At 36.0% G+C, this 72089-nt stretch overlaps 2 protein-coding genes, 1 long non-coding RNA gene and 1 pseudogene across 5 annotated transcripts; 3 read left to right on the forward strand and 1 right to left on the reverse strand.

Moving 5' to 3' along the window:
- Positions 1-4503: 4503 nt before the first annotated feature.
- LOC105172260 (aspartic proteinase 36) lies at positions 4504-15167 on the forward strand. 2 transcript variants are annotated; one of them, XM_088885952.1, is made up of 12 exons: positions 4504-4950; positions 5051-5171; positions 5914-6341; positions 6450-6606; positions 6706-6788; positions 6885-6981; positions 7163-7235; positions 7310-7540; positions 13000-13124; positions 13289-13390; positions 13483-13580; positions 14624-15167. In XM_088885952.1, exons 1-12 carry the CDS (start codon positions 4688-4690, stop codon positions 14796-14798), a joined length of 1953 nt encoding a protein of 650 aa, XP_088742078.1. In that variant the 5' UTR covers positions 4504-4687; the 3' UTR covers positions 14799-15167. The 2 variants fall into 2 exon arrangements, with proteins under 2 accessions (XP_088742078.1, XP_011091937.1); XM_011093635.3 differs by having other exon boundaries at positions 6891-6981.
- A 2460-nt stretch (positions 15168-17627) lies between these two features.
- On the forward strand, positions 17628-19177 carry LOC105172261 (G2/mitotic-specific cyclin-1 pseudogene; annotated as a pseudogene).
- Positions 19178-42259: 23082 nt separating this feature from the next.
- LOC105172262 (SEC-C motif protein) lies at positions 42260-49350 on the reverse strand. 2 transcript variants are annotated; one of them, XR_016067973.1, is made up of 6 exons: positions 49033-49350; positions 48815-48963; positions 47131-47292; positions 45459-45574; positions 43165-43246; positions 42260-42766 (listed from the first exon to the last, which is right to left on the reverse strand). XR_016067973.1 is itself a non-coding variant. In XM_011093637.3 (5 exons), exons 1-5 carry the CDS (start codon positions 49217-49219, stop codon positions 42739-42741), a joined length of 642 nt encoding a protein of 213 aa, XP_011091939.1. In that variant the 5' UTR covers positions 49220-49348; the 3' UTR covers positions 42260-42738. The 2 variants fall into 2 exon arrangements, 1 of the variants encoding a protein (XP_011091939.1); XM_011093637.3 differs by lacking the exon at positions 43165-43246 and having other exon boundaries at positions 49033-49348.
- A 19423-nt stretch (positions 49351-68773) lies between these two features.
- LOC110012742 (uncharacterized) lies at positions 68774-69491 on the forward strand. The gene is made up of 2 exons (XR_002287953.2): positions 68774-69121; positions 69232-69491. It is a non-coding gene; the product is annotated as an uncharacterized LOC110012742 (long non-coding RNA).
- The last annotated feature ends 2598 nt before the right edge of the window (positions 69492-72089 follow it).

The following is a 72089-nucleotide window of genomic DNA, read 5'->3' on the forward strand; positions in this document are numbered from 1 at the left end:
GTGGGCATTTATTGTGATGTTAAGACACAGTTCAATGTAAATAGTAAACACAACAAATACATTGTGCCACAAATGAATGCTAACTACATTTATCAAGATAATATCACATTTATAAAGATTGCTAAATGGTTCCCAAAATCGCCAATCCAATTGGCTTTCTATTCACCATTTCTAACAGATTCCTCAAGTCGAGGAACTAATCCTGTATTATCGAAGCCAGTAAACCGACTAAGCCTCCAAGGCATCCATATGATGATTCTCGCGAGTCAGTTCAATCAGTAAACAACCTTATCAACTAATCCACTAAAATTGCATAGACATCTTATGTTTGTCGTCGATGAAACACGACACTCATCCAATGAAATGCAATACTTAGTGCAAATAACTATAGGAGTCTCGATGCCTAGTCTCGAGGTACTCGACTTAGAACGTTTCAGACCAACCCTAAGAAGATAGTTTCACAGCTACCATCCAATACGCAGCCCAACTACATATGTTATTCAATTAGGCTGTGGGCATTTGTTGGAACGTTAAAATACTGTTCAACGTAAATAGTAACCACAACAAACACATGGTGCTGTAGATGAATGCTTACTACATTCATAAAGATTGCTAAATGGTTCCTAAAATTGCCAATCCAATTGGCTTTAGCCACCAATTCTAACACGACCGTACTGCCCGTGCGTTGTGAACCCATTTGTGCACAAACCCAGTCTAACATTATGAGGCTTTGTTGCAAATCGGGATATGTTCGGTCCAAATGCCTCGGCATCAGACGGATGGCACATGGATTCCTACTCTGTCTGATGGTTGGCATAGCATATCATTTGCTCGACAATCACTTCTGAAGCATACAACCTCTGCAGGCAAGGGGTAATCAACAGGTACCTAAGAATGGCATACGAGGTCTTCTTACGGTTAGGATTCGCTCCCTGATTGCTTATACCTAATTTCTACACAAAACTTACAGTAGTCCAGATTAATGTTGTCCTTCTAATACAACATGCAACCATTCTTACACACATCAATCTTCTCAACAGGTAAACCCAAGTCTCTTATCAACTTCTTCGTACTATAGTAATCCATGGGGAGAGTGTGATCTCAAGGCAATATATGATCAGCCCACTAGGATATTCAATCATATATATGTTGAGAAATATGGCCATCGGTCTTGATATTCACCAACTCAGCAACAACAACCAATTGAGATTAGGTGCAGTCGTTCCGTAATGGCTGCTCAAAAACATGCATTATATCGTGAAATCGATCTACCAGCCCAGACACACAATCATAGGGGCCTCCACATTAATGTGAACTATGCCCTACATCAGTAGGATACTACCTTGTATCATCATCAGATACACCATCTTAGTTATAATTAGAAGACCAGACAGTCGGTCCAGCGGCTAAAAAATCATCCTGTACGCCCAATCCAACTACGCTGCATCACCCCAGTGCGTACTGGTACCCTCCACCTTATGAGAAATGGGAGTTTGCTCCTCCTGCAAAGGAGCCGCAGTAACGGCCTCAAAATACTCCTGCACCCTCTCCTCGCCATGAGAAGTCCAATTATAATACTCCAACATAAAATTTTTCATATACAAGTAAAAACTTAATTCGTCCGTGGTTTTGAAAACTTCATTTTGCAGTTCCCAAGGTCACTTAATCTTCTCATTATCCATATATGCGTGTTGAGATTTAGCCCATTGTATAAATGTAGCAATACCATCCTCAAACTCCAGAGTAAGACCCTCCCTACTCGGCTGGTTCTTCTCATACATCCATCTCCTCAACTGTCTTAATATGATGATGAGTCCTACACAGGCACATATATATTATTATAAAATTAAATTTAATTGATAAAATTACAAAAAAATATAATCAATTGACAAACAAAGGGTTAAAGTTGTTACCTAATCAAAATAACTTCAGGTATCAATGAAAATTAGAGAGAGATTGACGAACAAGAGTATAAAAATATTAGTGGAATAGTGAGAGATCAAAAAATTGAGGAAATAGAGAGAAAATAAGAAGAATAGAAAAAAATAGTGAGATTAAATGAAAAGAGAAGAACATATATATATATAGAAAACTTTGGAACGGTATTTAGAATGGGTACTGGAATACATATTTAGCCGTTAAAAAGTAGCCGTTATTTTATAATTTAAAACGGTCATTGGACCGGACTTAGGAACGGTTATTTTGATCATTGAATTATAGCCGTTGTACTTTATTTGGAACGGTCATAGTAATACAATATTAATAAAACAAAACGTTCCAACTTGTACCAAATTTTGGGGCGGTAATTGTAACACATTCCGTCGTAAGTAAAACTAATAATTAGGCATGGTTTTTCGCATAATTGCTTATGTGCGTACTTAAAATCGTTCCAAATTGTACCTTATTTTGGAATACATTCAATAACTGTCATCTTTTGGACATCAATTGTCACACGTACAGGAACGGTCATTGCAAGACCGTCCCTAAATCTAATAATGTATTCCATACAGAATTCCAATCATTTACAGTTACTATGTTGGAACGGTCGTTGGAATGGCCTTTGTAACTGTTACTTTCGAATACATGTTGGCATGGTTTGACTGTTCCAAAAATATAATTTATAAAAAATAGGGATCATGACGTCATCTACCAAGTTCCGTAATTGTGTTCCAATACTGGAACGAGCTTTGAAACGGTGATTTGGTCCGTGTCAAATCTCGTATTTTTTTATAGTAAGCAATCAAAGTGCTAAGCTCGATTTTGCATATTAGTCCTCTAATTACATTAGATATTTAGATGATTCTTCAACTTTTGTGATGCTATCGGACTACAAGAAGCATAAAAAAGTATTGATCTTCCATTTGGATGTAGATTAGATAGTCTTTAATCTTAAAATATGATAACAAGCATGTCACGCGATTACTACACTGAATTTGCACATTGATTCTGATCCGCCCTGCTTCTATTTTCACTTATATGATATAGAATGAATTTAATCTTTGCATTCTACAATTATGCACATTTTCTTTATTTTGTGCAAACAAATCTTAATAAATTGCAAGCAAAAGTCTTTTTTAATAATGAACAAAAGAAAATAAGTATAATAATGTGACTTATTTTAGTGTATAATCCCTTAGGTTTTTGTAGATGCGCATCCCATGGTGTTGTTCCCTAACATTCAATATTACTCGATCTCCTTATTCCAAAGTAAAGTTCTCATTTAATCCAATACGATTTTTTATATTAGAGTTGAAAAAAATGATATTAAATGATATTTTATGCTAAAAGTAATAATTGAAAGTTAGTATGATGGGTTATAACTTCACATCTAATTAATATTAGGGTAAATTAAAATGATTTTTTTTTAGATTTGGTATAATCATAAATATCTTCATTTTGTTCGAAAAATTACCAATACATCTGATGGGAAAAATCTTAATTTTATCTGAAAAAGATTGATTTGCCCCTGAAGGGGCACAAAATTACAATTCTACCTGAAGGATCCGCGCATTTTTTACTAGGTCGGGTTTAGCGGCCCGACCGTGGCAACCCGGGACATGCGGAGGACTCCAATTGGACCAAAAAGACCCTCAGCTTTACACTATAAATACTCCATAGTCGGTGCATTTATGATACGCCCTTTCTACCACTCTTTACTTTTTGGTCGCTCAGGCTCGCTAGATCGCCAAGCGATCCACCTCGAAATCATACTGACTTAAGCATCGGAGGGTCTTAGTTGGGGGACGCCCAAGCAAGCCTAACGATCTACTTCCTTTTTCTCAGGGCCCAATCACTAGTTTGGGAGAGGTAGCGATCTCGAACCACTTGGAGAGCCAGTCCACCTAACCAAGGAGGTCGCGCAGATTTCGACCCGGATCAACCTCTATATTAACTGTCATCTAATAATAGCATAATCCGTTAATCTCTATTAGGTTTTCATCTATTTTATTTGGTGAACTGATCAAAATGCCTTTGTGGATTACGAACTCTAATTTTATTTCTTTTTAAGAAGTTTCTGATTTTTTTTTCTATAAACTAAGTGGATAATTTTTCAATTTTTTTCATTTACCCGTCAGATTTTTTTATCATTTTTTTTAAAAAAAAATATAGTAAGGGCAAAGTTGACAATTTCATACATCTATCCTTTGAACATAATTTCATCAAACATAATGGGTATTTGTAATTTCTCAAACAGTAAGGGGTATTTATAATTATATCAAATTTCATAAAAGTTCGGTGTGATTTATACTTAATATTAAAAAGAGCTCATTTCAAAATTAAATTATTATTCTAAAATATTTTGAAAAAAAAAAGAATCATAAATTTGAGAGAAAAAGGAGTAAAAATTCCTAGTTTGACAAAGTAAGAGGCCATACACTACGGCCATATAGCTTGAAAGTGGACATTTTCAATTTATAGATTCAACCGAAAATACTCCAAAATGAGAAGAAATTTTAATTATTATTTTTCTTTTATATTGACAAATAAGCACTTGAACAAACAAAGAGCTGTGTCCATTGCACGTTAAAACGTCGAAGCGAGAGCACTCTCTTCTCTCTTCCTTTGTGTCTGTTTCTTCTCGACGCACGAAGAGTGAGAGAGAGAGAGAGCGTGCGTGATATAGCGCTTCAGAGCGCTCCAGCAACGATCAATTGCTGGCGGATCGCCCCAGCTTAGAAGTAAAGCTATGATGGCTTGGGCATTTACAGTTGCCATCCTCTTTTCTGTTGCCGCCGCCGCCGCCGCATCTCTCTCGATTCCGTTGCATCCAGATTCAGGGACTTTTGGTAGTACCGTTGGTAGTAATGGTACTACCATGTTTCTGCCTCTGTTTTTCAACAACCACAACCACCACAGCCACAAGGACGGCTTTTATCCTCGCCGCCATCTCCAGAACCGCAGCACGCCAAACGCTCGGATGCCCCTCCACGACGATCTCCTTCTTAATGGGTCTCCTTATGCTTCTCTGTTTAATTTGGTTTTCGTTTTGTGATAGTGAGATCTGATTTTATATATCTAATTATGTACTTAAGGTCACACGCCGTTGCAGGTATTATACAACTCGTCTGTGGATCGGGACACCCCCGCAGGGATTTGCTCTTATAGTTGATACCGGCAGTACTGTTACTTATGTTCCTTGCTCGACTTGCGAACAGTGTGGCAAGCATCAGGTTTTTCTCTATTTGCCTGTTTTGTGATTTAGTATTGAATGATAGTATTCGTGATCGAATGAATGCCCTTTAGGTCTGTTTATTTGTGTTCGCGGCTTGTCCGGCCGTGATTCATTATATTATTCTTTTATATCCTATGGATTTATGTTGGTTGTACTCTGGTGCCATTGAATTTTAAGGTTGTTGAATAACGTGCAATTGATTTGTATTCATGGCCCTATTAACCACCTCTTGTAAGAGAATGATGTTTAATTCACTGTTGAGTGATGCACAATTGGTGTAGCTGGAGGGGAAAAAAAACAGAAAAGAAAATTGCAGAAGTTGCAAGCAACGATATCCTGTTTCAGGGTGTACCAGTTTGGAAAGAAAAAGCAGGAAACTTGATTGAATATTTTTTCTTCACCTTCTCTGGGAAGGAGACCACTTTTTTATTTTTTTTTTTCTGGTGAAATAACTTTTGTTGGACATATGATGCTTTTCTTATTCATTTTCCATTTATTTACAATCTTTCCTGCTTTGTGTGTCTGGATAAGGACTACCATCATTCAGTTGGGTATTTCGCGATTTAATTGTGCTCTTAGCTTTTTGAGCAATGCTACTGTAAAGAACTGCCACTGGTTGTAACTTAAAATGTTGTAGTTGCTTCTTCTAACTTGCTTTCATGGTATGCATTCACGTTGCTTACGTCGTGTATTTTGGTTTCTTTGCATGACTTTTTGGCTTCAAATTTCTCTTTCAATAGGATCCAAAGTTTCAACCAGAACTGTCAACCACCTACCAACCTGTGAAGTGCAACATTGAGTGTGCTTGTGATAACAACAGAGAGCAATGTATTTATGAAAGGCAATATGCTGAAATGAGTTCTAGTAGTGGGGTATTGGGTGAGGACATTGTGTCCTTTGGCAACCAAAGTGACCTGAAACCACAACGAGCTGTTTTTGGTTGTGAGACGATGGAAACAGGTGATCTTTACAGTCAGCACGCCGATGGGATAATGGGCCTGGGTCGTGGAGATCTTAGTATTGTGGATCAACTTGTTAATAAAGGTGTAATTAGTGATTCATTTTCCTTGTGCTACGGTGGAATGGATGTGGGCGGTGGTGCCATGGTTCTTGGAGGGATTTCACCGCCAGCTGATATGGTTTTTGCTCGTTCTGACCCTGTGCGCAGGTACGTTTAGGAAGATTGTTGTGGTATTACAGTGGAGTGTTAGGCTCTTTCCTAACGAGTACCCTTGATACATCTCACACATTTACTCTAGTTTCGGGATGGCAACAGTCCATATTACAATATTGAGCTGAGGGAGTTACATGTTGCTGGGAAGAAGCTGGCGCTCGATCCCAAGGTGTTCGATGGTAAACATGGAACTGTTCTGGATAGCGGCACCACTTATGCTTACCTTCCTGAACTGGCATTTGGAGCATTCAAGGAAGCTGTAAGATAATCGTTTAATGGATCATGCTACTTCATATCCTTGAAAACTTTGATAGTTATCCTCTGCTTCTGTAATTAAGTTCCGCATTTTGTCATGTAGGTTTTCAAGGAACTCCAGTCGCTCAAAAGAATACAAGGTCCTGACCCTAACTACAATGATATTTGCTTCTCAGGTGCTGGAAGGTAATGTGGGTATTATCATAGAATGGTTCTAGATAGTAAAACTTTCATTCAGTTATCATTGTAGCAAGTGAAGTTAAAGTGCTGATGTTGCTTCAGTGACAGCTCACAACTCTCTCAAGCCTTTCCATCAGTTGAAATGGTATTTAATGATGGGCAGAAGCTATTGTTGTCCCCTGAAAATTACTTGTTCAGAGTATGTTGCTATTTTTCTTTTATGTTGTTGGAAGCCTTGCCTTCAAATCATATGCTAATATATTGCACAATGTGAATACGTTCACATAGCTAAGTTTGTCAGTTTGTTTATCTACACTGCATCTGACATTGAATTATGTTTCTCTTTCTGGGTCAATATCTCACTTTCTCCTAACTTACAGCACTCGAAGGTACGTGGTGCATACTGCCTTGGGATTTTCCAGAATGGGAAGGATCCAACCACTCTTCTGGGTGGTATTGCTCTACCTTGTGCCTTTTAAGGTTTATTATTGGAAGCTGTGTCTTTTCATCATATTAACTTGTGACAGGTATTATTGTTCGGAATACTCTTGTAACATATGACCGTGAACATGAAAAAATTGGTTTCTGGAAAACCAATTGTTCTGAGTTGTGGGAGAGACTTCACCTACCAACTGCTAGTCCACCACTGCCTTCAGGCACAGGTCAGATGAACTCAACCATGAATAGAGCTCCTACCTTGGCACCTACCCTGCCACCTACCCTGGCTCCTATTCAGCCTCTGCCACCCAAAGCTCCAGGTATATACAGTTGCTTTCTCTCTCTACTATTGTCTTTTATCTGAAACTCTACTTTGTTGATGAACCCTTTTCTCTGTTCTTGAACATAGAAAGATTGATTAAAGACAGTTGTTATTGCCTTATATACTAATAGTTTTAGGTTTCTAATCAAACTGTACAGCTATCTCTTTGTTTGTATTAATACACTATTTATCATTTTTCACTTTATCCATGTTTTTAATGTTTGAGACTTCACTTTCTTTTGATTGAGTATTAGACAGGCTCTAGATACCTTTATTTTTTCTTATGTAACAATTTGTTCTAGCTTGGTAAAAAAATCAATTTCTAATTGATGGCTTGACCTGGCTTTGGTTCACTTTCTATTTTTATTCTTTTCCTTGGGTGTTGGAACTAAACTTTTTCACTGCAATGTGTCTTGTGGTTGACAGTGGTTTTTGTCATGATTGACAATTAATGCTGAAATGATAGGGAAGATATTGGATAAATTAGGAAGCTGGTTTTGGAAATCTCGATCATGATTACTTATTCTCAGAATATATTCACATTTAGGGTTGTATTTGGCTATTGCGACACTATACCAGGCAACCTAACATCAATAGAAAAAAGATGCTCATTTTTCTTGATTTCCTAATCCTGGGCTAATTAATCTGCTACTCTTCACATATCAAAAAGACGACAAATCTAGGGTACACATCAACTTGATTAAGATCTTACTATTGACAAATCCATAAACCAATCTCTACATGTTGTTACTTTAGGGATGTCAGGTCCCATCAGCGGAATCCTTCCTTCTGTAAAGGTGGTAGCATAGTTGTAAAAGGCACGCCATGGCGCAAGCCCAACGATATTTTTATTACATGGCACTGGGCTAGCGCAACTTATCTGTGGCGCAATGGTGCGCTATCCAGAAGCCCAACCTAAATAAGGCTGGGCTCAGCAAGCCCAGCCCCTTTAATTTAATTTATTTTTCAAAGAAATCAGAAAAGAAAAACAAAAAGAAAGAAGTGAAAACCCTTCACCAGGTTGACTATCATCATCGCTTCTCTCCAGAACGTCTTAATCTTATTGATGAAGAAGGAGAAGAAAATAACTTCATTGATATTGATGAGGATGTTGATTGCTACAAATCTAATAATGATGGAGATGATGATGATGGAGAAGAAATGGAGTCACAAGAATAGATATTTTATGTTCGTTTGTTTTTATAATGATTATGTAGGATTTGTTTAATAGTCTTGGATTTTTGGAGCTTTTCTTTTCCCTAAAATTAGTTGTTTTACACATTTCTTTTATGGTATAATGGTTAATATAGTTTCTAGTGTTTATTTTTAATTGTTTGTGCTTTGATGTTAAAAGATATTGATGTGTGAAAATATAATTTATTTTTGCAAGTATGAGCCATGCTTTAAAAAGGCTTGTGCCGTGCCGTGCCGTGCGCCATGATGCGCCATGCTCCTTTAACAATTATGCGTGATAGTTCAGAATAGTGAGAGATGATGTAGGGAGAAATATGTTTAGGCATAATAGAAATGAATATAGAGAAGAGCTAGTTGTGGCAAACCAACATAGAAAGGGTACTGTTCAGACTTCAACACCTTGGTCAAACTAAGTCTTGATTTTGTTACTTGTTTTCAGCAGTATCTTAGGATCTAGAAGGAATTTGATTTCTAGTTTGCTAAGTTCTTTAATTATGTTATAAAGTGTATCATTACATAGGCAGTTTATTTCAGGCCTTTGGCTTTAGTGCCAAAGGTATAGTAAGCCCTTTCTTGGGGTCTCCACTCTTTCCTAATTAATTGAAACATTGACTTTTTTGATGTAAATATCTACTATAGATTGCTTCATCAAATGAGTCAGATAAATCAAGACTAAGAAATTAATAGCTTTTACTTCTTGAAAGATGCATATGGCTGAAGAGAGCTAGCAGAAGAAACTGAAGGCATTGTACATGTGCTTAGCTTTCTAGCGATATCATTCAGCATTTCAGCTTGAGGTACATGGTATCTGGAAAGTTCTAAATAAGCATCTATCTTCATAATGAAATTAGAAAATTACAAGGCTCAACTACGGCCCTTGACATAATAAACTGATTATAGAAAGACTCTGACCAAGAAATCCTCTTTAACAATGTCTTGTAATCATAGCATTCGTTTAACTTACGAAATAGCCCCTTCCTGAGTTAGAAGGTGCCTATTACTCAGTTGATAATAGTTATTCTTTTTAAGAAAGTTCAAAGATGCCTGCATGATATTGTTTGTCTTAGGGATACCTTAACTAAGAACTGTTGAAGCATAGTAACTTATGATACTTTGCCTTTGTGTGGATTTCCTGTTCTGATTGAACCCCGATTGCCTATTTTGGGCCACTCTGCCATTTGTCTCACCACTTCATGGCCCATCTATATTGATTGCCATTCCAAGTTGGAACTTAGAAATGGACGGTACCCTTTCCAGTCTGCTTCTGTGTGGCCATTCTGCCAAACCATGTCAAAGTGTAAAACAACCCACAAAATGTAGATAATTGTCATTTGAAAGTCTAAAGCTTAGAGAACTTAAGTGGATAGCTGAACATCTTAGTGAAATTGGGAAAGATAACACATGAAATTCTTCATCAGTTGTGTCCAAGTCTTTGATTGCATTAGAAGGTGGGTTGGAAGAAAAAGTCCCTTTTAAACAAATAGAGTATGATATTCACTTATCAGAAGAACAAGTTGATTGCAAAACTCAGCAGCTAATGTTATTTTCCCACTTATGCTATTTCCTGATCATATATTTTTTTATGTCCGACATCTTGGTGTTTTGGCTTGTTAGTTTTAACAAAATAAGAAATATATGTTCACTCTTGACCAAAAATTCACCAATTTTTACACAGTTCTTGATGTTCTAACTGGTCTAGTAAGTTTCTTTCACCCAAGAGCAGTATAACGAACTTCAAATATACTATTTTATCCTATATGTGAATGTTTTATGGCAACACCAGCAACTTCATCAATATACTAGGAGAGAGAACATGCAGGACATATTGTCAATGTCCTTCATGCACTGAAAGGAGTAAATCTAAATTACCAATACATGGCTAGATTCACCTTATTGAATTAGTACCTTGACCTTTTGGTTGAACTGAGTGTAATAAGAAAACACTCACTTTGCCATTCAGAAATTACTGTGGATGGATAGTGTTTGTGCAGCATGCTGGCCCATTTAGGTTGTAACAATTTTACTATTTTTTTCTGGACAGCCCAGGATTTGCTATTCTTGCATTACTAGTTAAGGCTTGTACCTTGGTTAATCTTGGACTTTTCAGTCAGCAAGTTAGGATTAGTCAAATCACATAATGGATATCAGGCCTTGCAATTAGTAGGTTCTTCTTTTTGGTTCTGTGCTGTGAAGAATTTCTGTTGCTCATGATAATTGCAAATTCTCCAAGTTCAAAGCATTTTGTTGATTTTGAAAAAATTTCACTTATTAGTATGTTAATTGTTTCATGGTGAAAGGTTCAACTCTGTTTCCTAGTTTAATTATGTGTTTATAGTTTAATTGGCTTAATCTATTCTGTACCTTGGCCTTGTCCAAATTCAATGTACAAGTAAGTGGAGTGACATCCTCTGCATTAACTCCTTAAAGAAAAAGAGGTGGCAGACTTGGTTGTCCAATAATTCAAGCCAATACATGGAAGGCTTTGATTTTAATGTTTGTCTGAGAGCACAATGTACTTATTGCAAATTTCTGTATCTCCCTCATGTGTGTGGGTCGTGTCTATGTACACAGACATGACACATGTGCCTCCCAATGCCACCCAGCCTTGTACCCTGCTCAACATCAAAAGCCTTGTCCTATTCTGTACATGTGCACCTTGGAAGTCATTATCTTCGAGAGCATTATGTTCAGAAATGATAAAATAAATTGAGGACGTTGTCATAGGTGAGAAAAAAGTTTAGCTTTGACATTACTTGATTATTTACATCTGGGTGTAGATGGATACAAGCTGTGAACCTAGAGGGAATAAAAACGAAAATCATTCTCCAGTCGTTAGTTAAACAGAGGTTTAAAAGCTTACTCTCACTTGTGTTTGAGTTTAGTACTGTCTTCCTCTGAGATGTATTAGAATTGTGGAGTATTTGGAGTGTCTAAGATGCTGCATGGAGTCGCTAGAGTTTGGAGATAAAGCAACATTAATATATTTCCCTGGGTTGCTTGCTTTGCTTCTGTCATGTCACAATTATTAAGGTAGCAAGTTTTGGGCTGAAAATAGTGCATAAAAAATGCACTTCTCGATGGTTATGTGAACATGCTTCATCTAATTGTTTTTTATTGATTTCATGAGGGGTCTGAGGCTTGTGCACAGAGCTGATATTTACCTACTGTAATTAACTGCAAAAGTTGCTATCAGTCTACCTAAGTTGAAATAAGCATACTGGGTATCTTTTTAGCCACTTCATACTGCGGAATGCACACTGCTATGTTTAGTTTTATCTTGAAATCTTGAGGGTTAAATTTTTGTCATATCGATGAGAAGTGATGATGTTTATGTCTGGATCTAGGATTAAGTTTTTGTCATATCACTGAAAAGTGATGATGTTTGTGTCTGGACCAGTACTGTTGGTGCGAAGGGTCTTCACTGATCATTTTCTCATTGATTTAGATGATGCTGGCATAGAAAATGTGAAGGATGAGGTTCCTTAGTACATGTTGCACATTTTATCGATCTGTTTAGTTGAGGAGGCCAAAAAAAATGTATATAGTTTCCTACCATAAGTAGTTTCACGACATAAGAGTCTTTACAAGGGAGGCACCATGATCTGGAAGATGTTCAGATAAGTGTGATAATTTTCAGAAAGAATAATTTTGAATGTCTGTTCTCTGGCCCACAAGGATGGGAGGAGTGCTCTTTAATTGTATTCATTTGAGGGTCTATCTTAAAACTATGCTTGTCAACTGGCGCATCAATTACTTGGAGTTTGTGGTGAAGCAACAAGAACGCTTTGCTGCTTGTTCTTCGACTTGACATAACGTTTAGTTGGCAAGGTCTATTGAAATACGATCCATCAATTGTCATTAAATTCGATAGGCAAAAATTGTTAATCCTCTAATACCATGAACTATTTAAGTGTTCCATTCGGAACATTGCTAGCTGATTCTGACCGGATGCTGAATCAATTACCCGTTCCATTGTAGAAGAGTAGTGTAACTGTGATATATTCAAATGTTGGGATGTTCTGGTTCTGATGATTTTACCTTTATGTGGGACAAGCAATGGATGTCTAACCGCAAGTTCTTAGATATACTTTTAGGTACCAAGGGGAGTGCAGGACAAAGTTGCGTCACTAACTTCACTCTTTGTGCATGGCCTTTAACAAATAACACCATATGGGTTGATAGACCAATTAGAACTCATGAATTGTGGATAATACAGACACTGACCAGGTTTTTACTATGCTTTGTGTATCCTTCAATTTGCAGGGAAGATAAAAATAGGTCTCATAACATTCTATATGCTGTTGACTGTCAAGTACCCAGAGTTGAAGCCTCACATATCAGAACTTACTCAATTCATTGCAAAGGAGTTAGATGTTAATGCTTCACAGGTACCATACAAATCTTTGAGCTTGTAGGATTACGATGGATATAGTAGCTAAAATATAATTTAGTTTCTTATTGAATCTATCATATATGTTAGTCAACTATAATTCTTGCATGGTATCTCAAGAATTGTCAGCCAAGAACTTACTTCTGAGATGAACTCTTGCAGGTTCAATTGGTGAATTTCACTCCTAGAGAGAATGATACCCTCATAAAATGGGCCATCTTCCCAGCAGAGTCTGCTGGTTATATTTCTAATGCTACTGCTCTGGTAAAATTTTTTTGTAACTATCATATGCATTGTTCCATATTTTTGTATTGATGGGCTCGCACCATTTTTTTAACATGTTCTCCTTTTGGTAGAACATTATATCCAGGCTGAGTGAAAATGGTATACATCTACCTGATAGCTATGGAACTTACAAAGTGTTCGAGTGGAAGATCGAGCCACCATCTGAACGGTAAAATAGGATATCTTGTTCTTTGTGTTCCATTAAACAACTAGCATTGAATTCCTTCTCAAGGAAAATAAAGTCAAGCAATTTGAATTTCTTAGAAAGGGAAAAGGACAAATTAGTAATTATCTATTTGGAAGGAGGGGACTGCTTCACATTAGAATTTTGGTAAAAGATCTGGAGCAATTTTTGAAAATTTAGGTCACATCCTGTCACTTGTGCGAGTGACATTCATATATCTGCCTTTTCAAGTTTATTCTTTTTCACTAGAAACGTATCCCTGGTTTTTGCTGGAATCTGCATTTATCACCTGCCGCAACATATCTCCAGTAATATCTGATCCTTGTCAACGGTGCTGTCATTCACCAACTGTACGCTGCAAAACCAATTAACTCCAATTCCAAATTTTTCCTTGCACCAAATCTTCTAATCTTTATTCATCATTGGTAGGGTTTTCTATTTCAAAATCCTACCAAAGGTAACACTATCCCATTTTCTTTTCTTTTTTCCTCATGTTTTCCAGTTTATTTCAAAAATTAAAAGATAGTTGTGGCGATAAACGGAAGCAAGATATTGAACTTAGCAAAATATTTTTTTTGAAATTATTTTTTGAAGTAGCAATTCACATATATATTGGTACAAGTGGCAAAGCAACAAACATAATTCATTTCGACTGTACAGTTGAGTGAAAAAAAGTTAGGTAGGCCCTTCTGGATGGTCAAAAGTGTACATGCCCTTTATTACTCTAAATTGTTACTTCTTTCAGTTTTGCTTATTGTTGCAAATGGAAGTGCACCGTCTAAGTTGCTCATCGAGTTTAATCCCTTCTACTTTGCATGATTGGCCTCGAAACAAGAGTCTCCAATGTTTGTGCTCTTCTTGTTATGAGTTCATATCTCCTTTCCATATGAAAAACTATTCTCATCACTTTTTATCGGGGATCAAATTAGATGGCAAGACCCAACCTATGTAGTCTTCTTTATGGTTACGATATTTATACCTGTTATATCAATGACTGAACCTTTACTGATTTGAGGTATTTGGTCCAGGTCATGGTGGCAGCAACATTACTTGGTCATAGTTATCCCTTTTATCATTATAATGGTAGCTGCAGTATTGGCTTTTGGGGCATGGTTTATTTGGCACAGGCAGCAAGCGGTGCTCTCGTACAAGCCGGTTGATTCTGTTGTAGCCGAGCAAGAACTCCAGCCTCTACAGAACTAAGCTGCCTTGTTTTAATGATGGAACTGATGACTGACTTGTGTGTCCCATTTATGTTGCTTCCGTAGCAATAGATTCTTTTACAGCAAAGTTTTAGGTTAGGAATGCAAGGTGTCACCTCCCTCATGAGCATGTCTAATATATGTCCAGGTATGTGAATAGCAATATGTCATCTCAGCAAACAACTCTTCTTCAAGGTGAATTGTTAGTTTATATTTTCAGAATTTGTACCCTAATTCTTTTCATTTGTGAAAGGAGAATAGCTTATAGAGATTGTAGCATAGATGAATAAGTAGTATGCTGGAAACATTTCTTTTGGTTTTCAAACACTTATGTTCAATTTTATACTATTCAAATCTTATCTTTTTGTCAGCTTCGGTTTTCCTTAGTCACGAAGGCTACTCCTATTAATGGGAGGGTATTACTCAGATTCGTATTTATCACAAGAGCTAATATTCCAGACTCGGATTCATATTCATTGAAATAAGTATTTATATATATATATATATATATTTAGTAATGTTTAGACCCTAAAATACCAACAGCGTGGTTATTGAATAGGTAAAATTTAATATTCTAAAAATTCATAGATATCTGTTCATTTAACATCAATGAATTTGTAATTTTTTGATAAATTGATCAACTAGATTTATTTCTCATCTAAAATTCTTAAGTTTTGTACATAGTTTATTGTTATTATTTTTTTAAAGTATTGATATTTTTGAAAGAAGTTGCCATAATTTTTCATCTTTATTTTTGTTATACAACTCGAAATTAAGTTTCCGATGAGATTTAATTTGAACATAAAGTGATAAGTCAAGCTCGACTATAAATAGGACTAATAAAGTTCGCTTGAATTTTAATTGTTAAAAACATATGAAATGAAATTTGAATGCAATTTCAAATTGATAAAAAAGTTATTCTAAAATTAAAATATGATTTTCATTTTTTTTTCTATCCGTTCTTAATTTTCTCTCCTGTCTTGATTTTTTATCGATTGTATAATTGATTAATAACGACCTATTATTCGAACAAAGTTAAGATCGTTATTCATATTTCAATAATATTCAATTTGCGCATATTAAAATTCACATAGTTTTTAATTCATTTTATCGATCGCAAGTTAATGAAATATTTTTAATTTATTGATTTAGTAATATGTTTGGGTGATGTTATCACAAAGGAATATGTATAATTGTTTAATTCATTTTCATATGTTTAAGACCCAACATGTGAAATAAAATTAGAGTAAAACATATAAGTAATAAAATACAATTTTTTGTTGATAGGATAATACTCACCCTCAACAGGTCTAATGAAGAGGAAGGAATTCAAAAGGTCTTAATTCTTCATTACCTAAAATAATATACCGAGCTAAATACCTGAATCATCGGATTCAGTACATAGGGGATTTTCTCATATGATTTTTGAATATTTTACATCTTTATTTTGTTGCCTACTTTTCGGTAGCATCAATGGATTAACGTTTTAGAACGCATTGGGCTAGCCAACGTTCACATGTTTGCAGGACGTAAGCTTGAGCGTACCTGCTCGATATGGATTTGAATCTATACTCATTCTATGGTGTGTGATTTTCAGAAACTTTTATTTGGTTCTTTTGGAACATTAATTTACATTTCTTTTCTTTTAAGGAGTTTTATCTTCCACATACCAGCCTTCGATACTTAAGGTGTTGTAAGAATTAGGAGGGGCATATGAGTCGAGCTTTCGGGAGCGTGCTCTAGCTAACTAGCTCAAGCTCGAGGTGAAAGTTACCAAACGGGAATTTTGGTTTCTGACAATCAAAAGATTTATTTCACCAAGGAATGAGAATGATAATCAAATCAAGTTGAAGCCTATATAGCAATATTTCATGTTTAAGTAACAAAGCGAAAAACATGATCATCATTCATCAAAAGCAGCCCATAATCTTATTTACAACATACAAACTTTTGTACTCATACAACGAATCGGCCTCTCACAAACAAAATCTAAATACGGAAACTACAAAGCAGCTCTCACACCGTTTTTGTAGAAAACGAAAAGCCTAAGAAACTCATCAATTTCTTCCACTGAGTTTTCACACAAATTGATCAAATCAAAACAGTTCCGTTTTGACACACGCCACTTCCTTGACGAAAATCGAGAGGAAGTAAAAAAGAGAATATAAATAAGTCAACCAAGAATACATAATTTAAGGAAAAAATGCAAGCAAATATAGCAGATTATCCCCTTATGACTAAATAAATAGCGATTTATCTTCCTGTATTTTTTAAAATACAACAATTTACCTCCCTATGTTTTCTAAAATGAAGTGATATACCTCCCTGTATAAGGGGGTAAATTACTTCATTTTGAAAAATATAGGGAGACAAATTGCTATACTCTTGTCATATGGGAGTAATATGCTCATTTTCAATATCACATGACAGTAAATTGCTGCTCACCCCATAATTTAATAGAATACATGCAATCTGCTCAGAAGATCGGAAATTTGCAACTAAACATAAGCATCAAAAATACACATAAGGGTGATCTCCAAGTTCATCAAATGCCAGCTGAAATACACCTCAATTGAAGCAGTTGAAGAATAGCAATAAAGATCGTACCATTAGTCATAATAATATTTTTTGCATCAAAGTTAAGAGGATTTTTAAGATAAAGAGAAGCATTAACCGCTTAAAAAGGAAAAACAAACTTAAACAAACTAATATAATATGCATTTTTTTACTAAGAGCTGATGTTTCAGAAATATTGTCACATTGAATGGCTACAAATTCAAAAAAATAAGACCGTTGGGCAGAAGCCCGTTTCTCTTCAGCTTCAAAAGGGCATCCCTTCTCACATTCCCATCCCCTGTACTTTTCATTGAGCCCTCACAGAGAGAGAGAGAGAGAGAGAGGGAGGAAAAGAGAAGAGGGTTCAGCACTTTTTCAAGGTGTTTCAGCAATGGCTTCGAGAGTTGTTCAGCAGCAGAACAGAGGAGAGGTAGTCCCAGGGGCTATTAAGCAGAACAATGTGGGAGCAGAAAGGAAGAATCGTCGTGCACTAGGTGACATAGGAAATGTGGTTACCGTTCGTGGGGTCGAGGGGAAGCAGCTTCCTCAAGTTTCTCGACCGGTTACGAGGAGTTTTTGTGCTCAGTTACTGGCTAATGCACAGGCTGCAGCAGCTGAAAACAACAAGGCTGCAAATGCCAATGGAGCCATTGTGGTGGATGGAGCTCTGCCGGAAAAGAGAGCTGCCGTGCGGAAGCCAGCTCAGAAAAAAGCTGCAGCAACCACCAAACCTAAGCCAGAGGAGATAATTGAAATTAGTCCCGTTACTACAGAAGTTGCAGAGAAGGATAAGCCTCTCAAGGAGAAGGCCGGAGAGAAGTCGTTGAAGAAGAAAGCTCCAACTCTTACTTCAACTCTCACTGCTAGAAGCAAGGCTGCATTCGGGCTAAGCAATAAACCAAAGGTGCAAATAGTCGACATAGATGCTGCTGACGTGAATAATGACTTGGCTGTTGTTGAATATGTTGATGAGATCTACAAGTTCTACAAGTCAGTTGAGAATGACGGCCGTGTTCACGATTATATGGATTCACAACCTGAGATAAATGAGAAAATGAGAGCAATTCTGATTGATTGGTTGATTCAAGTTCACCACAAATTCGAGCTCAATCCCGAGACCCTTTACCTCACCGTCAACGTTGTTGATCGGTATCTTGCAGCCAAGACTACATCAAGAAGGGAGCTGCAGTTGGTGGGGTTGGGAGCAATGCTTATAGCTTCCAAGTATGAAGAAATTTGGGCCCCTGAGGTGAATGAGTTAGTGTCCATCTCAGACCGAACATACACTAACGAGCAGGTCTTGGCTATGGAGAAGCGGATATTGGCCGCTTTGGAATGGTACTTAACGGTCCCGACTCCATACATTTTCCTTGCCCGCTTCATCAAAGCATCTCAAACTGACTCTGATGTGGAGAACATGGTATATTTTCTTGCTGAGCTTGGAATGATGAATTATGCCACACTTATTTACTGTCCATCAATGATTGCCGCCTCGGCAGTCTATGCAGCTCGGTGCACGTTAAATAAGGCCCCCATCTGGAATGAAACGCTTAAGTTGCACACTGGTTTCTCAGAACCACAGCTTATGGATTGCGCTAAGCTGCTGGTCAGCTTCCACTCCATGGCAGCAGATCAGAAGCTGAGAGGGATTTACAGAAAATACTCAAGTTCGGAGCGAGGTGCTGTCGCACTTCTACCACCAGCCAAGTCTCTTTTGGCTCTGCCTCATTGAGCAACTAACTGCTATAACATATAGGCATTTGATGTAAGCTAACATCTATTTTGTGGGATTTTTAATCTTGAACGATTCGAAGCTCTGTCTAATTCTTTGTTCTTTTGAAGCTTCTCAGTTCTCAAGAAGTGAGAAAATCTGTGAAACCTTAACATCATTGATTACCTCGAACAGCTGTGAAATCCCAGATTATATTGCATTATTATGAAATATAGAAGGTTTTCTTCTATGCTGGACCAAAAAATAAAAAAAAAAAAAAAAGAAATATTGTCACACATGGAGGAATACCTAAATCGATTGCTTGTCATTCTGCAATTCAATACTCAAATATTTAGTACACAAAAAGCATAATAATGAAATTTTCGTTTATGGCAGATTTTTTGGCCTGTTCACGTGACTGTCTAGCCTTTCATGTTGTATTGTACCGATGTACTACCATTTATTTAATAAAATTTACATTTATCGAAAGAAAAAAGCATAGTAATGATATCTTATAGCAACTAGAAACAAATAATCATAGTTAAATATAACCCTTGCCTTTTTCTTTACTCCAAAATCGCTGTTGGGTTTTTACCCTTCAACGGGAGCTTGAAAAAACCTATTCAATTATTACAGATTCGTAGGTATTTCAGAACCCTCAATAATACAAACCACTTTTTTAGAAAAAATGTAGCACCCCCTTCGCTACAAGAGCTATATTTTTTACCATAAACTTCATACTTATAGTAATCCCAATATTTATATATAAATGCACATAATCATCTAATCAATTTGCATACGTAATCTCAACACGTCATAGTACGTATTATTAACCCACAACATTATATATATATATATATACATATCATACACCACAAGGTGATTCGTCACAAGTAATCCGTACGCTTATATTCTCTCTGTACAAACAAAATGTAGTTTGTACTCTAACTGACAAAGAGGAGAAAACTGCATACTGGCCCGACCTGCCTAAGTACGTAGACCTAGTCTTCAACAGTCAGACACCTCAAAGTCTACTCCTGAAATAAAATGTCAACAGAGGGATGAGCTTGCCACTCAGTAAGCAAATAACCAGTCCTATCTATATATGTATACCAAATATAACCTCAAACAAGATACATAGGCAATATGCATAAAATATATAGTCAATTTGCTTCCTCATAACCATCTTTATTACACCACATAGTTATCACGCAATAAGACAATCAATCAAACTCCATTTTTCCTAGTTTGCTTACCAGAAGGTGATGTTGTGTTTTCCCCGCCAACTCTATCTCACCGATATTTAAATTTAAGTGAACCCCCTTAACAGCCGGCTCATCAATCTCATTTCGCACATAGCATTTTCATTTCGCACATAGCAGTTTCATTTCGCACATAGCATTTTCTTTTCGCACATAGCACTTTCTTTTCGCACATAGCACTTTTCATATCGTCTTATAGGCTTTTCAACACATCAAGGGGTATTCACACCACAATTATATTCAATTTCCACCACTCCCTCATTTCCACATATCACCATTCTTGTAAGCAACTAGTAACGTAAAACAATATATCAATACATTCTCATTCTCAGACACTCACAACACATCAAACAACAAACATAATATTTCAACGTACTTTCTCATTCCATGTACACATTATCGTCAATCAAATTACATCATTCACCACTCATATATATTTTCAAATAAATCAAAGTCAGCATGAACCAAAAATCATATAACAGTAATACCACAAATAAAGAGGGCCATATATAGATAATACTAATTATTTACTTACCTCAACCTTACAACGTTTCTTTCTCCTCAATCGCTAATTGTCAGTCCTTTCACCTCACTCCCGTATCCTATAATGAGATATACCACATACAATTAATATATCGAGAATATGGTAATTTTTTTTAAAATATAATACTAAATCTTATTCGTACGATTTCCAATAATTTTTTAATATTCCACTTCTATCGAAGTACAAATCTTCATTTTTCCTCTTTAATAACATAATATTTCTTAAATATAATTTTTCAAATCATTTCTATGAATTTTCTACCAATTTATCGTTGCTATATAATTTAACTAAGCAATAATACATAGAATTACATATTTCGTTAATCATTCCGATGGAATTGTGTAAATTTGTTTCCTCCGCAATTATGCGCGTCAGTGTGTGTGTTTTGTTTGTGTAATATGTTCAATTTAACATGCACACACACACATATATATATATATATATTTAATGAGTGGTGAGGCGATGGCAGCACATGCCACTGCCTACCCTTTTTTTTGTTTTTTTTTCTTTAAATTCTTTTTAATAATTACTATTATGTCTTTTCTAATTTTCTTAAATAAATATAATTTGCCCCCAAATATTATAGCGAACTCCAATTTAACCCGTTAAAGTTTTATTATATCCCAAATTAAATCTATAATTTATTTACTAATAAAATTTAAATTCCTAATAATTACTAATTAGTCTTCCAATTACGTACAAAATTCTATGGACGTCACAATTCTTCCCTCCTAATAAAAATTTCGTCCTCAAAATTAAACTAACTTACCGGCTTAAGGAATAAATATGAATATTTTCTCTCATGTTCTCCTGCATCATTTCTACAAACTTTTGCATAATTCGGCTTATTTCTGTCGTGGGGCATTTCTATTTTGAGATTCTAACCCCTGATGTTCTGATCCAGAATCATTACCCTGCATAGACTCTAAGGACTCAGTTGGGCCAGCAACGTTTTCTCTTGACGCTTCCATCCTATATAAATACGCACATGTGAGTAGATTTCGAACATATACACCTTACGTATAAAATTACATTTCATCTACTATCCTAAGAACATCTAATCCCTGCTCTACTACCACCTAATGTAGCACCCCCTTCACTACAAGAGTTATATCTACCCTAACTTCATACTTATAGTAATCCCTGTATTTATATATAAATGCACATAATCATCTAATCAATTTTCATACACAATCTCAACACGTCATAGTACGTAGTATCAACCCACAACATTATATATATATATATATACATATCACACTCCACAAGGTGATTCATCACAAATAATCCGTACGCTTATATTCTCTCTGTACAAACAAAATGTAGTTTGTACTCTAACTGACAAAGAGGAGAAAACTGCATACTGGCCCGACCTGCATGAGTACGTAGACCTAGTCTTCAACAGTCAGACACCTCAAAGTCTACTCCTGAAATAAAATGTCAACAGAGGGATGAACCTGCCACTCAGTAAGCAATAACCAGTCCTATCTACATATGTATACCAAATATAACCTCAAACAAGATACATAGGCAATATGCATAGAATATATAGTCAATTTGCTTTCTCACAACCATCTTTATTACACCACATAGTTATCACGCAATAAGACAATCAATCAAACTCCATTTTTTCTAGTTTGCTTCTCAGAAGGTGATATTGTGTTTTCCCCGCCAACTCAATCTCACCGATATTTAAATTTAAGTGAACCCCTTTGACAGCCGGCTCATCAATCTCATTTCGCACATAGCATTTTCATTTCGCACATAGCTGTTTCATTTCGCACATAGGATTTTCTTTTCGTACATAGAACTTTCTTTTCGTACATAGCACTTTTCATATCGCCTTATAGGCTTTTCAACACATCAAGGGGTATTCACACCATAATTATATTCAATTTCCACCACTCCCTCATTTCCACATATCACCATTCTTGTAAGCAACTAGTAACGTAAAACAATATATCAATACATTCTCATTCTCAGACACTCACAACACATCAAACAACAAACATAATATTTCAACGTACTTTCTCATTCCATGTACACATTATCGTCAATCAAATTACATCATTCACCACTCAATAAATCAAAGTCAGCATGAACCAAAAATCATATAACAGTAATACCACAAATAAAGGGGTCATATATAGATAATACTAATTATTTACTTACCTCAACCTTACAACGTTTCTTTCTCCTCAATCGCTAATTGTCAGTCCTTTCACCTCACTCCCGTATCCTATAATGAGATATACCACATACAATTAATATATCGAGAATATCGTAATTTTCTTTAAAATATAATACTAAATCTTATTCGTACGATTTCCAATAATTCTTTAATATTCCACTTCTATCGAAGTACAAATTTTCATTTTTCCTCTTTAATAACATAATATTTCTTAAATATAATTTTCAAATCATTTCTATGAATTTTCTACCAATTTATCGTTGCTATATAATTTAACTAAGCAACAATACATAGAATTATATATTTCGTTAATCATTCCGATGGAATTGTGTTAATTACCTATAGTAATAATTAAATCTAACAAATCTAATATTTTAATTACCCAACTATATCATTTTTATAGCAATTATGATATTTAACTCGACACTAATTTAAATAGCCAAAATTATAAAATACTCCGATTAAATAGTACATCGCTCAATATAAACTATATTTAATAAAAAGATTAATTAAATAATATAATTATATAAATTATTAAAAGAGTAAAATCAAAAGTCGGTACCTTTGTTTCCTCCGCAATTATGCGCGTCAGTGTGTGTGTTTTGTTTGTGTAATATGTTCAATTTAACATGCACACACACATATATATATATATTTAATGAGTGGTGAGGCGATGGCAGCACATGCCACTGCCCACCCTTTTTTTTGTTTTTTTTCTTTAAATTCTTTTTAATAATTACTATTATGTCTTTTCTAATTTTCTTAAATAAATATAATTTGCCCCCAAATATTATTGCGAACTTCAATTTAACCCGTTCAAGTTTTATTATATCCCAAATTATATTTATAATTTATTTACTAATAAAATTTAAATTCCTAATAATTACTAATTAGTCTTCCAATTACGTACAAAATTCTATGGACGTCACAATTCTCCCCTCCTAATAAAAATTTCGTCCTCAAAATTAAACTAACTTACCGGCGTAAGGAATAAATATGAATATTTTCTCTCATGTTCTCCTGCATCATTTCTACAAACTTTTGCATAATTCGGTTTATTTCTGTCGTGGGGCATTTCTATATTGAGATTCTAACCCCTGATGTTCTGATCCAGAATCATTACCCTGCATAGACTCTAATGACTCAGTTGGGCCAGCAGCGTTTTCTCTTGACGCTTCCATCCTATATAAATACGCACATGTGAGTAGATTCCGAACATATACACCTTACATATAAAATTACATTTCATCTACTATCCTAAGAACATCTCATCCCTGCTCTACTACCACCTAATGTAGCACCCCCTTCTCTACAAGAGTTATATCTACCCTAAACTTCATATACTTATAGTAATCCCTGTATTTATATATAAATGCACATAATCATCTAATCAATTTTCATACATAATCTCAACACATCATAGTACGTAGTATCAACCCACAACATTATATATATATATATATACATATCACACACCACAAGGTGATTCGTGACAAGTAATCCGTACGCTTATATTCTCTCTGTACAAACAAAATGTAGTTTGTACTCTAACTGACAAAGAGGAAAAAACTGCATACTGGCCCGACCTGCATGAGTACGTAAACCTAGTCTTCAACAGTCAGACACCTCATAGTCTACTCCTGAAATAAAATGTCAACAGAGGGATGAGCCTGTCACTCAGTAAGCAAATAACCAGTCCTATCTACATATGTATACCAAATATAACCTCAAACAAGATACATAGGCAATATGCATAGAATATATAGTCAATTTGCTTTCTCTCAACCATCTTTATTACACCACATAGTTATCACGCAATAAGACAATCAATCAAACTCTATTTTTCCTAGTTTGCTTAACAGAAGGTGATATTGTGTTTTCCCCGCCAACTCAATCTCACCGATATTTAAATTTAAGTGAACCCCCTTGACAGCCGGCTCATCAATCTCATTTCGCACATAGCATTTCCATTTCGCACATAGCAGTTTCATTTTGCACATAGCACTTTCTTTTCGCACATAGCACTTTTCATATCGCCTTATAGGCTTTTCAACACATCAAGGGGTATTCACACCACAATTGTATTCAATTTCCACCACTCCCTCATTTCCACATATCACCATTCTTGTAAGCAACTAGTAATGTAAAACAATATATCGATACATTCTCATTCTCAAACACTCACAACACATCAAACAACAAACATAATATTTCAACGTACTTTCTCATTGCATGTACACATTATCGTCAATCAAATTACATCATTCACCACTCATATATATTTTCAAATAAATCAAAGTCAGCATGAACCAAAAATCATATAACAGTAATACCACAAATAAAGGGGACATATATAGATAATACTAATTATTTACTTACCTCAACCTTACAACGTTTCTTTCTACTCAATCGCTAATTGTCAGTCCTTTCACCTCACCCCCGTATCCTATAATGAGATATACCACATACAATTAATATATCGAGAATATCGTAATTTTTTTAAAATATAATACTAAATCTTATTCGTACGAATTCCAATAATTCTTTAATATTCCACTTTTATCGAAGTACAAATCTTCGTTTTTCCTCTTTAATAACATAATATTTCTTAAATATAATTTTCAAATCATTTCTATGAATTTTCTACAAATTTATCGTTGCTATATAATTTAACTAAGCAACAATACATAGAATTACATATTTCGTTAATCATTCCGATGGAATTGTGTAAATTACCTATAGTAATAATTAAATCTAACAAATCTAATATTTTAATTACCCAACTATATCATTTTTATAGCAATTGTGATATTTAACTCGACAGTAATTTAAATAGCCAAAATTATAAAATACTCCGATTAAATAGTACATCGTTCAATATAAACTATATTTAATAAAAAGATTAATTAAATAATATAATTATATAAATTATTAAAAGAGTAAAATCTAAAGTCGGTACCTTTTTTTCCTACGCAATTATGCGCCAGTGTGTGTGTTTTGTTTGTGCAATATGTTCAATTTTACATGCACACACACACATATATATATATATTTAATGAGTGGTGAGGCGATGGCAGCACATGCCACTGCCCACCCTTTTTTTTGTTTTTTTTCTTTAAATTCTTTTTAATAATTACTATTATGTCTTTTCTAATTTTCTTAAATAAATATAATTTGCCTCCAAATATTATAGCGAACTCCAATTTAACCCGTTCAAGTTTTATTATATCCCAAATTAAATCTATAATTTATTTACTAATAAAATTTAAATTCCTTATAATTATTAATTAGTCTTCCAATTACGTACAAAATTCTATGGACATCACAATTCTCCCCTCCTAATAAAAATTTCGTCCTCGAAATTAAACTAACTTACCGGCTTAAGGAATAAATATGAATATTACGAAATTAAACTAACTTACCGGCTTAAGGAATAAATATGAATATTTTTTTCTCATGTTCTCCTGCATCATTTCTACAAACTTTTGCATAATTCGGTTTATTTCTGTCGTGGGGCATTTCTATTTTGAGATTCTAACCCCTGATGTTCTGATCCAGAATCATTACCCTGCATAGACTCTAAGGACTCAGTTGGGCCAGCAACGTTTTCTCTTGACGCTTCCATCCTATATAAATACGCACATGTGAGTAGATTCCGAACATATACACCTTACGTATAAAATTACATTTCATCTACTATCCTAAGAACATCTAATCCCTGCTCTACTACCACCTAATGTAGCACCCCCTTCTCTACAAGAGTTATATCTACCCTAAACTTCATACTTATAGTAATCCCTGTATTTATATATAAATGCACATAATCATCTAATCAATTTTCATACATAATCTCAACATGTCATAGTACGTAGTATCAACCCACAACATTATATATATATATACATATCACACACCACAAGGAGATTCGTCACAAATAATCCGTACGCTTATATTCTCTCTGTACAAACAAAATGTAGTTTGTACTCTAACTGACAAAGAGGAGAAAACTGCATATTGGCCCGACCTGCATCAGTACGTAGACCTAGTTTTCAACAGTCAGACACCTCAAAGTCTACTCCTGAAATAAAATGTCAACAGAGGGATTAGCCTGTCACTCAGTAAGCAAATAACCAGTCCTATCTACATATGTATACCAAATATAACCTCAAACAAGATACATAGGCAATATGCATAGAATATATAGTCAATTTGCTTCCTCACAACCATCTTTATTACACCACATAGTTATCACGCAATAAGACAATCAATCAAACTCCATTTTTCCTAGTTTGCTTAACAGAAGGTGATATTGTGTTTTCCCCGCCAACTCAATCTCACCGATATTTAAATTTAAGTGAACCCCCTTGACAGCCGGCTCATCAATCTCATTTCGCACATAGCATTTTCATTTCGCACATAGCTGTTTCATTTCGCACATAGCATTTTCTTTTCGTACATAGCACTTTCTTTTCGTACATAGCACTTTTCATATCGCCTTATAGGCTTTTCAACACATCAAGGGGTATTCACACCACAATTATATTCAATTTCCACCACTCCCTCATTTCTACATATCACCATTCTTGTAAGCAACTAGTAACGTAAAACAATATATCAATACATTCTCATTCTCAAACACTCACAACACATCAAACAACAAACATAATATTTCAACGTACTTTCTCATTCCATGTACACATTATCGTCAATCAAATTACATCATTCACCACTCATATATATTTTCAAATAAATCAAAGTCAGCATGAACCAAAAATCGTATAACAGTAATACCACAAACAAAGGGGACATATATAGATAATACTAATTATTTACTTACCTCAACCTTACAACGTTTCTTTCTACTCGATCGCTAATTGTCAGTCCTTTCACCTCACCCCCGTATCCTATAATGAGATATACCACATACAATTAATATATCGAGAATATCGTAATTTTCTTTAAAATATAATACAAAATCTTATTCGTACGAATTCCAATAATTCTTTAATATTCCACTTCTATCGAAGTACAAATCTTCATTTTTCCTCTTTAATAACATAATATTTCTTAAATATAATTTTCAAACCATTTCTATGAATTTTCTACCAATTTATCGTTGCTATATAATTTAACTAAGCAACAATACATAGAATTACATATTTCGTTAATCATTCCGATGGAATTGTGTAAATTACCTATAGTAATAATTAAATCTAACAAATCTAATATTTTAATTGCCCAACTATATCATTTTTATAACAATTGTGATATTTAACTCGACACTAATTTAAATAGCCAAAATTATAAAATACTCCGATTAAATAGTACATCGCTCAATATAAACTATATTTAATAAAAGGATTAATTAAATAATATAATTATATAAATTATTCAAAGAGTAAAATCTAAAGTCGGTACCTGTGTTTCCTCCGCAATTATGCGCGTCAGTTTGTGTGTTTTGTTTGTGTAATATGTTCAATTTAACATGCACACACACACACACATATATATATATATATATTTAATGAGTGGTGAGGCGGTGGCAGCACATGCCACTGCCCACCCTTTTTTTTCTTTTTCTTCTTTAAATTCTTTTTAATAATTACTTTTACGTCATTCCTAATTTTCTTAAATAAATATAATTTGCCCCCAAATATTATAGCGACTTCCAATTTAATCTGTTCAAGTTTTATTATATCCCAAATTAAATCTATATATTATTTACTAATAAAATTTAAATTCCTAATAATTACCAATTAGTCTTCCAATTACGTACAAAATTCTATGGACGTCACAATAAGTAATACAAGAATTAAATAGTAGAATAGGAAATACCATAAGCAGCAAAACGGCTTAGGGAGCCAACAAATTGGAGAACAAGACTTTAGTCACTAAGAACCTTTATCACCAAGACCCACACAAGAACCACTTAGGTTAATATCTCATAAATTGTTCACTAAGAACTGGGATTGACAGAGTGAGAGAGGGATAATTTTTCGATTCGTTGGTTCCCTGAGCCGTTTTGCTGTTGGGTTTTTACCCAACAAACACCTTCTCAACCAACTTTTTCGACACATTAATACTTGAACTATTTATAAAATCAATGAGACACAATTTTTGTTAATGACTCTGCCGTTAGCACTAAAAGTGGCCTCGAAAGCCATATGATAAATTGGTCTAGCAAGAATATCTTGTCCCGTCGAATAAGATCTTGCACTTAACCGCATTACTTCTTCAGCATTTTACTATCGGAGCCTGGAATTCAAGTCATACCGACCAAGCTTCCAAGGCTTTTATATGACAATTCTCGCGAGTCAGTTCAATCAGTTAACAACTTTGTCAACTAGTCCACTAAAATTCCATAGACATCCCATGCTGTCGCCGATGAAATGTGACACTCATCCAATGAATGCAATACTTAGTGCAAATCTCTATCGATGCCCAGTCTCGATGTCCTCAACGTGGAAGGTTTCAAACTAACCCTCAGAAGTTGGTTTCATAGCTGCCATCCAATGCGCAGCCTAACTACAATTCAATTGGTCTGTGGGCCTTTGTTGTGCTGTTAAAACCCCGTTCAATATAAATGGTAAGCACAACAAGTACATGGTGCCACAGATGAATGCTTACTACATTCACCAAGATAATATCACATTAATAAAGATTGCTAAATGGTTCCCAAAACCGCCAATCCAATTGACTTTCTAGTCACCATTTCTAACAATCTCCCACTTGACCTAAAACCAACTACCCATACCCCTCAGACCTATCTGAGTGAGCAATCTGTGATACCTGCTTGGTCTCATGGGTCTACCATATTTTCTGTCGAAATGACGTGGTCCAACCGCACGTCACCTCTTCCTACCATCGTTCCAAACTGATCGTGGCGTCTAAGAATATTCCCTGGATCTTTGATGAGATATCGGCCCTTTTGCTTGTGCCATTGCCTAGTTGTTATCCTCCAGGTAACTATTGGCTTGGTCATGCTAGGCTCCACATTCAACCATTGGATGTGAATTTTCATCCAAAATACTTCCTGAGCATTCTTTTAAAGTCACTATACATTTGACTTCCATGGTGAAAACCATTGTGGCCTGAGGACTCCAAGCGAATCACGCTACTCAGCGTTAGGCCTGACCCATCAACCAAATGAATATCTCAGCTACCGCTCCCCACGACTCGTGAGATAGGAAAATAGGAGTATATTCCATTCGTTCAGAATAATAGTATATCTTTCTTCCATCCCAAAAGTACCACGACTCGTGAGACCACGAATGGGTGAAAGTAGCATCCACACCACATTGTTATGGATAGAAGGCTTGGATTTAATCAAACCATTTGAATTTCAATCCATTATAGGCCTAGTATTTAACTTGGACCATCCAAGTGAGAGTTAAGTTTGTCGTAACCAAGACCGCATCATTATAAGATTTTGTATGCACCAATTGTAATCATTGAGTATAAATAGATGCATTCCAAACACATCATACTCCAGATATTAAAACATACATTAAAAAACAAGCCTAGCACGCCCTTGTTGGATGATCACAAGCCCAATCCTAAGTGACCCACTGAGCCCGCAGTGAATCTATGGTCAATTAAGGGTGTGGCCCTAACTATTACAAAATAGTAACCCATTATCATTCTTATGGGCCTTCCTATTTTTTCTTCTTCCGTCGTGAGTTCCGCCGAGTACCGTCCAACGGGCCTAGGCCTTCATCTCCTTAGAAGCTTATGTTTATTCAAAATAAATAAAACCTTACTTTTCTAACTATACTCATTACAACTGAAATTGAAAACCCCAATCAAAAGTTGGGGGAGTACGAAAGGAGGGAGAGAGCAAGTCTTATTATTTAAATGTTAAAACCGAAAGAAGGAATTAAAACAAAGAGGCCCACAGGCCTCACCAACATAATATTAAACCATGCATTTGGCCAATGGGCTTTGTGATCTTCCCCATTGTTTATCCAATAAACGATAATTAACACATTTATATCAAATATAAATAGTTATACAAATAAATACAATCCATGTATATAACAATAGATATCCAATATCTAATACCAAAAACATAATTAAATGCATAAAATAACATACTAATAATGCAATTAAAAAATGGATATCAACCCCACATCTAAGTACAATTTTGTTATTTTTTTTTAAAACCATTTCCAAATTAATTTAAGGCACAATTTAATTTTAGAAAAATTCAATTTAACTAAATTAAAATTAACCAAAATTAATAATTTCAGAAAAATTACAGAAAACAGGAAAATCCAAATTTTTGGAAAAAACGACACAAAACAACCCAGCCGTTCGGATAGCAGACGATGGTCTACTGCTGGCCGCATGCACGCGCACGCACCCTACTGGCTAGTGATCGGCTGGCAGGGCAACAACGGCCGTACAGCTCCATTTTTTAATTTTTTTTTGAATTTCTGCAAATAAAAACTGAAATAAACCATGCATTTACAGAAAATTTAATTTTAAAAAATGCATAAATATCCATAATTTAAAAGCAAAATTAATACATATTTTCTAAACATATAATCATACTTCCCAGAAGCAAATTAAACACGTTGTTTATGCTCAACACATAACGACATGTTAATCCTAAAGCTACAACACCAAATTGGGCTCTGATACCACTGAAAGAATCGGTATGGCCCAAGAACACGGCGGAAGCGTGAAATAAAAAATTAATTAAACGGTTCAAAGGGGTGTTCCCTTTGAAATTTCCAGGCGTTCGGTGTAATAAATGATACAAGTATGATAGACAAGTGGCTAGAGGATGAAACAAAAAGCATAGAAATAAAAATAAAACTTTACTTTTTATTTCTATAGTTGAACAACAACGTGCGTTGTTCCCTTTACGTTCTCCTGTTCACTTTAGAATCAAAATTTCCTCTAATTTATCCATATCACACTAAGGAAGAGATATAGTTCTTTCTCTATTGCTAGATAGAATAAAGAACAAGAACAAAAACAACTCTAAATATTTTATGTTCTAAATTGAATTCAATTAAATATAAAACAAAAAGGAGAATATTTTTGGAGAGGAAAGAGAGCAAATTTCGTCGCTTAGGTGTTGGTTATGCATGATATGTGTGTAGTTTTGTATATTACATACAATTGAATTCAAAATTCAATAATTACAAAGTTTGCCTCCAAGGCAACTTATACACACACATGCATATAATCTTCAACCATGATAAAATAACCACTCCATTATCTTCATCATGGTGAGGAGTTTCAACTCCTTCTTAACTTGCTCCAACCTCCCTCAAATGGGATTGGGCTTCAAGTATGGATCAGGCTTGATTTAATCAAATTAAATTATGCCCAACCAAAGTCCATTGGACAATAATTAATTAAATTATTTTTAGCCCAACTAAATCCAAAGATTCATTTAATCCAATTAAATAAATTTAAGCCCAAACTCTAATTAATTAATCCAATCAATTAATTAAACCAAACCAAATAAATTAATCCAATTAATTTAAAGGTGTTAGGCACAAAATGAATTAATCCAATTAATTAATTCTTGAGTCATCTGGACTATTAAATAAATGATCCAATCATTTATATATTCCCCTTGAATTAATTTAATCCAATTAAATTAATTCCTTTCTTCTCGAATTAATTCCAAATTAATTTCACCAATTTCACAGTGATTTGTGTGTGACTCTTTAGGTTCACTCTCAGCTAGACTTGGGCATTGTGTTCAACACAAATAATTAATTAAATCTAATTTAATTAAATATTTTCAATTAACTATTAATCGAAAATGCCCGTCACCATGGGTGGTCGTCTAGCAACGATCTATGGCACTAGAGACTAGGTGAATATTGGCATGAACATTTAGGCTCTCGAGTTCCATAGAGGTACGGTTCTTCCATTGACCATCTCCCAGCCTTAGTCTAGGGCATGGAATTGGGGATCAATTCCCATCCTGGACTAAGCAACTATGCTGAATAGTTAAGATGTGTTTACTCTATTGATAAACAAAGGAAACCATTTTCTATTCGACTAATCGCTATGGCCATAGACTTAGAGAGTCTAAATCGTCTTAAAGTGCATAGGAGATATATCCATCATATATTGATAAGGGACAGATTCTATCTTGAAATCCACCGTCCTTAATGCATAATCCAACTACATCGGAAAAAGCTTATAATGACCACATCAAAGACATAGTCATCTCACGCCAGATCCAAGATATAGCCATCATATGCATGCAACTGCCATGATTTATCAAGTCTAAGGACTAATCCTGTACTATCGGAGCCGAGAATTCAAATCATACCGACCAAGCCTGCAATGCCTCCATATGACAATTCCCGCGAGTCAGTTCAATCAGTTAACAACCTTGTCAACTAATTTACTAAAATTGCATAGACATCCTATGTTTGTCGCCGATGAAACACAGCACTCATCTAATGAATACAGAACTTAGTGCAAGTCTCTATAGGACTCTCGATGTCCAGTCTCAATGTCCACGACTTGGAACCTTTTAGACTAACCTCAGAAGTTGGTTTCATAGCTGCCATCCAATCCATAGTCCAACTACAATTCAATTGGTCTGTGGGTATTTGTTGTGATGTTAAAATCCCGTTCAACATAAATAGTAAGCCCAACAAACACATGGTGCCACAAATGAATGCTTACTACATTCACCAAGATAATATCATATTCATAAAGATTGCTAAATGATTCCCAAAACCGCCAATCCTAATTGGCTTTCTGGTCACCATTTCTAACATAATCCACATCCTGATGCAGAATCACCAATTGATCAATTCGAGGTAGAGGATAAAAATTCTTAGGGCACACCTTGTTGAGGTCCCTGAAGTAAATACACATTCTTCATTTTCTTCCTGGCTTGGGTACTAATACAACGTTTCATAGCCACTCAGAGAATTGTATTTCTTCGATGTGACCTTCCGCCAATAATTTATCAACTTCGGCTTGGATTATTTTATCTTTTTCATGTCTGAAGTGTCTCTTTTTTTGTTTCAGCGGCTTGATGTTGGGATCTATATTGAGATGGTGAGTTATGACCTTAGGGTCGATCCCTTCTAAATTTTTGGGGGTCCGTACAAAGATGTTTACATTGCAACGTAAGTTTTGAATTATTTCTTCACGTGTCACATCCTCCATTTGAGAAGTGATGTGTGTAAATTTTTCTGTATCTCTAGGTAGAAGTTCAATATTCATTAATTCTTCAGTCGGCTGAACCTTGGGGGACGCCCCCTCATTTTTTTTATCTTCTACAATCCCCTTCTCTCACTTGCTTGGGGGCGCCTCCTTAGGTACTTCCTCCTTATTTCTTTTTGGCCCTTTGTGCACAGCTTCCACGTAACACTTGCGAGATTGGAGGGGGTCTCCATGTACTTCTTCTACACCTCCGAGTGTAGGGAACTTGATTTTCATGTGATAAATGGAGATTGCGGCTTGGAAAGCAATAAGGGTGGGCCTCCCCACAATGACGTTGTAGGAGAAGGGGTATCCACTACTAAAATTTCAACGTTCAAGTTTTCTGAGTGGCGCCAGTACCTAGGGTCAATGAGAGTGAAACATACCCCTGCAAAATCGTATAAGGAAGTGTTTACTTTTTCTAGGGGGTGTGCCCCAATTGCATCTGATTGTAGGCTTCTCTAAATAATATGCCTGCAGATCTTTTCAAATTTATGAAGATACGTCCTACTTTGTAGTTGGCTACCAATGCTGTGATGACCGAGCGTCATTTGAGAACTCTTGGGACCTGACCGTTCTGCCCTTCCGAACTGGATGAGGGAGGTATCCTCCATCGCCCCAACATCTCATATTTCTTTTATAGTTATGTTGTGTGCCTCTTTAACCTAGGTCTTTCTAACATGACGGGAGTCGCTTCCACTTGGACCGCCTGCAATCATTCGTATAACTCTTTTACGGGGAGGATCATTAGCTTTAGTCTTCCCCCAAAAGGTACTTTTGTGTTATTCGCTAAGTAAAAAACTCGAGATTGAAATCATTACTTCCTTCCCTTTGTCTGTTTTATACTTTCAGTATAGCCCTGTTCCTTGGACATTTTTCTAGCAGATGTACTCCTGCAGATATCCATTTTAGATAAGCCTTTCAATCTCATTCTTAGATGTCGGCACACTTCAATGGTGTGGCCGTAATCATTATAGAAACGAAAGAATTCGTCGGACTTAGGACGTTGGGGCTATTCTCTCCATGATCTGGGGCGAGCTAGTAAGCATTTCCCTTCGACGCCATGAGGGCTTGGGTGATAGGTACTGTCAATGGGGTGTATACTGCATTAACCTTTCGGAAGGGTGCCTGCTTATCCCAAAATTAGTTCAGGGCTTCTTGGAGGGGATCTTCTCTCGAACTTCTTTCCTTTTCTCCCCACGACTCTCGTTTTTGGCAGCTTGGGTCCATGAAAATAGATTTTTTAGCCAAGCACTTGAAGAAGTCCTCATCCGAAAGTCCTTGCGAGAAAGCATTGGTTTTCACTTCTTGAGTGGCGGAGGGTACCTCGAAGGCTACAGTATTGAATCATTGCAGGTACTCCTTTAATGGTTCGTTGTCTTCTTGGCTTATGGCAAAAAAGTTGAGCTCCATCTTTTGAAGACTCCGACTGCTAGCAAATTGGTGCAAAATGAGATATCAAAATTCTAGAAAACTTCCTATCACGCTTGCAGGCAACTATTGAACCATTATTGTGCGACCCTGGTGAAGGTGGTGGCAAAAAACGCGACATTTGATTCTATTCGTGTACCTATGCAAAAAAGTTACATTCCAAAAACGTTAGAGGTGTTCTTAAGGATCAGTAGTCCCATCATATTCAACAACAGCGGGGATGCGGCAATTCACCGAGAGCTTATCCGCCATCACTGTGTCCGTGAAGGGGACACCCTACTGCTCGTCTTTAAGGGACCTTACCATCTGGTGTTGGACATTTTGAAGACCTTTTTGGAGGCATTCCAGTTCTGCCAGCCATTTTTGGGGGACCTTCTGGGGAGCTGTTGGAGGGAGACCTACTTCTCAATCAATAGGGTCCTGGATACAAAGACGCCTCCTTCAGCTAGGCCTCCTCCTACCCCTTCTTCAGGGACGTTTGCTTCCATCACAAGGGCTAAGCGAGCAGGAACTAGCGCTGCCATCTGCTCCCGAATTGATGTTGCAACCACCTATTAAATTGCACCTAACAAAGCTGGAGAAAGTTCTCCTGAGGTGGTGTCCAATGAGGTGCTTCGTCTTGGAGGATCAACCATAGGGTCCACCATTCTGGGGGGTGGTATTGGCTCAGGCAAGGTATGGGTGGATCCTCCACCAACTGGGATCAGAGAAGTTCCAACAGCGACCCGTAAAGGCTAATTGTTATCGGGTGTCTCCACAACCTTTTGTTTGTTAGTGGGGTTGCTGGGGGTCTCCATGGTAACTCACGCCTTTAACTCACTTTCCCAAAGACGGAGCCAATTGATGCATGCGATTTTAGCACGGGTCCAACGATCTTAGATTTTCATAATGGGCTTGGGCTGATTAAGCAAAAGAACTTGACAAAATAGGACCTACAAACAGTACGTTAGCACTCTAATGCTCAAGTTAGTTTCGAATTTAAGAATAAATAATTATAAAAATAAATTGTGACGACAAATTGAGATATAAATAAGAAATTCTTGGGAAAGTATGGTTTAGAATGCTACTTAATGTTGCAGCAAGAGTAGAAGAGCAATTTTCAGATTTTGGAAGGTGTCCCTGTTGATGGATGGTGCCTATATTTATAGAGGGGGCATCCCCCTTCGTGGAGACTCTGCACATTACCTGTATTTCAGGAAAAAGTGGCAAGATCCCTGCGGATAAAGCATGATTCAATCTTATTTTAGCTGATCAACACGTATTTGCTTAGGGGAGGACTCCTTTCGCATGAGGATTCCTATTCAACAGGGAGTCCTTTTAAGTTAAGGAGTCCTAAGTTTTGGGGATGCCTCCCTTCTCCTGAGCTGGGCTTTGAAGGCAAGTTTGTGGTCTAGCAAGCTTTTACTAAGCTACCCTCTTAAGCCGAGCTTGGGAATCCTTGGTGGGCTACCTTCATCACGGGTTGATGGGCTTAGTTTGGACTTCATAACCTCTTTGGGCAAAGTGCTTTTGGACAGTACATATCAATTATATTAATAAAATTAATTATTAAATTATAAGTTTAGGTTAAAAAATTAAATACACTTTCATAAATTATTTAAAATTAAAAAAATATTTATTCTCTATTTTTATTCATAATTACATTTTATTTAAAATTAATAAATAATAATTTATGCAGTTTATATGAATCATATTACAATTAGTAACATAAATAATTTATTTATTAAAAAAATATTTTTAACTATTAAAATTAATTTATTTTAAAATTGTTCTTTCTTCCCAATCCTACGGCCATGCCTACCCTCAACTCATGTCTGTGCCCTTGATCCACTTGCGCCTAGCCTTCAACCTCCTCCGCCATCCTCCATCAAAATAGGATTAAATGCAATTTTGGTCCTTTATCTATCTAGGGTTTGGATTTGGTCCTTTATCTATCTAGGGTTTGGATTTGGTCCTTTATGTATTTTAATTGCTCAATTTTGGAACTTTTTTCGCCGGAAAATTACCCAAACCGCCGGAAAATTCCACGTGGAGCCCATGTGGATATTTAAATTAGGGCTGAAATATAATTGGTAAGTTTTAGCTGACTTGGCAATTTTTTGAATTTTAAAACCAAAAAAAAAGAAAGAATGACATGGCCACTTTTTCTCCCCTCTTCTCGCCGCATCTTCTCTCTAAATTTCCGACCAATTTTCGATGAATCACCGGACACCAACTATATCAGTCGACTCCCCATCATCAGGCGAACGTTTCGCCTCCATCAATTTGAAGTTTCATTACGATTTGACGCTGGGCTCAAGAGGTTACCGATGCGACTTTCCACCGTCAATACGCTGCCGTCCGAACGAATTACCATTGCGCACCACCACCGTTGGATTCCTCTCATCAAGGCGAGTCGAACGACACCTCTCACAGCCATTTTCATCAACTGCTCGACGAGATCAGTTCTTTTAAAGTTTTGCGACGCGGCCACCTTTGAACCGCCGTCAATACGCCGCCGTCCGAACGAATGACCGTTGTGCACCACCACCGTTGGATTCCTCTCATCAAGGCGAGTCAAACGACACCTCTCCCATCCATTTTCATCAACTCCTCAACGAGATCAGTTCTTTTAAAGTTTCATGACGCCGCCACCTTTGAACTGCCGAATCTCTGCCGTCCAAACGAATCACCATCGCGGACAACCACCGTTGGACTCCCCTCGCCAAGGCGTTTTCAACGAGACCTCACCCATCAATTTTCATCAGATTTTTTACGAGATCAGAGTCTTCGACCGCCGTCGTCCTTCTCGCCGCCAGCACAGCAAGAGGCCTCCCTTTTCCCTCTTTTTCCACATTTGCCATGTCATTCTTTTTTTTATTAAAATTTGAAAAATAGCCAAATCATAAAAATGTAAACCAATAAGGTTTCAGCCCCAGTTTAAATGGTCCACATAGGCAATTTTCGGTGGGCTGGGATTTTTTCCGGCCAAAATAGGACTAAAATTGAGCAATTTAATTACATAAAGGACCAAAATCAAACCCTAGATAGATAAAGGACTAAAATGGGATGTGGCTATAGTTAGATGACGAAAAATGCATTTAATCCATCAAAATATATATGTATAAATATATACATATTAGTTTAAATTTATAACTGAGTAACTAATTTTTATTAATATATTAATTAAATTATTTAATATTTTAATTACTAAGAGGTACAATTTTATAAACATATTCAATACAAAAATTAATAAAATAATTTAAAACACTCTGAGGGCATTTTTTTTATTTAAAAATTAAATTAAAGTTTAACCGGATCAACAGAGAATTTTTTAATTTTAAAAGGTATCAGGGGTGGTTTCTATAATTTTTAAAAAGATAAGAATAATTTATGTAAAAAACAATAATAGATGAGGGGGTATTGATTTAATCATCCCTATTTTTTATTTATCAACTTGGTCATTGTATATCTACACACACATACATATAGTGTGTGTGGGTCTTTTTGGTATTGTGTAGGTATGTAATTATCTTGACCCAAAATTACTTATATGAGTAGGCATTTTTCTTTTTTTATTTAGTATATGAGTAGACATTTACTTATACTAAAAAGATGCATATATTGAATGTAGAAAACAAATATATAATTTATACTATAAAATCATAAATAAAATGGAGGAAAAAAGTCATTTTATTTTTAAACCTCATGCTTTTACTTTGTATAAATAATATTTTTAATTTATAAAGTACCTATTACATTTTAATTCACATATATTTATTTATAAATTTATCTTATTAATATAATGTATTAATTATATTAAGATAATATGAATTACATTCAATGCACTTACTTCTAACTAGTTTTTCATAAACATGGTGTCATAGGAGGATAGTTGCTTTTGCAATATCCTACTGAGATGCCTAATTTCCTTTTTAAGTCGTTTCGCCAAAACTCACAGATGAACCTCGAGATCAAGGATCCACAATAATAATTTTTTTACGAATAATGCATGCTTAGCTAATCAACTTTCGATTCTGGCACAAGCATATAACCAACGTATAAAAACTTACTAAGATGAAAAAAAATTAAAATGCAAATAATACCATGACTTATAATGGAAAAATAAAAATAATAAGGAAAAAGACCAAGAAATATTCTAAGATAATTAGGACAAAACAATCTTCCAGCAAATATCAGTACTTCAAATTTGATTCATTAATTCACCAACATGACATTTTTAAATTCAAGAACTAAAAACTAAATATAAGGATAATTACACTTCTTTTTCTTAAGATTTAATATAATTATATGTAGATTTTCTATGATTTAAGAAAGCACATCTAGCATCCCTAAAGTTTCCTTCCATCTAACAAATAAGTTTTTTAGTCTTAGGCCGATGATAGGTACTTCTAAAGTTAATACTAACGACTTGATATCTTCTTCTGCTTGACAGGATTATCAGCGCATATGGGAAAAACTAATTTTCCGCAAAGGAGTGAACTCAGGCAAGACCATTATCGAAACATTCGAAAAATATAATAGGGTCTGGATGTTAGAAGGGTCCAAAACTAGAGGATGTCAGAGAATGATATGACTTTGGAGCTCTTACTTCAATTCATACTATGTCTCCAAGTTTTTCGAAAATTTCAAAGCTTCCGACTAGTGGGGCGCTCTTTGGTTTGTGGCAAAATAACCCCCACTTAAAAAGAGAGGCGATATTTTATAAATAAAATTCGTACCAATTACTCCAAAAACTGCAGGAAATGGGTCTTATCCAAAATTTCATTTTATGAAGTTTCAGAGGCCAGAGTTGGTGGCTTTCAATAAAATCAAAAGCTGTCTCAGAAGAAGCTCCCTAGTATCAGTCATTAGTGAAGACAATATCTACACCATAAGAGCTTGGGGATTATGTGTCTGTCTCACTAAAATGGACAAAGTCAAGTATCCATTCAAGATTTTTCCAACAAAGCGAATGGATCCTTTCTGTTAAATTCCATGACGAAAAAGAGCATTGAGTTCGCCGAAAGTTTATTTGAGAAGAAGAGGATGTTAATTTAGGAAAATAAGCTACTAGCAAGCGAAGCTACAAGTATGAACACATGCAACATGCTGCATGTTAGGCAATAGCATAACCATTTATATTTTTGCTACGAAAAACAAGAGAATCTCCTGTTCGGACAAAAATTCGGGTCACACAAAATAAATCCAAACCAAACCAGGACAAGGGAAAAAGAAAAAAATTTTACAAAAAGAAGTAAAAATTAAAAAATATAAAAAATCAAGGATAAGACTGTCAGTAGAAAACAATGAAGGCCAGTCAGCAAAGCAAGAAAGCCAGCTAGCAATCACAAGACCGACAGGCCATTATGACCAACAGCTGGAAAGGACGCGATAATGACGAATGCAGTGACGTCATCCGAAAGAGACAAAATGATAATGAATACATGACGTCATCAAAAATAAGTTTGGAGTCTAAATTTGAAATCCACGGCTTTCTATAAATAAGGTTGCAATGAAAAAAATGGGGATTATCATAAATCTTCTCCAACTCTTCAAAAGCATAATATTTCGAATTCGGAGTTTTTGTATTTTCAAATTTTTTAGTTTATGGGGGTTTCCCCAACGATTCAAGTCATCTATCATATGGGAGGCTAAACAGTTGTCTCCTCCAGCAGAGGGATTACATCTATGTAATATTCTATATATTTCTTCAATAAAAGTAAGGCTTTTATTCGACTTGTTTATCCAAAATTCTATTAAGTCCCTATATTGAAGTCCCTTTTATGCCCTAAAGTAAGAAACGAAATAGGGTTGTGTTGTTTGTTGCTGAATGAGTCAAGTACCTGCGAACTATCTATTGCGGTAGTGTGATTGGAGGAAGTCCGTAAAATCAAGGACTTGGAATACCCGAAAACAAAGCAGTCAGAACAAGGTACGAGTTAATGACGGCTTAATTTATTTCGAAAGTATGTTGTACCTAATTCTGAGCATTAGGGGCTGACTATTAAAGATAAGCAAGAACATATGATTAAAAGACCAAATATTGTCAAAATTTTGGACAACTTTGGAACTATAGGTGTACTTTCATAGCCCACTTACACTCAAAACATGTGTGGTCCAATTTATGTACCGAGGGAATTTTTTTTAACTTTATTTTATATCACAAAATGTGGTAATTGATAATTTAATTTTCACAAGAAATTTTTTGAACATTTCCATTATCACAGAAGAGGTCCCTGAATTTTTCCCGTACCAGATATAATTTCCCAAGTCACAAAAAATTTTACGTATAATTGCACCAAATTATCAAAGTTTTAACAATCCCTTAAATATAAAAAAAAAATATGAAGGGCAATATTCTCCTGTGAACCTTTATTGACAAATTCTCATGAATAATATCAGCAAAATATGAATTCTCACATTCCCACAATCTTTATGCCATCATTTAGGAATATATTTGCTTTCGCAAATTTGAAACCCGAGAGAGAAAATATGATACTTCACAGTCAGATTCCTGCGAAGAGATCATTGCCTACCGAACACACGAGTCCTCAATAACCACAAAGACATAAAATTTACCGCACCCCATATCTCAATTCCAAACAAAATTCGGTTTCTTTTCAGGTCCAATTCCTGGTTCAAGTTGATTCTACACAAAGCCAATAGCATCTGCCTTGCTTCAATACAGCTATCATCATATAGCATTGATCAAATCATCAGAAAAACGATTTTAATAAACTATGGCTCTAAGAGGAGTTCCTCATATATCCGATTTATCCTAATAATCCTACTAGCATGGCAAGTCATAATGGCCGGCTTACTTGCGCAAGTTCCAGAGCCTTTCGGAGAAAAGAAAGCAAATTAGAGTATATTTTGGCTTAAACTAAAATTTGCCATCTAGATAAGACCATGTAAAGCTTGTTGCAAACTACCCATTGAGTAGGTCCACCATGCTGCAAATTGTATTATCTTAGCATACAGCAAAGGGCAATTTTAGAAGTAAGGGCTGGGGTCTACTGCTTGCAGCTCTCCAAGCATCCTAAACCATGCCAGTTTTATGGAATTTCACCATCAATTGCTTTTGTCCTTCCCGCAGCATCTGCAAATACAATTGTTTAAATGAAAAAGGGTAAACAGTTGTCGATATTGCATAATACAGGTTTTTAATACATCATCTGTATATCAAAAGACAGAAAACCACTTGACCAAAATCTATAGATTAGGATGTAAAATAGTTCATTGCACCTATTCTAACAACAGTTTTTTGCAAGTGCAATAAAATCAGATGGCTATATTTGCAGACAAGTTAAAATTTAAGGTCACGAGGAATGTGAAATACAAGTTCCATATAAAAATAGGAAAAAATATGAAAATCAGGTAGAGAAAGTTACATAAAAACAGGCATGTCAAACAATTCATTGGACTCATGTATTTCCAAAGTTCTTCAGATGTGTGCATCAAGAATAGGATTTATAGACAGTTAGCACAAAGTATTACTCTCTGTTCCCAAAGACACCACAGCACAAGAAAACAATCTCCTCCCAATCTTCAAACCAAAACCTCAGCAGCTGAAATATCTCTATACCAAGGAAAATAAACATTGCAAGTAAAAATAAACCAGTGCTAATAGAAATGTGCTATGATATGAAAAGAACCATAGTGAGCAGAGGCTTATGTTATGGGCTTAAAAATGCATGTAGACCCACTACGATCAACTATCATGCACGACTGTCATCATAAAGGTTATACACAAAAGCGAATGACAAATTAAACTGCAAATAATTGTGAGATTCTGGGGCCCACTCGACTTATGTTTAAATTCTGAACTCAACCGAGTTTGCATGAGGTCAAGTGTACAAAATTTATACTAGAGCTCAAGAATCAAAATCTATCTACTATCATCTCAGCTTGGTTTACTCAAACAATAACAATCATTAAATTGTCAAGAAGAGAGAAGCAAGAGAATAAGATCAATAGTAATCAATTCAATTCAAGAGAAATAATCTTCACTACAGGGGACCAGTCCAATAATATGAAGCCTCATACTTTATTGAACAGGAAGAACTTTATTGAAAATTAATTCTTAAGAAAACTAGAAACTTCATTTTACATCACTGCTAAAGTGAGAGGAGCTAGAAAAGCCATCACTCTACACTGCAATTAATGAAATGCTATTGACTTTCTCCAAATATTTGTATCTACAAACCAAGTTAAACAATATAGCACCCATGTCAGAGATTCGAAAGAGAGAACAGAATTCAATACTATCAATGATATTGCACTCCACTATCAAAGATTAAAAAAGTTCTAACACAAAAAAGTCCTGGCAACAGTATAAATCCAATGTGATCCAAAACACTTGTGTGCTTCATGGCATCAACTCATACCAAATATAGTTTTGTTATAGCACCCTATCCTGGCATCATGAATATTTATGGATTTGTTCCTTTTACTATTGAAATTATATAAATCTCATAGATGTTATTTCCATCTTACTAATTGCACCTTGTATTAGTCAACTAACAAATTTATCAATGTCATTAAAAATTTAATGTAGACTTAATTTGTCCTTGGTTTCAGTTTATTTAATTTTTGGTGAACATGATGCCCAACACAGTAATATGTAATTTTTTTAACTCCAAGGGGAGCAACTTGGAACTTTTATTAACCACTTCCAAATCTCATGCTATATCTGATGGTTGGAATTTTGTAAATGATAAAGTGTTAATCTGAAAAAAAAAATAGGGATATCAACTTTATCTGAAAACTCCTCATCACTGCCTCCCAGTAGACAAACAATCAATCCAATTCAATCCATTATTGTTCAGGTTGGCCTTCAGCCACCATCACCACAGCCCCATGGCTGCGTAACCGTACACTAATTATCAGTGACTATTCACCACATTACAGCTCCGCTACAAGCCCAAATCAGCCCTCGCCATCAAAACCCACTACTACCACCACAAACACCCATTCAAGATACCTCAGCCACCTTTTGCCCTTTCTTTTGTTGATTGCGCCCAGAAAGCCACTTTCTTATGTTGATTACACCCAGAAAGCCAAGTAATCCCAGAAAGCCAATAGAAACCCATCCCAAGCACAGCCATTAATCTACTTTTTTTTGCTCCTCCACCCCAGTGCACGAATCTGTCATCCACCATCAAACACCTTTTACTTCAACAGCCCAAACTTCCACTACAAAGACGAATCCGATCTTCCCTCAGACCCAACCCATAGCCATCCTGGCATTTAACTCGCACCTCGTCCCGCCTACCAAACTCCATCGGGGGCGGGGGTGGTTGTTTTAGGTTTTATTAATTTATTCTTATTTCTAAAATGAAATATGATTATTAAGGCTGAGCATTATTTTGAAGTCTTTTGTTGAAATTCCACTTAATATTTTGTTTGATATTAGATGATGGTTAAATTGTCATCTAACAGATTCCCGCCAAATTTGAATATGGGTGTTAGTCAAAAAGGGTATTTATAATTTCAATAGTAAGAGGGGAAATTTGAAAATATCCGCAGTGATGTGGAAGGATGATGTAATTAACCCTCAAGTATGCTGCCTCCCAAGCTCCAAGATAGTAATGACATACTTGAACTCTAAATCAGTTTTGAAAATTTGACTTGATTTATAGGATGTAAATTCAAAGTGATGGTTTTGACTTTTGAGGGAGTTTTCCTAAATAGCACAGTACATGTAATAAAATCAGCAAATACATTAAACCTTTATGTGATCAACACCTATTCCAACTCATTTGCATTTTACATGAAAGCTAAAGAAGTACCTTTTGTACAACTTCCGAGAACCACAGGGGCAGGGTGCATTCCTACTTATTTGCCCACTCTTAGCCAAGTTATTGCGTGCAATATCTAAGGGGGATGATCCCATCAATTTCTGCATCTGCAATTAATGATCCCTTGACAAGTTTAAAAGACATAATAATGAAAAATAAAAAATAAAAATAAACTGCCAAAGACATACAAAAAGATCTTTCTTTCTTTCTTTGTTAATCCCCTAAGAAGTAGACAAAGCATTGCCTTTTTAAGTTGCAGTTAACATCATTCTTGAGGCAGCAACTGGATTGCCAACTTAAACGGACAAGGAAAAAGGAAATGCTGCAGTAAAAAATGGATATCCTATGCTTTTATTTCATATAATAAAATGAACCAAAAGAAAATTATTTCCAGTATACAGTTAATACATTTGAATGAAGAATAAAAAAGCATTTAAATTCCAAATGCATACTTGTATGCACTATTCTTGTGCTGTTCTTTTGACAGATTCAAGACATGTTTTTCTTTATCTGTTGCCTTCTTCACTTATATTTATGAAAGTAAATGGCAACCCAGGATATCTTAAATCCAACTGAATCCATCTGACCGGATTTCTTTTCAGCACATCTATCTAATGTTGTTTTCCTTGTGTTCTCTTAATTTCAAACTCTTTGCCTCCGCATATGTCTAATTTTTTACTCACATTTTCATAGTGCTTTTCCTCCCTTTTCCAGTAAAGAAGTGGCACACTGGTAAAAGAGAAATTGCAAGCTGCCGGATGCCTTAATGGAAGACTAGCAAGATGCATGTCAAGTTAACATGTAGCTTTATTTCCAAGTTCCACAAACATCCTTATTCTCGACACTGTTCCATTCGTTTAAATTAATCTTCTTGACTAAGGAGTAAGGACTAAGCCCTCGTTACTATTATCATAAAATCTTGTTTTATACAGCATGTAGTAATCATTTCAGGATCCTAACCATTTATATTATGTCATGTTTAGAACTCTTGTGAGACCCAATAAAAAAAGGACAGTCTAGAACGTTAAGAAATTGCCAAATGAATGAACAAAAGCATATAAGAAACTGTCAGAATTGCGAAAGTTTTAAATTTCATAAAGTTCAGAGCCTAAAAGCAAAGAATGAGTGTGGTTAGGGTTTTTAGGGGGAAAAAACGTCATCTCAACTAAATATGGAGGTAGAGAATGAAATTTGGCTTTGACAAGCATTTCTGCTGTGCAATGGAGACTAACAGTCGCAGTTATATGTAAGATGACAACAGACATTAATGGAGGTGAATGTAATTTCATAAACACGATACAATGTACCTCTATTTAGACCAAACCTCACAAACAGTTCTATAATTATCCCTTGGTTAAATTTTCGGAACTGTTAAACATGAACTTCCTTAATTTACATCAGTAGTTTAAATTCAATCATAAAAACCAGAACTGATTACTCAAAAATCAATATAACTACATGAAAATAGACTAGTCGACTCTAAGCACATTCGATGCACAATTATTAGCAAAATTAATTTGGACAATACTCTCTAGAAACTTAAACATAATTAATCACACGTATAGCAAGTACAACACAAGTGAATGTTGTGTAATAAATTACGTGATACTTTTCCATCAAAAAACTGTTTGTGAAGGGTGAGAAATAACAATGTGATGAATACCTCTGCCATGCTCTTTGGCATTGGCTTGCCTTCCGCTTTAAGTTGTTCAATCTTTTTTTGTGCTTCTTTTGCCCATGTAAACTTTGACAAGGCGTTTTCAACATCTAAAAGTGTGCAATCACACTGTTTTGCTGCCTCCATCTTTTGACTAGCTTTAATATTCTACAGCAAAAAGAAATCAGAAGGAAATTGAGAACCACTCAAGCACTCCAGCCATACATCAGTGCAACAGTATTCAGACATGGCTTTTCATCACCTATCTTAGTAAAAGAGCGCTAGTTTGCTGAGCATATCAATTAATAACTTCAAGCATTCAACTGATGAATAATTTGAAACATTGAAACTAGAAGATTGCTAAAATACACAACAATTAGTTAATGTACAAACCAACAAGAAAAGTTCACTTATGTAAAACTTACGCCTTTGAGAAAAAGGCGTCATTGGGAGATGAAAACAATGGATGAAGAAAAATAGCTGAACCAACTCAAATATTTTGTCATCAATTGGGAACTGAAAATCATAAACTTCCTCCGGAAGCTGCAAAATAGAGAAGAGCTAGCATTTTCCAGCCACATAAAACTGTGACATGTAAAAATTGTAAATTTGAACACTTCAACTCTGAAGTCCTGGTTTCTGGACTACTACATTATCTTGAAGGAAAAATTCATCAAATGTGCTAGCCAAAATAGGTCAAAATTGATCATACATCTTGTCAGTAATCAAGCAAAATCTAATATTTCAAGGACTTCCTTTTCAAGAGTTCTAAGTTTGGAAAATTTCAGTCTGTAATATCTAGAATAAGTTCGTTAAAGGGTCAAGTTATATGCTTTTAGGGCGCTAGTCCTAGTTTGGCATATAATTTGTTACCCTAGTCAGGACAATATCAAGTCAAACAGCATTTCTGGGTACTCTAATCATTTAGTGAGCCAACTCATGACCTCAGCTTGTTAATAAGAACCTGCAGCAATTGTGTTTGGTCTTCAATTAGTGGGATCCAATTTGAACACTTCATTTGGTTCTCCTACTTTCCCTGTCTATTCTTGAGTTGCATCAAATGAGCAATTAGCTTCCCATATTGTCATTCCATTGAAGTTTGTCAAATCTGAAGTGTATCCACCTAAAATGGAAATGTCCCAGTGGTTTCAGTACCCTGACCTACCAATAATAATAAGAAAACCAGTAACTTAGATGAGCAACTCTTTCCTATGTCTTGAAATATCTGACATTTATTATGTGGTTGCTGCAGAAAAGAAAGAAGCTAATTTGTAAGAGATAGGTGAGCCTGGTCAGGGAAGTCCAGAAAACCTTTCTTAACGAAATTTGAAAAAGTACTGCTTTTACTATAATTGGGGAGCAGTTCCAAATTAAGGTTCAATGGAATGCCACCGAACACATCTTTCAAGGAAAAAAGGGAGAGCAAATGTAAGTGATGTTGGTTTAAGTTTGAACTATAAGACGCTTAAATCAATGTAATCAAACTGGCGTCCAATTATAGAATTCCTACGAACTATAAAATTTTATTAACCGAAGAACTCGCTAAGACGCACCTCAATTTGCTAGTGGAAGGAAGCAGCAAGCAATTCAGGCACACAGCTTTGGAAAGAACAAGCTTATAATATTAAGAATGTAAATAGTAACAACAGAAATTATATAATTTATTCACTAACAGAGGAGAGGCACCAACCTCCCCTGTAGGATCAAAACCCCCCAGATATCGGATTATGGCCTCTTGCTTTCTGAAGGCATCCTGAAAAGTAGCCTCACTGCTCCGCCCCACTACATACTGCTTCAAAGTCCCCAACTTCCTGGCTTTGCTCATTGCGTCGGCAAACCCTGTTCACATTTTACAAAATCACAAACCCAATCGCCATGTACATAATTATTTGTAACAAAATCACTCACCCAAAAGGGTGAAAGATTCGGCGGATTTCTCGGATTCGGTGGTGGTCTTCTGGCCAATTAACAATCCTTTCATCTTGTCCATCCATGAGGCCCGGAGAGGGGACGTAAAAGAGATGAAACGGGGACAGTATGGAGTCAAGTAGCGGCCGCGGTCACAGGGTTGGGATGAGAAAAGTAATCGAAGCATTAGAAGTGGTATGGTGCTACGGATGCATATGTATATCTTGAATGCATTGCTGAAATGTAGGGTTTTAAATCGGATGCCTAAACTAAACTAATTAACCAAGACTCGATTCTTCAGTCTTGGCTCACTTTGGATTTTGCACTACCCGCATTCAAAATTTTAAGGAAAAAATACAAGTAACACCGTATTGTAAATGAACAAATTATTCCCTTATAAAAAAATAATTAGTAATTTATCTTTTTATATTTTTTAAAATACAACAATTTATCCCTCTATGATTTTAAAATGAAGCAATTTACCTCCTTATATAAAGAGGTAAATTGCTTCATTTTAAAAAATACAAGGAGGTAAATTGCTTCATTTTAAAAATACAAGGAGGTAAATTGCTATATTTTTTTCATATGGGGTAATGTGGTCATCTTCAATATCATAGGGGGTAACTTGCTATTCACCCAAAATTTTAAACCCCCTTAGTTTCTATTTTGGAAGTTTCAACAACCAACCTTAGAGTGTAATAATATAATATTCTTTTTACTCAATTGAATACTCTATTTTTTTTTCCTTTTAACACCAAAAAAATAAACTCAATTTTGATTATGATAAATGACAACAAACTTTTTTAAAATTTATTATAATTATAAGTATCTCTAGTTGTTTAAAAAATTATGAATATTCCCCTAAAATTGACGGTCGTCTAACAAATAGCTCATCTCATTAGGTTTCCATCTATTTTTTTTTATGAACTAACCAAAATATCATTTTAATTATTAATTATAATTTTTTTATTTTTTAATTTCTTTTTGTGGACTATAATGCATTTCCTACGTAAATGTAAGGATTATCAATTTCAAAACCTCCACTAAGTATTTCCATAAACTGTTCAAAATACATTCTTTGTTAAAAAAAATGAGACATCAATCACGGTTGAGCGTAGGCTTCAACATTGTTGGCTTCTTCAGCATTATTTTTGTTCTTGTTCCTTATTTCCCTTTATGGCGGTCTCCTATCCCTCTCTAAAAGTTTGGTGGTAGATATGTTGCTTCAACCCCCCCCCCCCCTTCTATCAATCTTTCGTGCCTTCCAACTAGGAAGCCACTCTCTCCTTTGCTTTAACCGTTCGTGCTTTCCCACTAGAAAAGCACTCTATGTCCGCTACAACTGCTAGCTCTAAGTCGTTCCTTCTCCTTCAGGTCAGTCTCTCGATTAGCTCTTCTCATTGGAGAAGTGGCTGGTGTCTGTCTGTAAGGATGAACCAGATTAAAGGAATTACAAGATCTTTTGTAGGCAAAGGCTGGGATGATGAAACTTGTGTTGGTGCTTCTTTGGTGCTGGAGCACGTGCTAGTGGCTAACTCAACTAGATTCAGAAGACAAGAATTCTAAAGCAAATGTTGTGTCAGTGGGAAAGAATTTTCTTTCATAATCTCCATCAGAGACCAATGGGATGATGAAATAACTGCAGCTTTCCTTTTCCTACCTACTAAAGGAGGCGACTTTACTTTTCTTGCTAGTTATTGTAAATACATGAATATCTAAGTCTCTTTCATGCTTCTTAACCTAAAATTACCAAAAAATATAGAGAATGTTAAAGCTGAAGAAATGTAAAGTATTGAATGCATTATAAGATACCTAAACGTTTGGTAATATTTTTCTGTTATTTCCTAACTCATTTCAGACCTTACACTTCATCATGTTTGATCTTCTAACTGCATTTGGTGGCTCACCCTATTCCATTTTTCTAATTTTGTTAGGTTTTCTCATCATTCTTTTAATAACTAGAGGCAAAATAATGGGAGTAGCATCCACTCTATGAGGTTAGAATGTGTGATCCTGTATTGGATGTATAGAATATTTGTAGGCTTTCATGTAGGTTTCCTTGAAAAACCAGTAACTATTTAAGTCCTCTCTTATGTGATTACAAAAATTAAGAGGATAACTTGTAATCACTAAGCTCATCCCTATTATCCTCCAAATTTTCATCACCGTAGCCATTCATTATCCTCCTCAACAGACTCGTCCTCACTATTTCCCCCACCAGTATTTTCATATCCAAACTCATCCTCGATATCCCCCCACCATATCCTACCTATCTTCAGCACCACAATAACCCCCCCCCCCCAATTATTGTCTCCCTTCATACTCTCAAAACCATGTCCTTCTCAATAGTCTCAACAACTTCCACCAAAAACTTCAAAATCAACCCTATTTTCATTTCTACTAAACATTCTAACATATCCAAATCATTACAAATGTTCATAATTACATCATTATCATCCACACTACATGTATTCTTAAGCAAAGTTTGATCAGTTACAGCATGCACTTCCTTAATAATAATTCTGGTAATTATTTTGATATTGGATATCATGATTAAATACATTGGATGTATTTTTATGAGCATGATTATATTTGATGTAATTGTTTTAATTATTTATTGAATAAATAATGGATGATCGTAAATCGTAATGAACCATGTGTATGGTTTACTTTTACAGTCGGGTGAGGCATGCATGCCTCTTTGGCTTTTATCTCTTTCTTATTTATAGTTCTTTAATAAAAAGGTTTTCTTTTTTTTTTTTAAATTGGGGTTTCTATTTTGAGATCTAATGAGAGTAGATTAGTAAGTGAGGTTTTTATTTATTTTGAAAATAAATGTAAGCAAGGAGATGATGCCCATGAAGAGGTCCATGGAGTCCATAGAGAGGAGGCCCATTAGATGGAGCCCGCGAAGGAGAGTTCGAACAAAGAGGTTTACAAAGGCCTTTAGGGTATAATGGGTATTTATATTTTGTGATAGCATAGGGTCTCCCTATTGATACCATTGATCCACTGTGGGCTTGTGATTATTCAATAGGGGCATGCTAGGCTTAATTACATGTGATGTAATGTTTTTAATTTATTTTTATATTAATCCATGTAATGCATTAACTTGATGATGTCTCAGTCATAAACTAAAACAGATTCTCACTTGGATAGTCCACGTTAAAATATTAGGCCCATTGATAAAAATAAAATGGTTTGATTAATCCAAACCTTCTAACGATAGCAATATAGTGGGGAAGCCATTTTCACTCATCGTGGTCTGATAGTCGTGGCACAATTGGAAAGAAACAATGTTGCGCTATTGATTTAAATAAAGGAATATGCCCATGCTTCCATGTCTCATGAGTCGTGTAGAAAGATAGTTGAGGTATGATTTCACTGATAGGTCAAGCCTAAAGTCAAGCAATATGCTTTTTTTGGAGTCCTAGGGATCATGTGAAGAGGGGGTGCAAAATATCTTAGGAATCTTATAGGATGAGAATGATTTAGGTTACTCTCACAAAGCAATTTTCCTGTGAATCTTATAACTAGGGCATGAAGAATTGCGTTTGTGGACCCCAAGTCCACTAAGAAATGATTTTTCAAAACCGTACTTGAGAGTAGTGGGCTTTTGAAGAAATAGTTGAAGGGGATAATGACTCAAAGACCAAGTCTTAACTTGAATTTAACATTATGATAATCTACTTAAATTCTATTTACATTCTAAATGTAGATGTTTAAGGATCCACTAATCATGATTATTGAGGATAACAAATTCAATGGAACAAATTATAACAACCGGTTGAGAAATCTTAGAATTGTCCTAGATTTCGGGAACTAAACTTATATTCTGGATAAGTCTTTTTCTCGAGTCTTGCCGGAGGAGTACATGCCTGAATAACATTGGACGTCCAAAAAGTGGCATTTTCTGATAAATTATGGTCTACCCTATTTAGAAATTAGAGAGTTTATTTTCTAAAATTAAATCAAACATTTAATAATATATACTAAAACCACCCTTCAGTAAAAGATAAGATTAGCATTTCTTGAAAATTGATTTCTAAATAATCATATTGTAAAACACTTTTTTTTTTGTGTCATTTTACCTATTTTGCAAAATCAATTTTGTGAAACTAAAATCATGTTTATATAGATAAAAGCTACAGTTTATGGCTTTTATTTTTATTGCAATTGGTTTTTATTTGAGTACCAATTACAACCATTATATTCTACCAACACCACTTGACATGAAGTTGATTTTGGAATTTAACGATAATTTATAGATGTGTAATAAATTATTTGAACTGTAAATCCAATGGTGATATATTATTAATATATTTTATAATGAAATTAGTTCCATTCCGATCAACTTTAAGAGATCGCAGATACAATCATTCAACTAACATTGTCGTTAGCGGTCCCTCGGTCATCCCATAAATGGGTAGCCATTGCATCATGGAAGGCTGCTTGCGTATCAATATCTTCTTGCGATTGTTGAGGCAAACGGCGAAATTGATCGTTTGCTTCATTTTCAGAATTGTCAAACTCTCTGCATTCCCCACGTTCAAAAAAATGGTCATCGATGGCAAATTTTCGTATAAAGTTATGGATGACACAGCATGCAATGACAAGATCCCGCTGACGCTCTAAGCTGTAGTGCGGCATAGGTCATTTAAGAATAGGGAATCTGTTCTTTAGCACACCAAATGCCTGTTCAATGACATTATGGAATTGAGAGTGATGCTGGTTAAATAATTCTTTCTGTCCACGAGCTTGACGGTTGTTACTCCTAAAAGAATTGATGTGATAACGATCTTGACGATACAGAGCCAAAAATTCAGGGAAATTGGGATAAGCGGAATCCACTAAGTAATATTTACTTTTTTTTTTTTTTAACACCCGAAGGTGGGGGAAGCTTTTCGGGGTCCCCGTCCCTTCTTCATTGAAATTTAACTAACAACCATCACTACATCATTACTGCAATAAAATCATAACCGAAGGAGTACTACTCCTTTACATTGTAATAATTTCTTCTAGCGACATTATGTTTTGAGTTTCTGCTGCCATCTTCTTTTGATTTGCCTTTTCCGAATTCTTGGGCCACAAGAGTTGCTCATTTGTTTCATCACTCGATTTTTCTCCTCTGAATTCTTGAGCAGGTAATCCGGTTGCTCGTTCATAGGGAATTGATTTCTGGGCAGTCTGGTCGGAGTGGCCAGCTCCTGTAACAGCTGCTCTGCGAATTCTATATCAACTGGGTTGCAATTGGTCAAGCAGATCAGGTCGCGAATCTTCAAATGCCTGGCATTGCTGTCCATAATCTCTCCCTCTTTTGAACTCTGATCCTCTTCTGAATTCTCTGTATTCTGATCCTCTTCTGAATTTTCTGAATTCCGATCCTCTTGTGAATTTTCTAAATTCTGATCCTCCTTTGAGTTCTGTCCGAATAGCATGATAGCATTTTTCACATGTGTCCAATTTCCATCAGCTACTTTATACTCCAAATTATCCTCCCCCATTTTATCATTATCAATGGTAGTGTCAACAACATCAACAAAGACAACATTTTCATCCACAATGTTATTCGGAATGCGATTCTCCCTAACCATAGTTGGCATATTATCATCGTGTGCAATGCAGTTAGCATTATCAATATGCACATCATTCTCCACTTTCAAGTCACAATTAACACCCGACGTCTCGATTTCACCAATGTCATTGCCATGTTTACCTCTATTCACATTGTCATTAGAGAGGTTAGTAGAGTACCTGCTTTAGGAGCATTCACCTCTCTCAAATGCCTTAGCTGTCTCAGTCACCACCTGTTCCTCCGTTTCCATTGTCTCCTTACCTTTCGACTGCTTGGCTCGTGGAGGGGGGCGGGGAGCATTGCCCATTGTGTAGCACTCCAAGTTGTCGTGGCCGACATGTTTACAAAGGTTGCAGTATTTTGGAAGCTGTTCATATACCACTTTCTGATGACTTGTGACTCCATTGATTTGTAGGTCAAAACCCTCCACAAGTGGCTTGGTAAGATCAATCTCAATGTCAATTCTAGCTTTAGAGAGCTTGGATTGATTGAGAGTGCAATCATCGATTTGAAGTGGTGTTCCATCAGCAAATAGGGCATCCTTATGAGACAAATGAGATGGGAGTTCAGGAAAACATACCCAAATCGGAATAGTAGAGGATTCTTGAGCCGGTGTGAATGTCGGTGTCCATTTGAAAATGCGCATCGGAAATCCTTGAATGTGCCAAATTCTTCTTAGCCACAGATAGGAGAAGTTTGACTCGTTGGAGAGACAAATAAGCACATGCTTGGCGTTGATCATATTGACGGTAAATGCACCTTTGACTCCCAGTCCGGCAATAAGGCGATGCAGGTGCCGATATTGAGGTTTTTCATGGGAGAATTTTCCAACTAGTGCCAATCGGAAGAGAGCTGCAAGGGCTTCTGTCTCCATATCTGTGAATACCAATCTAGGGCCCTTCTCATCAGTGAAGACTGCACCAACAGAGGGCGGTGTCGAGTCTGCAAGAAAAAATTTGTGGGACGTCGTTGGTGCAGTTTTCGAGGCTTGTGAAAGAGCGACAACTTCAGCGAACGTTCTTCTCAGAAGATGAAGCATCGAGTGCCGAGTTGCTGCCTGCTGCACAGGGTTGACAGGGTGAGTTGACCGAGTCAACTCGGTCAAACCAGAGTCAACTCGGTCGACGGTGGAGGAGCCCATTGTTGTTGTTGCTTTGGCCGTCTTTTTAGAGTCTTCGATGGCGGAAACTGATCGGAGAGGAAGCTCTGCCATGAAGAGGCGGTTCCAGTGGTGTATCTCCGGCAGCAAATAGCCGTCGGACGGCGGCGAATCGAAGGTCCGACGTGGAGCGACGCCGCGAGAGCGAAAATGGCGAGAACTCCTTGCACAGTTGATGAAATTCAATGGGCTTGGTCTCAAACGACTCGTAGTGACGAGAGGAATTGAATGGAGGTGGTCCGCGATCGTATGGTGGCGTGATGGCGGTGAATTGACGGAAAAGGGTGGCGGCCGTTAAGGAGTTAGCCCATCTTCTTCGGTTGATAAAATGTCGCACTTTTAAACCAAAATGCGACTTCTAAGGAGAGGCGTACGATTAAAAAGGGGAATGAAGACCATGGGATCCAGCAGACTGAGGAAATTGGGGGTGATTTAAAAGACCCGAGTAAAGACGACGTCGTTTCAGGCCAATTAGGGCGCAATCGAGGAACGATTGAAATTGGGGATTCGCAGCTGATCACCCTCGCTTAATCGGATCACGCGTGTGACACGTGGACGACTGAGGTTTAAACGCAGTACTGACATAGCGGTGCCCTTTAGTTGCATGTTCAATCTAGGTCTAGGCAAGACCCTCGCCCTAAAACGACCATTCCCCTAGAGTTCCGAAGAACTCATTTTCAAGGACAAACAACCCCTTTTTCTAATGAGATTTTATAGTTGTTACCAGCTTTTGTTTCTGTCATTTTGTCTGTATTCATCAGACTTTTGTAACAAGGGAGCTGAAGTTTGTAAGGGGCATTAGGAATGAAATTTTAAGTCTATTCTCTCCTTCTCTCTCTGTGTTCATCTTCTTCAGATTCCCACCCCCCATTTCTATGCTTGAGTTTTCTTAAAGTTTATCAGTTATCTCAGTTCATAACAATTTGGCCTCAGAGCCAGCGATCCTTGGAACCTAAAAGCAAATAGAAAAAGGAAACCAAACATGGCTGATAGAACGAGGTTAAAAGAATTACAAGAAGCCCAAAAGAAAACTGAGGTTGTAGTCTTGGATGAAAAAGCCAAAAGGCAGGCAAGTGAAGAAGAACTGCACAATAGAATGGATCAAATGGAGCACAACATGATTGCACAACATGAGAATCTCCAAGCTTCAATATTAAACATGGAGCACAACATGTTAGCAATGCAACAGCAAATGCAAAGCATGGTGGAGCAATTGCAGCTATACAACAAGAACAAATCTGTTCTTGGAGAAGGGTTGACAGCCTTTGTGGAGAAAGGGTCATCTTCAAGGGTAGCTATGAACATGGGCCATAGACCTGAGGGTACCACCCCTTTCAGATAGGAAGGAGCCATCACTTTCAGGCAGGAAACACAATCCCCTAGACAAATCGGTTCCTATAACACCTTGAACAAACTGGAATTCCCCTATTTTGATGGTGAAAATGCAAGGAGTTGGGTTAGAAGATGTACAAGGTATTTTCAGATGATCCCTATACCTGAAGATCAGAAGGTTTGCATGGCTTCCATCTACTTGCAAGGGAAGGCTGAATTATGGTACCAAGGATATACTGAAAAAAGGGGAGATTCCATCTTGGGATGAGCTGGTTAAGAGCATTCTTGAGAAATTCGAGGACCTTGACTACGAGAGGGTCATGACAGCTTTCAACAGACTCCAACAAGAGACCACTGTTAATGCATACTTGGAGAGATTTGAGGAGCTCAAGGATCAGATGTTGGTATTTAACAAGAACATGGAGGAGGAATTCCTTATGATGAAGTTTATCAGCGGGCTCAAGGATGAGATCAAATCACTTGTAACCCCTTGTGAACCCACATCACTAAGCGGAGCTATTGTTCTAGCAAGAAGACAAGAGTATGCCATGAATGCTATCTTGAAGAAAACCCAACCCATAAACAGAAATCCTCACCCAAAACCACCTTACAAACCACCACTAAAAAACCCCCCTCTCAGATCAAATTTCCAGCCTAAGAGACTCCTTACTGAAGCTGAGGTAAAAGCAAAAAAGGAGAAAAATCTATATTACAGATGTGATGAGCCCTTTGTGTCAGGCCACAAATGCAGATATAGACAGTTTTATATGCTGCTGGAAGACGAGGAAGCTAGGGAAATTGAAGGGATTGACCCAAAACCAACTGAATATGAAGAACATGAGGTGAAGGAAGGGGATCTAACTGTTTCATTGCATGCCATGAAGAGACATGTTCACTGTAAAACTCTGAGGATGATTGGCAAGGTGGGGGATAAGGAGATTCTTATCCTCATAGATAGTGGAAGTACCCATTGCTTCTTGGATGAGAAGGTGGCCAGAACTCTTAATTGTGAAATAGAAAGCTCTACACCTATGATGATTAGAGTGGCAGATGGCAGTAAGTTGGCTAGCAATCTCATATGCAATCAGTTTACTTGGGATATGCAGGGGCACAAGTTCACACATCCAGTGAGATTAATCAAGTTAGTGGGATATGATTTGGTGATAGGGTGTGACTGGCTCAGTCATTACAACCCTGTGGAATTGGACTTCAACCAAGCCAAGGTCACGCTTAACCTGCCTAAGGAAAAGCTGGTCTTATATGCCTTGCCTAAGACAGCCAGGGACATGTCAGTTAACTCTATGGTACAATTGATGAGAAAAATGAACCCTGACTTGCAAGGTGAACTGTTCCTCAATCAAGACCACACAGATAAAAACTGAGGATAGTCAAGTGTTGGGGTTACTGCAGCTGTACCAAGATGTGTTTCAGGAACCAAAGTCTTTACCCCCTGAAAGAAGCATTCAATATTCTATAGAATTGTTATCTGATGCAATACCTAAGAAGCAGCACCCCTACAGATACGCTTATGGTCAGAAAACAGAAATTGAAAGGCTTGTGAAGGAAATGCTGGGAAATGGGATTATAAGACCAAGCCAAAGCTCCTTTGCCTCACCAGTGCTCTTGGTGAAGAAGAAGGATGGTGGATGGAGATTATGTGTAGATTACAGGTACCTCAATAAACTTACTGTGAAACATAACTTTCCCATACCTGTAATTGATGAACTACTTGATGAGTTGTATGGTGCTAAATTCTTTTCCAAAATCGATCTGAGGTCTGCAGGTACCTCAATAATCTTACTGTGAAACATAACTTTCCCATACCTGTAATTGATGAACTACTTGATGAGTTGTATGGTGCTAAATTCTTTTCCAAAATCGATCTGAGGTCTGGTTACTTTCAAATAAGAATGAAGGAAGATGATATTCCTAAGACCAGTTTTATCACCCACAGTGGTCACTACGAGTTCTTGGTAATGCCATTTGGTTTGTGTAATGCACCATCTACATTTCAAGCACTTATGAATGCAGTGTTTGAACCCTATCTAAGGAAGTTTGTTCTAGTATTTTTTTATGGCATCCTCATCTATAGCAAGGATTGGGGAATGCACCTAGTGCACCTCAGAAAAGTAATGGACCTCATGAGGAAACACCAGTTGTATGCTAAACAAAGCAAATGCTACTTTGCCCAGAATAGAGTGGAGTACTTAGGACATATAATTTCTGGAGATGGTGTTGCAACAGATCCAGCAAAAATTGATAGCATGGTGAATTGGCCTGTTCCCTCTAATGTTAAAGCACTCAGAGGTTTCCTAGGCCTCACAGGGTATTACAGGAGGTTCATAAAGAATTATGGTTCTATCAGCAAACCACTTACATCCTTGCTAAGGAAGAATGCCTTTGAATGGAACCTAGAAGCTGGGGATGCTTTTAAACAGCTCAAAAAGGTAATGACCACTGCTCGAGTGCTATCTATGCCTGACTTCTCTAAACCTTTTATTGTGGAAACAGATGCTAGTGGAAAGGGTATTGGAGTTGTGTTGATGCAAGAAGGGAGACCCATAACCTATTTGAGTAAGGCTCTAGCTACAAAGAATTTGGGGTTGCTACATATGAAAAGGAGTTTTTGGCCCTACTCTTGGCAGTGACTAAGTGGAGGCATTATCTCTTGGGGAACCATTTCATTATCAGAACAGACCAAAGGAGTCTCAAGCACATATTAGATCAAAGGGTCGATTCTATGTTGCAGCAGAAATGGGTCACTAAGCTTTTAGGCTTTGGTTATGAAGTGCAATACAAGAAAGGGAATGAAAATAGGGCTGCAGATGCCTTATCCAGGGTGGAGCATGAAGAAAATGACCTTCAATCTCATGCTATATCCGCACAGATTCCTATGTGGATGCAGGAGGTGCAAGCAAGCTATGAAGGGAACACTCTGTTCCAAACTGTGGCACAAGCTAAGATCATAGACTCACAATCATTTCCTGATTACACTTATGAGGCTGGGGTGTTGAGAAGGAAAGGGAAAATATGCATTGGCAGCCATGGGGAAATTAGAGAAAAGATCCTAAAGGTGCTTCATGATTCAGCTCTTGGGGGCCATTCTGGGATTGTTGGAACCTATCAAAGGGGGAAGTTGCTGTTTTATTGGCCCACAATGAAGGCTGACATTCAAAACTGGGTAAAAGAGTGTGAGGTGTGCCAGAGATCAAAACATGAAAACTGCCCTTATCCAGGGTTGTTGCAACCATTGCCTATTCCAGACCAAGCTTGGTTATTTATATCAATGGATTTTGTGGAGGGACTTCAATTCTGAAGGCAAGGACTCAATTATGGTGATTGTGGACAGACTAACCAAGTACTCCCACTTTATTGCTATTAAACATCCCTATATAGCTGTTTCAATTGCAAAAATCTTCTTTGATAATATCTACAAACTTCATGGTTTGCCTGTGAGTATTGTGTCTGACAGGGATAAGGTGTTTACCAGCAAATTTTGGAAGGAATTATTCACATTGTCAAGGGTATCCCTGGACATGTCTAGAGCTTATCACCCCCAAAGTGATGGGCAAACAGAAAAAGTGAATCGGTGTCTTGAAAACTACTTGAGGTGCATGTGTCAACAAAAGCCAAAGAAGTGGGCTCAATAGTTAACATTAGCTGAGTTTTGGTTCAATACTAATTTTCGCAACGGGCTGAAGGCTACCCCATTTCAGGAAATGTATGGTTACCCCCCTCAACAACTCAGTATTGGCCCTTACTTGCAAAGCCATCACAGTGATGTTAAAGAACTCATGCAAGAAAGGGTGAAGGTATTACAGCTACTGAAGGAAAATTTACAGCAAGCTCAACATCGTATGAAAACATACGCTGACAAGAAAAGGTCTGAGAGGGAATTTCAAGTGGGAGATGAAGTCTTCCTAAAACTGCAGCCCCACAAACAGACGTCCGTTGCACTCAAGAAGAAGATTGGTTCTAAGTACTTCCCCTCGGATAAGTTACCTGACTTTGAAGATGAAACCTTCAAAATTTATCCTGCTACTATTCTAGCTCGAAGACTGATACCAAGGAACAACGTAGGCGTTCCCCAAGTATTGATTCAATGGTCTCATTCATCTCCAGAACAAGCCACTTGGGAAGACTATCACTCTGTTGCTGCGACATTCCCAGATTTTGATCCTTGGGGACAAGGCTCAAAAAAAGCGAGAAGGAGTGTCGCACTTTTAAACCAAAATGCGACTTGTAAGGAGAGGCGTACGATTAGAATGGGGAATGAAGACCATGGGATCCAGCCGACTGAGGAAATTGGGGGTGATTTAAAAAACCCGAGTAAAGACGACGTCGTTTCAGGCGAATTAGGGCGCAATCGAGGAACGATTGAAATTGGGGATTCGTAGTTGATCACCCTCTCTTAATCGGATCACGCGTGCAACACGTGGATGACTGAGGTTTAAACGCAGTACTGAAGTTTGCCCTATTCTTTTGAGGATTTCTGCAGGTTTTCACAGCACCAATAAGAGCTCATTTTCAAGGACAAACAGCCCCTTTTTCTGATGAGATTTTATTGATGTTACCAGCTTTTGTTTCTGTCATTTTGTCTGTATTCATCAGACTTTTGTAACAAGGGAGCTGAAGTTTGTAAGGGGCATTAGGAATGAAATTTTAAGTCTATTCTCTCCTTCTCTCTCTGTGTTCATCTTCTTCAGATTCCCACCCCCCATTTCTGTGCTTGAGTTTTCTTAAAGTTTATCAGTTATGCCAGTTCATAACATAAAACTTTCAATTGTTTGAGAGGAAGTGATCTACTCATCAAGGCGATTCTATTGGTGTATGAAACAGCCGGCAACTAGCCGGGTTGTGGCCGGAATCGTAGAGAGAAGTTGCCGGCGATTTAGGGGCGGAAAAAGCAAACTTTCAGGTGGCCATGCCGGCGCGTTCGTGCTCCGATTAGACAACGCGCACCATGGTTGGATAGAACTCGACGAGGCGAGTCTGACGGTGGTGGTCGTGTCCTGAGACGCGCCGGTGAAAAATTCCGGCCGGCGACTGGTGGCGGCGCGGCAGCGCCGCCGCCTATCTATTGGTGGTGGTGGTGAGGCTGAAAGAGTGGTGAGGCTGAAAGTTTTACGGTCAAGCAGCAGTAAGATATGTTTCATTTAAGTAATATTTACTTGAAATAACAAGAGATGTAAGCAGGAATGAAGATTGTAAAATAATGGTGTAAAATTTTGAAGAATGTAAATTTAATACCATTTAGTGGCCACGGAAAATTTTGATCGTTGTTGAGGCAATCCATGAACACACGGGCATTGTTTACGCTACCCTTCCATCCAGCCATGACATATATAAACATTAGGTCAAAATCGCAAATAACCATAACATTCTATGAGATTTCACCGTGTCGTGAACGGTATGCATTTTGCATGGTCACTAGGATACTTGTTGGTATAAATGTGCCATCAATTGCGCCTACGCAATCCTAATAATAAATAAATTTGAAATGTTGTGAGAAGGAAAACTAGCGGTTTGTGGATTAAATGAATGCATTATACCTAACCTTAAAATAGGAAAAGAAGTGTCGATTGTACTGGATTCTAGGATGAATGTGATTGAAATTTGCAGGACAAATTAGTTCCGGTGCAAGAAAATTCAGCGCCCGAGAAACACGTTTCATGTACCTTGAGATGGTCTCCAATGAGTGCTAGTACCGCTCGCAGCTCGTTCTTTAACACTCGCTTAAACCAACAGTTTGTAAGAAAATGGCCACTGATTCTATAATAGAGACACGCGACCGTTGCGACTCTAATAGAACACCTCTCGCTTGTAGGAACGAGCACAAATTTTGGAATACTTCTCTCTCCATCCGTAACATATTGTAGATTCGATTTGGGTGTCCTGACATAAGCTCGCTCATCCAATCAGAGCCTTGTAGAGAAGAAATATGTTGGGGTTGTTTTGTCCGAAAATATGAAGGGCATAACACCTCATAAAGTAACATGAAGTATTTTTCCTCATCGGAAGACATATCCGAAGAATTTGTCTCTTCATCTCTATCATTAGAACAAGTGTTGCCTCTTGATCATCCATTCCTCTGTTTCTGCTCAAAGGTATTGGTGAAATACCTTTATAATGCAAATATGCATTAATTGTAACGAACTAATACTCTCTACCACTTGGGGTATATGCATCACACACTATTATTTGACAAGAAAGAGGGTTGGTGACAATAATTACATTAATTTGCCTGATGAATTGATTTTGCATATCTTTAGCCTGACCAAGTTCATGCATGGGGTTTGACTTTATTTTACCCAGCAAGTGCAGTTAGTGGTAGTTTGGCTATTAAACTTTATTTACACGAAATTATATACTTTATAAAAATAATTAAATTGTAAGAAAATGAGTTTGACGAAAATTGTCATTCTCATTAAATTGTAAGAAAATGAGTTTAATAAAATAATAAATTAATATTATTTTGCTTTATAAAAATATTTTTAACAAACTAGTCAATCTCATTAAATTATAAGAAAATGAGGTTAATAAAATTATAAATTAATATTATTTTAGTTTATAAATATAATTTTAACGAAACTGGTCAATCTCGTTAAATTGTAAGAAAATGAGTTTAAGAAAATTATAAATTAATATTATTTTAGTTTATAAAAATAATTTTAATGAAACTAGTCAATCTCGTTAAATTATAAGAAAATGAGTTTAATAAAATTATAAATTAACATTATTTTAGTTTATAAAAATAGTTTTAACAAAACTGGTCATTCTCGTTAAATTGTAAGAAAATGAGTTTAATAAAATTATAAATTAATATTATTTTAGTTTATAAAAATAATTTTAACGAAACTGTCAATCTCGTTAAATTGTAAGAAAATGAGCTTAATAAAATGATAAATTAATATTATTTTAGTTTATAAAAATAACTTTAACGAAAATTGTCATTATTAGAATATCTTATTTAAAAAATAAAACCTCAAACAAATCATTACCATGAACATTATAATCTAGTATTTAAATAAATAAATAAAAAGAACTAACATCATACAATACCATGTCTTTATTACAAGTTTATAAAAAAGAATATTTCAAATTCATGCATCCCACAAAGGAGTTTGTTTACTTTCCCAATCTCTCAACCCAAGCACGTTTGTCCTCATCACTTATCAGAAGAAACATTTGACGCCTCACCTTCAACATAAACTGATGTTGCGCTGCAAAGAATAAATCCCGCGGTAGTCCCTCCATTTTAGACAGCGTAAGCATGCAATCTTCAATATCATTGTTGGGATTTGGCCAGCTTTCGAGCTTTGGCTTCATTGCAAGCCATGATGGCATCAATGCAAGCATCAATTCGATTTGACCGATCACCTTGCCCCCCTTTTCGCTGCACTCCTCTTGTTGTTCTTGGAATTTTTCTAGCGCCGGATGAGAGTGGATTACCACTATCCATTGTAGGATAGCTTACATCAACTTCATCATCGTCATTGTTGTCGATAGGAGGCATGGCAGAGGAACGGGCAATATTACTGGTGGCTACAGATGTGGAGAACATCTCAGTACATAAATCGAAATGAGGAAGACCCTTCTTTTTTAAGCCAGACTCTCTCGGATTAGCCTGCACAATCATTCATACTTCATTCACATATGACAATAAATGTGAATATATGTTTGAAAATAAAATAAGAAATATAATACAATTACCGCGATCCATTCAGCCAAATGATCCTTACTGGCAGTCACAGTATACGTAGTTGGATCCCAACCAAAACCAGTCCGTTTGTATACCAAATCATAAAACTTACGCCAAAGAATTCGAAACCTGTTAGCCTTACCTTTAAGTTGCGCAATGGTGTATTCTGTTCTAGTACGTTCGTACAACTCAACCCCGATTTCACGCCAAATTTGCTCACTAAATGTAGATGAGATAAGGCGTCCTTTCTTGTAATGCTCATACATCAATTTAATGAACAAAAACACCTGTGGCAGATCCCACCAAGCATCGTCAATTTGTGACCTTGGCTCCAAAGACGTACCGCATGGCTCCTTCCCGTTTCGACTCATCTACCATATTATAAAGTCACAACATATGTTACTCAACATCAAAAGTATTAATAGAGTAACCAGCAAATAATCAAAAACATCTGTATCATAGGTTTCCAATCAATGCCCTCATTTCTGTATGTGGTACCATTGAACATACATAATACAGAAATTTTCTTTTAATATCATTGTATATTAAAAGAATACAAAATCAATCAATGTATTATAATATGGACCACATTTGATTGTGTTTCATTTTCCAATGATAGTTCCTTGAACTATATGCTATGAAATAATTGTCCTGATAAATTGCAAAAATAGTTTTCATTCTTATAACTATTTTTCCAGAGGAGTTTTGGAACAACAAGAGTAGTCGTGTAGAACTCAGATCAAAAGGTAAAATTCGTGGTTAATTTCTATTCCTCTTTAGTTTTGTTCCTTATCCACTTAAATGTTTGGCTTTCATTTGCATTTTTCTAAATTTTAATTACACTGAAGACTCTGGAATTATCAAAGTTTACATCCCTTTGATCAGATTAATTCTAAATTACCATATTAATCACGCTTCCGTCGAATTGTCTGACTGATCCACTTGCTTTCAATGATGAAACTAAAAAGGGTTATGAAGGATAAAATGAAACTAAAAAGATTGATAGAGTACTTGAAACTGGGGAACTTGAATGGCCTAGTGATGAAGGGGATGGGAATAAGAATGATTTAGAAAGCTTGGGAGATAGGGAAGATGATGAAACTAAAATACACCGTTTTTATAAAAAATCAACCTCCGCCGCATCTTTAGATTTGGTGGTCGGGATGAAATTAAAAAACTTAAATCTAACGTTCCTCACTTCATACTCCTTACACTGGACAACACTACTAACGACCACATCGAAAACATGGTCAATCTCTAGCCAAATTCAAGATATAGTCATCGTATGAATGCGAGTGCTATGATTCGTTAAGTCTGAGAACTAATTCCATACTATCGAGCCGGGAATTCAAGTCATACCAACCAAGCCTCCAAAGCTTTCATATGACGATTCTCGCGAGTTATTTTAGTCAACTAACAACCTTGTCATCTAACCTACTAAAATTGCATAGACGTCCCACGTCTATTACCGATGAAACAAGACATTCATCTAATTATGGCAATAATTAGTGCAAGTCACTACAGAATTTCCTATGCCCAGTCTCGACATCCTTGACTTGGAACGTTTCAAACCAATTATTGGTATCAATACTAGGGTAGAATAGTAATCATGTCAATACTCAATTTAAAGTACCTTCATTTGAAATCTTTGATTGCCAAACCCTCATCCTCTTTGTTTCCCCCCCCCCCCCCCCCCCGCCTAGTGGTGTAACAGGAGCAGTCGAAGTGCTAGCAGCAGTAGATAGTATGAACTGACTAAATTGTGTTGGAAGAGATATCAAAACCAAATGCACGAACAAGTCCTCAGAGAGGTTAGGTTTAAGTGCTCTCAATTTTGAAGAAAGATGAGATATTTCCACAATATACTCCCTGATATTGCCTTTGTTAGTGAACCTTTCCTAAATTAGGTTTGTCAAGAGTGTACCAATTTCAACTTTCTCATTCTTGACAAACTTATTCTCAATATCAGCAAGAAAATCTTTAGCTTTAGTCAATGTTCAGACATTGTGCCTCTAAATGCTTCTGGAATGGTCTTCTTAATAATCATTACGCACATATTGTTAGATTTCTCCTACTTTACTTTCTCCCTCTTTTCTTCAGAGGTACTCTTATCTATAAGTATAGGAGGGGAATCTTCCCTTAGTGCAAGGTCAAGATTCATCACCCCGAGAACTATCTCGAGATTCTCCTTCCATAATTTGAAGTTTGAGCCATTTAGCATAGGGATGAAATTGATGTTGGTAGTAATATTAGCAGGAGTCGTAGCTGAATCCATACAAGCTTACATAAGTCTTTAAATAAAATATAAAATCACAATTATAATTCAAAATAACAGTACAATAATCCTCAAGATATCGAGTACTCCATTAATATTTTATCTTTTGAAAAAATATTAACTTGTAAGTGATATCTTATTGCAGCGATTAAACACTAACGATAAGATCATGTCAAACAACAAACCTTCCTTTGGGCTGATTTATTATTCACATGCAAAATCGAATAATCATTACATGTCTACCACCATACATGTAGATAAATCTCGTCAGATGTGGACCTTCCTTTGAGCCGATCGACATTAACAAAATTTACGTACACACTTCTTCTTATATTTTTAAATGAATTAACTTCAAGAAGAGAGGTCACTTTGGTGACATGTTGCTTCAATAAATTCACATTAAAATATATACATAACCATTTCAAAACTGCTTCAAAAAAAATGATATGGTCAACAGTTGACCGTTGACCCCCAAACCGGGTCTGGATTCAGGTCTGACCCAGACCCGGATGTAACAGGCCCTAATTGTTAGATTTTAAATAAATACTTTGTAGTGAATAAAGAATCATTATCAATACTAGAACCGTTCATGCTGAATCGTTAAGAAATGCGATAATTGTAAATGCGGAAGCATACTTGAATCCATAGCTATAGGGGACTCAATTGAATTGTGTCAACACCCTTCTAGATCAACAAGGTTTCACAAAGTTTCCTTTAGTTTCCTTTCTCTCTGATCTCTATTTGATAATAGGATGTCAGAAGATATAATTTGAAGTATGTGTGTTCTGGGGACTATGACACATAAATATATAATAATAAGTATTTTAATTTCAGCCCTCACTAAAACTGAAATTACCGTTAGTCTCTACATATTAAAGGCCCACATCCTATCAGATACATTAAAACCCAAACTATTGAAACTTTATTTGATCACTTTATTGGGCATAAATTTGAACAGTCTATAATACATAATTATTTTGCATATAAGCCCAATGTTGGATTAAGGATCCAATATTATTGGATTAATAAATCCAACACCAACCCAATAGAAAATAAAATCAAGCAAACGTCTAAGGGCTTTATGATCATTCTATGTTAATTCAATTAACAAATATGACACAAGCACATAATAGAACATAGTCACATCAACCAAATAATACAAACCATGTATTAAAATATATAATAACCAATACCATATAAAAAAATATAATCATATGCTTAAATTACACGTAAAATAATGCAATTAAAAATTGGATATTAGTGCAACACATGAAAAAATAATTTTTGTTTGAAAACCTATTCCAAATTAATTTTGGCAATTTAATTCTAGGAAATTACCAATCTCAACCAAAATCAAATTCAGCTAAAACTAACAATTTTAGTAAATATGCAGAAAAACTAAAAAAATTATTTTTTTGAAAAAAATGGAGAAATCGACCCAACTGTTCGGCACGACCGACCCGTTGCGCCGGCCATATTTGTCACGACCAACTGGTGCTGCACAATTTTTTCTGAAAAATTGATTCCATTATCTTTTTTTTTCTGCATATATAAAATTAAAATAACATAAAGTCATGAATTTTCAGAAAATAATCAGAATGTTTGGTTTTGATTTTGGCCCATCTTTGAGATGGGCCAAAATAATTAGTATGTTTGGGTTGGTTGGTTTTGTAAATTTTAAATGTATTTTTGATTATTTTCAAATATTTTTAATTACTTTTTGTCTAGAAAATGACAGACATTCTGTGCGTCTTCTTCACCGCTCTTCACATCATCTTCCTCACAAATTTTTCTTCTCTTCTAACACAATTCCATGACCCACCGACTTAAATCTATACCGTTCGACTCCTCTCAACATGACGAATATTTGCATCCGATTGGATTCCATTTTTATCAACATCGCTTGAAGCCGGTAAAATCTCCTCTGCCGCGATTTCAGCTTCGATTCAACGCCATCTGAATGCCGATCGTCGTCAAACCGCCACCAATAGTTTGCTCATCGCCCGACGAATCCAATATACCCTCACCCATCCATTTTCATCAACGGTATGTGTAGATTAATGATTTCATTCTTCTTTTTTGTTTTCGTTGGCAAGTTTCGAGTGAACTCAGCCGATTTAACTAAGAAGTCATTTTATTTCGCTTATTTCTCGTAGAATGGCGACTAATGCTCCTCCACCCAACGACGTCCATGTTCAATTACGATTTGCCGATGATCTGAAAATGTGGTGTGATTGGACTTTAGTTTTGCTGAATTTTTCTCAATTTTATGTGATTTTTAGAATTGAAAGTTGATTCAATTATTGATGGCTACTGTTTCGCCATCAATATTTGCTGCCAATGCATGTGGTGCTTTCATATGATTTGTACTCTTTTGAGACATCTGTCGGCTATGAAGTTACTTTTTCTGCACTAAGTCACTTGGATGCATATACTTTCAAAAAAATTACTATTTACCCGTGAAGTGTATTGTCCTTCTCCCTCTATATAATATGTTACAACTCTTTATGCGATTTGCACTTTCGTTCTTTGCTTATTGTTAAACATTCTAAGCGTAGTATGTCGAGCTTATTCTACTAAAAGTAAAGTATTGCATTGCAGTTGTTTACACATTGTTGGTCGAGTACTCTCATCCATCTAACATTTGGCTTTACCATTGTTTTGTTATTAAGGTATATATCTTACTTTCGCTCGCTAATCGTGATCTTAAATGTTGTAGTCTTCGAATTTTTAAGAGGAACAATGCTTAATTTGGTTTTGCTTCCTATTGACGTTTGTTAGAAATGATGAATTACTTTGACTTGTTAGTTCTATGTTGTTGAATTTGCATAATCATCAAATAGTGTGTATTGTGAGGCTCATTTGATTTAATCTGTGATTAGCTGTATGTTTTTAGTTTTTTGGTTGTTAATTCAATGTAAGTAGGAATTCATTCCGCATTTTGTTTAGATTTTGTAGATTGATTATTCGTTATAACGCATCTACGATTTAGGAGTCTAGAAGATTCAATTTATTGTTGCAACAATGTATGTTATTTACCATCTCTTGATTTTCTTCTTTCAAACTACCAGTCACATCAAATCATGAATCTTAAGCTAGGAGGATTTGCTATATGGTTGACTCCAATGAAATTTGTAGGCCTTTCTCATCTGCATCCTTATATTTTTTTAAGTTTGAGTGGTGTTTTGTTTATTAGGATAAGTTGGACTTTTCTTTAAGTTTGAGTAGTGTTTTGTTTATCATGTATATGTTTGGATAAAAGATGCTCCGATGACTCGAACTTTATTGTATATCTTGGTTATACATAATACTGCATGTTCAGAAAGAGAGTCATTGATTTGAATTGCAAAATTGCTACTGCGTAAAAAAGCAAAAATCAGACCAATTATTCATTTTAGCTTTACCTTCTGCATTCAGACAGACAAACTTTCTCTCTCTACATTCAACAACTGTTGTTGCAATTGAATACATGATTTTATTGGTTTCAATCTTATAAGGCCAAACATCCCACCCCAGTTTCTTGTCTTGCATGATCTGTGGGTGAAATCTGGCCACTGGGCTTTTGAGTTCTCTGTATGGTTTTGCACTTATTTGCTTTGTTATCTGTTTCAAAGATTTTCTGGGCTAGAATTAATCTTGATGTTGTTGTTTGTTCTTGGTTGGTGTTTGGTGAGTTTTTGTTGTTCTTATAGGCTTTGATCATTGTTTTTGAGTTTTTCTTTTTGTAATTGATTAAGAGATACTTAACAGACATCAAAGGGCAGAAATCTGTGTGTGAATTGTTTTTTTGCTTTTCCTTTTGTTATGAGGTTGTTGTGTAATGGTTGAAAAACTGGTGTCAGAATTTCAGTAATGTAAGTATTCATTTCACTAATAAATATGCATAAATTGGTATTATTTCTTTGGCGTGACTTTGCAAATTTCTCGATTAATTGGTTGATATGTTAGTATTCGGTTTCATAAAGGATTTCCCTGCTTTATTCCTGTACCAAAGTAGGTTTTGTCGCATTCAAGACCATGATGTAAATTAAGATATAATTTTTGGTAAGTGCCCAAGTTCCTAAACTTTATAATAGTCAGATGTTAAATTTTAATTTGTTATTAATATGACACTTTTCTAATTTAAATAAACTTTACTGACAAATTTAACCATGTAAGTTTAATTTTGATTGAATAATTATTTTAGTGTTAAGTAGGAATATATACAGTTCGATATATCAATCAAATCCAATTAAAACAAAACGTTAGCCATGCACCAAAGTCGAATCAAATTTATTTTTTCAAATTTTGATATTTAGTTTGATTCTGATTTTTTAATTAAATAAAGTAAAGGCTTTGTGCACAAGAAAACCTCATCATTTAAAAGGTAACCATGGAAAGAATAACCAATTATTTTTTATCCACTTGATCTTTAGTATGGTTTTACCAATACCAAAATATTTTTTTATTTTTTTTATATTTCATTTTTATGGACATATTTTTAAATATTAAATATTTTTATCATTTTATATATTATCTAAAAACCAAATAAATTTAATTATTATTTTTAGAATGTAAGTTTAAAATAATTTTTATATCTTGACAAAGAATCTACTAAATAAACAAACATTAATAATTACAAAAATTGAACCGACTAATTCTATTCAATATTCAATAAAACATTGCACATACCAAATTTTGAGTCTAAGTCTTCTACTCAATCTACAGTTACCCGTGCATAAACCCAAAATTGTCCAAATTAAATATTAGGATTGTTTTATTTATTTGTTTGTTTTATATTATTATTATTTATTTTTATTTTTGGTTGAGAGAGTTTTTAGGTTTACTGGACTGGCGAAATCGCAGCAAATGACGTGGACTCGTCCGAGCTTGACGACACGTGCATGCATATAGAATCAAAAATTCAAGTCACAGGCTCGTTCGATTGGGGGGCCGCTATACTTGGAATCTCAGGCAAAGGACCATCACCGTCTTCATCTTCGTCGGATATCGGGATGCCATCGTTGTCGTCATC

Source organism: Sesamum indicum, linkage group LG10 (genome assembly GCF_026168435.1).
Source record: "Sesamum indicum cultivar Baizhima isolate 11 linkage group LG10, ASM2616843v1, whole genome shotgun sequence".
NCBI classification, from domain to species: domain Eukaryota; kingdom Viridiplantae; phylum Streptophyta; class Magnoliopsida; order Lamiales; family Pedaliaceae; genus Sesamum; species Sesamum indicum.

Coding starts and splice junctions, on each gene's coding strand:
- LOC105172262 (XM_011093637.3), bottom strand. CDS start 49,219: ATGCTTCGATTACTTTTCTCATCCCAACCCTGTGACCGCGGCCGCTAC. Junction 47,293..48,814: donor GTTTTGATCCTACAGGGGAG/GTTGGTGCCTCT, acceptor TTTTTGCTGTAG/AATATTAAAGCTAGTCAAAA. Junction 42,767..45,458: donor TCTCGGAAGTTGTACAAAAG/GTACTTCTTTAG, acceptor TTGTATTTGCAG/ATGCTGCGGGAAGGACAAAA.
- LOC105172260 (XM_088885952.1), top strand. CDS start 4,688: ATGATGGCTTGGGCATTTACAGTTGCCATCCTCTTTTCTGTTGCCGCC. Junction 6,342..6,449: donor CGTTCTGACCCTGTGCGCAG/GTACGTTTAGGA, acceptor GGATGGCAACAG/TCCATATTACAATATTGAGC. Junction 7,541..12,999: donor TCTGCCACCCAAAGCTCCAG/GTATATACAGTT, acceptor TTCAATTTGCAG/GGAAGATAAAAATAGGTCTC.